The sequence below is a fragment of the Pelobates fuscus genome, chromosome 1 (assembly GCF_036172605.1).
Source record: "Pelobates fuscus isolate aPelFus1 chromosome 1, aPelFus1.pri, whole genome shotgun sequence".
In the NCBI taxonomy this organism is placed as follows: domain Eukaryota; kingdom Metazoa; phylum Chordata; class Amphibia; order Anura; family Pelobatidae; genus Pelobates; species Pelobates fuscus.
In genome coordinates this window covers 242,554,701-242,623,133 of record NC_086317.1, presented here as the reverse complement: position 1 = coordinate 242,623,133, position 68,433 = coordinate 242,554,701, and the positions used below count along the sequence as shown (strand labels likewise).

Here is a 68,433-nt window from a genome sequence, read left to right as displayed (position 1 = left end):
CAGTCTCCTACCTAAACAAACAAGGAGGTACAAAAGTAAAAAATATATATTTCCTTTGCTCAAGGATTATGTCCTAGGCTCAAAGTCATCTAGATGACATTTCCGCCATTCACATGCGAGGAGTAGACAACGTGGTAGCGGACGATTTAAGCTGATCAAAATGGTCCCAGAACGAGTGGTCTCTCAATCCAGAAATTTTCGCTCGTCTGGTGAAGAGATTTGGTCTGCCAGTCATAGACCTTATGGCAAGAAGATCAAATGCAAAAGTAAGCTTGTTTGCCTCCCTCTTCAAGGTAGACAAGCCGCTGGTAATGTATGGTCTTTCGATCCGGTGGGAATTTGACCTTGCTTAAATTTTTCCCCCAGTGAGCCTTGTCCCAAGGATTCTGCAAAAGGTAACATCAGATCAAGCTCGTATGCTGGCCATAATACCGTACTGGCCAAACCGCAGCTGGTTCTCAGTTTTAAAGAAGATGGCTTTAAAGTACTGGATTCTCCCGGTAACACCGGATCTTCTGGAAAACAAGGGAATTCCAGTAGAAGTATTAAACATGTTCAGGTTGATGGCTTGGCTGCTGCAAGGCTAATTCTGCACAATGGGGCATTAAAGAAGAGAGGTTTCAGTTACTGTTAAATTCTACCAGAAGCTCTACCTCTTCTATCTATATCTACTTAAAAATTTGGATGAGATTTCACTGGTGCATATCTAATCGTTGCATTGGATCCTCTCCTTCTACTGATACTATCCTTCATTTTTTGCAAGATGGTCTTGCTCAAGGTTTTAGTCTGTCTACCCTCAAAGTCCAAGTTTCTGCTCTTTTTTGGTAAAAAATTGGGCTTCTGATCCTCTCATTAGGAGATTTTTTAAAGCTGTTAGACTCGTAAAGCCTCCTAAGAAAATCTGTTTTCCCTCTTGGGATTTGTCTTTAGTTTTGAAATCTCTGTGTTCTGAGCCTTTCGAACCTTTGGAAGAAGCTTCATTGAAGAATCTATCCCTGAAAACCGTGTTTTTGGTGGCCATTTCTTCGGCTAAGAGGATAGGGGAACTCCAGGCCCTTTCTTCCTCTCCTGACTTTACAAAATTTCTCCCGGATAAAGTGATTATGTACCCTAAGCCTTCCTTTCTTCCGAAAGTCATCTCCTCCAAGGTTATCAACCAACCTATTTTTCTTCCTTCCTTTAATGGTCCATCTATGCCAGATTGGAAATTTGATTGGAGCCAACTAGATGTGGGTAGGTCTCTGAAAATCTACTTAGACCGCTCCTCTTCGTATAGGATGACTGATCATCTATTGGTGAATTTCTTTGGTAAATTTAAAGGGCCAAGTTGCCTCCAAGACCACTTTAGCTAGATGGCTGGTGGATACTATTAAATTGGCTTATTCTTCCTCGAATCTAACTCTGCCTGCCTCCTTGAAAGCGCATTCTACTAGAGCTATGGCTGCCTCTTGGGCGAAAAAGCGTGTGCCTCTCCGGAAGATATATGCAAGGTGGCTACCTGGTCTTCTTTCAACACTTTTGTCAAGCATTTCAGACGTATTCTCTGCCTCTGACGCTGATTTTCGGCACAAGGTGTTGAAAGCTGTTATTGCCTAAATTTCCGCCCTTAGCGTGGGATCTCGATATATCCCTATTGTACTGCCACCATATGTCAGGAAAAACTGTAATTTTACTCACTGTAAATTCCTTTTTCCTTAATATGGTGGCAGTACATCACTCCCTCCCTTCATGTATATATATTGATTTTGGATGTTCTATGGATTCACTGAGGTGTTCTTGGTACGTACTGAGGTCCCTGGGCTGGTTGGGTCTTTTATACCTGGTAAGGGGAGGTACTTTTTATGTTAATTGTTTATTTCATATGCTTGTCCCGAGGGAAGAGTACATCCCTATTGTACTGCCACCATATTAAGGAAAAGGGAATTTACAGTGAGTAAAATTACAGTTTTTACTCCAATATTTAGCAGAGGTTGATAGTGAAATGGCTACATAGAAAGTGGCAAAACAACCTTAGGTAAATAGCCTGTGGTGTCTACTTTATATAAATATATACTTTTGTGTGGCAATTTTGTTTTCTTTTATGGCTATTAAGCTTACAAGACAAACATACCAAATTCTAAAATCGCTCCACAGTAAAAGTTTATTTTACTCCTTGTGCTTTGTGACCTTTAACTACCAAAAAAAAAACTTAAAATCCCAGACACATTATATATTCTGTAAATCGGAACAACTAAATGAATTTATTTTTAATTACTTTCTTTAACCTGCACTAATTATGCACACGTTATTATTGCAAAAACTGTAAAAAACTAATTTTTCATTTTTTGCATTTTTCTGTAATTTTTAATAATAAATAAGCATTTATATATATATATATATATATATATATCTTTCTTCCATTGACATTCAACACTGCTACCCCTTTCCTGAAGAAATGCATTCACAAGCATTGGAACATGTTTCAGGTAGACCACAATCTTCCTGACAGATTTAAAACTAGACCCATCTTTAGCTACAGAAGGAATCAAAACCTGAGGGATCTATTGGTGCAAAATGACCCTCGTCAATGTTATGCTCCAGTGCCTAAAATCCATAAAAAAGGGCTGCTATAAATGCAGTGGCTGTGTTGCGGTCACCGGCCCGCCGAGCCTCACGGTCGTGCCCGACCGGCACGACCGCACCGACTACACGAGCTTACCTGCTCGTCGGCGAGCCGGGAACCGCGCACGTAGTTCTTACGGGCATCACGCCCGAATCCAATATGGCGCCGACCACGTGGTCGCGTCTATGGATAGCCCCGCCCCCGAGAATTATACTAACGTGTGCGTGACGTCACGACGTCAACGCACACGCACGTTCTGGGGTCAGAGGTCGCCCTCTGACCAATCATAGCTTAGAGAGGGGTATTTAAACCCCTAATTCACCCCAGTACTTTGCCATGTTGTGGTTTCAGTTTCCTGGTTTCCTGAAAGTGCTAATTCCGTGTTTCTGATTTCCTGGTATCCTGATCCTTGGCGTTTCCCTGGTTATTCTGATCTCTGGTTTCCCTGACTTGGCTTGTTTAATCGGTATTGAGTATTTTCTGGCTTCCTTGACCTCGGCTTTCCCTTTGACCATTCTCTGTCTGTAGCGTATTAGTCCGGCCATTCTAAGGTCCGGTTTACGCTCTATCCTGTTATTTTCCTTTTCTTACTTATGTATATGTTTACATAGTTTCTGCGTGCTGGACCACATTACTAGTCGTGACAGGCTGTGTCACTTGCAGCCACATGCTGACTGGAACCACATTTGCTCATCCCCACAGTGGAAAACGGATTCCTATTAACCATTATATCTCATGTAGGACCACACATGTGGTATACATGATTACATGCCCATGCGGACTATCTTACGTTGGGAAAACCGACATGACCTTAAGAGACCGGATCAGGGGACATCGTTCGGGGATAACTACAGCCTTTAGGGATCAAAGAACGGATAAACCAGTGGCCAAACATTTTTTATCAGCACAACACTACCTACCGACTCTTCGTTTTATAGCAATTGACCATGTCCCGAACCCACCAAGAGGAGGGGACAGGCCTAAGCTATTACTCCAGCGGGAAGCCTACTGGATCCACAAATTAAATACAGTGACCCCAAAAGGACTAAACGAACATCTTGTCCTCTCGATGTTTCTGTAGAGTATTTTTTATGTCCACAGGTGTTTGGACTTTGATACATTTTTCTTGATACAGTTTTGTGATACTTCTTGATATTGTTTGATACTTTGTTTCATCTTTTCTTGGTCTGTTTTTACAGACTTGGAAAATAAGCGATTCTAGTTTGATATACACTATACATTCCATGTAGCTGAAATAATAGTCATTGCGTGTACCTGTTTTGCTTTGTTCTCTTTATGTTAGATAGAGTACTATGATTCTATGGGCGTGGGGCGTTGATACTGCCAGTTGATATGCCAGGGAGTATAATTGATAATTATAGACCATACAGAGGCTTGTGCCCAATAAGAGGAAGTGGATTTCACTCTGGATGGTAAATTAGCTCCCACCCCCATACAGTAATAGTGATGATAGTATCTGATGCTTCTCTTTTAATTAACATCACATGAACATATATGTTTATAGTATAAAGTAATTGTGTTACTCTGTGCCAATTTCAGTGAACATAGAAAGATTTGATATAGTATTCTATTTGATATGTTTTGTATGTTTGCAGTTTAGTTTACTGCACCCCAGAGATCTATGTGATCTGTCTTTTATTTATTGTTTAGACTCTATTTTTTCACACATTACTCACTGCTGATGAATTTTTTGCACTTTTTGCACTTTGATGTCACTGACAGATCTTCTAGATCTCGGGATTTAAGGTAACTCTGTCCTCCATCACTGATGTTTATGTCCGATTCTCTGTTTCTGTCGTAGACAGGAACATTTGCACTGTTTGTTTGGTTGCGTAGCAACCCGGTCACATGCACTTCTGTGCAGGTCAGGTGGTAGCTCCCACGTGGTCTTTCTACTTCCGGGTACCCCGGCTTGCCGGCCACCGGATCCTCTCACTGGAGTATAGACATTGTTTGTTCGGTTGCCTTGCAACCAGGTCACCTGCACGTGCACGTGTGCACTCCTCATGGGGCTCCCTCACTTCCGGGTTCTTCAGCTGTTCGGCTGTCTGATTTTTTAATTGGTAAGCGTTATTACACTGAGATGTATATATTGCACACATTAAGTATGTTTCACTGTGATCTTGATAAAGACCCCAGGAGGGTCGAAACGTCGATTCTTTTACACAGGATTTGTATTATGATTTGATACAGTAAAGACCTGTTTTCCACGATTTAAAAGTCCTAGTGTGCTCCCTTTATTTATTATTGTATATTTGGGACGCGGGATTGCACCTAGGCAGTTTTTGATTTTTGTTTATAAATTCAGGAGGAGTGCCTTGCTTATCTATGTTATATATATATATATATATATATATATATATGTTACATCAAATTAAAGCTCTTTCTGTCCTTTAAAAAACAGTATATAATATGTGTCAGTGCAATAAACGAGAGAGATGCAAATTGCAGTTGAACGCAAACAGCAAGAAAATGCAAAAATTGCTTGTGTCATTAAGCGTAAGACAAGCTTCTGAAGCTGTGTCCTTAAGGGGTTAAGGGAGGGGAGAACTAGAAGAAAAAACAGAAATTGATGCAAACAAGTTAAAGGTAAAGTTGCTTAGAAACATGGGGTAAGTTGTTTCTCCTGATAAAAAGCTTTAACAGGGTTATAGGTGGGGGCGGGGGGGGAGGATACTAAATGGGTTATATATACAGGCAGCAAGGCCGCCATCAGGGGGTGACAACCATGACTGTTGTCATGGGCCCGGCGGTCCTGGGGAGCCTGGACTGCTTTGGCAGTCTTGGGCCCCACATTCCCTCTCTGCACACATATATATATATATAGCGATGATCCCTGTATTTGCAGAGGGGGCCCAGCAGACTGCACAGTACTTTACAGCTCTTCCCTCTCTCTAACTCCAGCGAGACCCACGGGTTACCATGGCAATGCTCCGCGCAGCACGCACATCACGCTTGCGGGAATTAGAGAGAGGGAAGAGCTGTAAAATACTGTGCAGTCTGCTGGGCCCCCTCGGCAGATATAGGGAGCCGGTGGGACCCTCAATGCCACCGGACCACCAGGGATGGAATCTCCCCCTCTCTGAAGCAGGTAAGAAACAGGGAGGGGGGAATGACATTTATTAGATTTAATGTGGGGGAGGGGAAAAAGCATACACTAGTATACACACACACTCTGCATTCACTACACTGACACACACTCTACATTAACTATACACACAGCATCCACTACACAAACATGTATTCACAGTACACACACTACATCCACCACACATTCAAACACTATGCATTCACTATACAGAGACACTGCGTCTAATACACACACTACAGACACTGCATCCACTAAACACATTACATCTAGTACACACAAACACTACATCACTGTACACACACTACATCCACTACTCAAACACATTCTGCGTTTACTATACACACTGCATCCGCTACACAAACACACACTCTGCATTCACTGCACAAACAGTATCTAATACACACAAACACTACATCCATCACACACATTCTAATTCACTTCCACTATACACACCACATTCAGTCCGGCATCATTGTCAGCGGACTAGGTAGGAGTCCTGTGGGCAGACTCATGGGAGGGCTGGGGAGGAGGGGGCCAGACCTTGTGTGTTTTGTGGGCCACAAAACAAGCTGCACGCTGGGAGCCGAAACAGCAGCGGTTCCTCCAGCTCGAGTGCGGTCGTAGACTGCCGAGGCTTGCAGTGCAGGCCACTTGGAGCTAATCTTCCCAGACCTGGTCAGAGTCAAGAGGTTGCTTTTGGAGGCTCAGATGGTAGGTTTGCCACCGAAAAATTGGGTGTAATAACCTTATAATTATACAATATTAGGTGCCCGACAAGGAGCTCCAGTTGCAGGTGTCTGCCTCGGTCAGTAGTCAGGCCCTGCCCCTATGTTTGTTTTTAAAGAAAGTAAATTGTGTTGCTAGGAATTTGATGTGAATTAAAACAGATACTGTAATGCGCAAAACATCCTTATCTCCTGAGCTTTCTAAATTGAAATATCACACTGCACTATTAGTTTAGACCAAAGATTGTTCTTAACAGAGATGGATATTAGAGCCCAGCCAACCTGATTTTATCTCCTGCATTAAAGCTCATACTGTTCCCTGGCACCAGCCAAGAGTATTTATTTGTTTGCAGTTACAGCTGACTGACAGGAAATAAAAAAAATCACCTAATCCGTGCTGACTAAGCAGCAATGAGCAGGAGAGCCCCACAATAAAACCACTTGATATATACATGTATATATTTTAATTAATTACTGCAGCCCTACTAGTCTAACCAAATGTCAGGTAATGGTTATAATGAAGAAAAAAACCCATAAAAAATAAATGTTTATTTTTAATGTTGGCATGTAAGTTCTTAGATTCCTGACAGCCACCTCTGTTTTTTTTGTTTAAAAAAAAAGTTAAGCATGCTTGTAAAACTCACATTTTTCTGAGCAGCCACTCATCCTCTTGTAAAATCATCACTAATGATGACTTGTGTTGTGTCCAATCCAATGCTTCTCACAGAGAAGCAACAAAGATAGATGGCGCATGCACAGCAGTTGCTGAGATCAGCGAAGCAGTTGCTTCTCAATCATTCATTAAGATGATACTGTTTTGGTGCTTAGAATGTGTCTTTAATTGAACAAACTATCACAGTAATATCTCCATTGTCTTGGTGTAAATCCATGTAGACCTAGATTTAATGTATACATGCTGTGGTTTTATCTGGCATTACCTAGGTTATTATAGGCTGTATTTCACATAATTATTATGGTCCCTACATGCTAAGCAATCCGGATTAGAAGGTAGCCACATAAGAAATGTAAGGAGCCATAAGAGCTATTTTTAGGGATGAATGAAGAACAATATGTACATGAAGCCCACTGAGATTACTTTTTTCAAAGTAAATGTCATAGTGTAAAAGCTGTTAGTGCTGTTATTTGAGTTTCCAATTATTTGCACCCAGCAGGATACATGATTCACGTTTGATCCTGAGATTACACACAAGCCATATTGAGATGGAAAGAAATAAAAATGACACTTTGTGCTAAAAGATTTATTATAAAATCTAAAACATACTAACACGCGCAGAAACCAGATACACATTCATTCACTGGTGTCTACATTGCACAATGGAAAAGTGCAGCAGTATTACTTCTCACCTGCGAGAGACTGAGAATGTCACAGTGTTCACCGGATCTATCAGGACTCCGCTGTTTTATTAAATAATTTCTTAATGCTAATACTATCTCATCTGGGAGGATGTGTCATGCATTTACTACTTTTCTTCTCTCACATCTCCCTTGTTACTATCAGTGTAGCACATTTCAGTCTTTACCGCACACTCTGTCCTTCATCTCCAAACTTTTCGCCACATTATACGAGTCATTTGTTATTCGTGTGTGCCAAGCTCTGCTACGTGGATTCCCCCCACTTACAGCTTGTACAGTGCTGTTGTCGTCAGAATATGGTATAGTCCACTGGCATTCACTGGAGATTCTCTGTCACTTCTTCGCTAGGTGAAGGTGAGTTCTCTTGGTTTTCTGCCAAGTTTAATTTTTGTCTGAATTTTGTGTTAAGTAAACAATGTCAATATCACAATTACATTAAAAAAAAAAAAAAAAATAGAACTGCACTCAATCCATTAATAAAAGCCTGGGTACAACCAAACTTGGGGCTTTGGCCAAACCAAGGCCCCAAAAGTATTTAGTGGTCACCAGAGAAAGGAAAAAGTCCAGGAACTCCAAGGCTTAGGCATTTTTATTTGAACTACAGTGTCCTGCAGCAACGTTTCGACCTAAAGGTCTTTTTCAATTTTAATGTCAATTACACTAGCAGAAAATAGTTGTCAGTATTTTTTTTTCTTTACTACTATTGCCATATTTTTTATATTCCATCAGCTTTCTACCAACACAAACTATAAATTCACCCTTTATCGTTTCTCTACGAACACACAAATTGATAAGCATTGGTTGAAAACATAATTATGTCATCCAGAGTTTAGTGGACTCTAGCTTCTGATAAACATAGCCAGGTATCTAATCTTCAACCTCCCCAACTATAGTCTTGATTTAATTATTTTGGATAAGCATTTCAAGAATGTAAATTATTTTAATATTAAAAAAAAATATTAACTGCTAAGGGAATGCCTGAGACTTCAACAGATCAAGGATGCAGAAAAAGAGGAGGTTCCTTGGCAAAACAAACCTCTCCATGGGGTGTACCACCGACAGATAGTGGATGTGGCTCACATGACAAAATCCTACCACTGGTTGGAAAAGGCAGGCCTGAATGACAGCACCGAGGCACTAATCCTAGCAGCACAGGAGCAGGCACTCAGCACCAAATGAATAGAAGAAAATAAGTCTACCACACCAGGCAAGACCCAAAGTGCAGACTGTGCAAAGAGGCCTGAGTCAATCCAGCACCTAGTAGCCAGATGCAAGATGTTAGCAGGAACAGCATACAAGGAGTGACATAACTAAGTTGCTGGGATTGTGTACCGAAAAACATCTGCACAGATCCTGTGGAACTTCAAGATCCAGACAGACAAGCAAGTGCTGGCCAACCAACCTGACATTGTGATGGTAGACAAGGAACGAAAGACTGTAGTCGTGGTGGATGTGGCAATACCCAGTGACTATAACATCAGGAAGAAGGAACATAAGAAGGTGGACAAATACCAAGGACTGAAAGAAGAACTAGAAAGGATGTGGGAAGTGAAGGCAGTAGTAGTCCCAGTTGTTATAGGAGCACTCCCAAGTTGGGGGAGTGTCTTCAACAGATTCCAGGTGGCAGAGGCGGCTCTAGACTTTATGAGTGTCAGGATCGGGACAGGGATCCAACACGCAGAGTACAAACAGTAGCCAGATACGTATACCGGACCTTAGAATGGCCGGACTAACGTAAGTAGTACAGTATAGAATGGTCAAAGACAAGCCGAGGTCGAGGGTAACAGAAGACAGGTAAGCGAGAGACAAGCCAAATCAAGGGTAACAGAGATAAGCAGAGTAAGGTAAACAAGCCGGGTCAAAACCAAAAGGGATAATAGAATACACAAGCACTGAGTGACTAGAACAAGCTAGAACCACGACAGGGCAATGAGCTAATGAAAGAAGCTCTGTTAAATACCCTGTTCAGAGCAGTAACCACGCCTCCAAGGCGTCCTGATTGGTCCTGCAGCCATTGACTGACAGGTTGTTCCGGGGGAGTGTCCTGATGACTACTTTCTGCCTAGATGCTGTAAAAGGCAGTCACTCCCTCGCGGCCGGCCTAGCATGACCGGATAGACCGCGGGGAAGGGAGCCATCAGACCGTCTGGATGGAGGAACAGCTAAGTCTCTACCTCTTTCGGAGGTGGAGACCACAGGTACCCTGACAGTACCCCCCCTCTCAGATACGCCCACCGGGCGGAATGAACCGGGACGAGATGGGAAGCGAGAGTGATACGCCCTGCGGAGACGGGGAGCATGAACATCCTCCTGAGGTACCCAACTCCTCTCCTCAGGACCATATCCCTTCCAATCAACCAGATATTGTACTCTCCCCCGGGAGATTCGAGAATCAATAATAGAGTTAACCTCATACTCCTCCTGACCCTCCACCTGAACGGGGCGAGGAGGGGCTATTGTGGAGGAAAATCTGTTACATATGAGTGGTTTCAGTAATGAAACGTGAAACGAGTTCGGGATGCGTAAGGTATTAGGAAGAGCTAAACGATACGCAACTGGATTGATACGGGTCAGCACCCTGTAGGGTCCAATATAACGAGGAGCGAACTTCATGGAGGGCACTTTTAAACGGATGTTCCTCGTGCTCAGCCATACCCTATCACCTGGAACAAAGACCGGAGCCGCCCTTCTACGTTTATCAGCGTGTTTCTTGACCAACATAGAGTTGTGCACAAGGATTTGTCGAGTTTGATCCCACAACTTCCTCAAATTGGCAACATGAACATCAACCGACGGCACCCCCTGGGAAGGGGAATCCGAAGGAAGAATAGACGGATGAAAACCATAATTCATGAAGAAGGGGCTTGAATGAGTAGAATCGCAAACGAGATTGTTGTGTGCAAACTCCGCCCAAGGAATCAAACCGACCCAATCATCCTGGTGTTCAGAAACAAAGCATCGTAAATATTGTTCAATTTTCTGGTTGGTACGTTCAGCAGCTCCGTTAGACTGAGGATGATAGGCAGAAGAAAAGTTTAATTTAATACCAAGTTGAGAGCAGAAGGACCTCCAAAAGCGGGAAACAAATTGGGAGCCTCTGTCCGATACAATTTGGGAGGGTATCCCATGTAGGCGAAAAATCTCCTTAGCGAATATCTCTGCCAATTCGGGAGAAGACGGGAGTTTAGGCAGGGGAATGAAGTGTGCCATCTTAGTAAACCTGTCAACCACGGTGAGGATAACAGTCTGTCTTTTAGAGATAGGTAGATCGACAATAAAGTCCATGGCCAAACAGGACCATGGTTTTTCTGGAACCTCCAAGGGTTGCAGGAATCCACATGGAAGCGTATGGGGTTGTTTGGTTTTAGTACAAACTTCACATGCAGCGATGAACTCCTCAATATCCCTCCGTAAAGCAGGCCACCAGAAGTCCTTAGAGATCAACGCGTAAGTTTTGCGAATACCAGGATGTCCCGCCATCTTGCTATTATGTAAACACTGTAAAAGTTCCAGTTGAAGAGCAGGAGGAACGAAATGACGGCCCGCAGGAGTCTGTTTAGGTGCTAAATGTTGCAACTTAATGATCTCGGCCAGTAATGGAGAATGAATCCTGAGATTCGTATTAGCAATGATATTGCATTTCGGAACTATAGAAGAAAGAACTGGTTCAGGTACAGTAGAAGGTTCATATTGGCGAGATAATGCATCGGCTTTAGAGTTTTTAGAACCAGGTCTGTAAGTCAGTACATAATTGAAGTGAGTCAGGAATAAGGACCAACGAGCTTGTCTAGAGGATAAGCGCTTAGCCTCCCCAATATAGGACAAGTTTTTGTGGTCCGTCAAAATCGTAATAGGGTGTAGGGTCCCCTCCAACAAATGTCTCCACTCCTTTAAGGCTTTAATGACTGCTAACAGTTCCCTCTCCCCGATGTCATATCTGCTCTCAGGCCCAGAAAATTTCTTAGAGAAGAAACCACAAGGGTGTAACGGTTTATCCACCCCTAACCTTTGAGACAGAACAGCCCCAACTGCTGTCTCAGAAGCATCGACCTCGAGCAAGAAAGGCAGAGTCGTATCAGGATGGACTAGAATGGGAGCCGAGGCAAAAAGTTCCTTGAGAGTCTTGAAAGCACCCAGAGCTTCCTTAGACCAGAACTTAGTATCAGCCCCTTGTTTGGTCATATTGGTAATAGGCGCAATGATAGAGGAGTATCCTTTAATGAAGCGCCTATAGTAGTTGGAAAAACCAATAAACCTTTGGATAGCCTTGAGTCCTTTGGGCAAGGGCCAGTCTAAAATAGATTGGAGTTTTACAGGATCCATTTTAAAACCCTCCCCAGAAATCACGTATCCAAGAAAGTCTACCTGAGACTGATCAAAACTGCACTTCTCCAATTTGCAATATAGACCATGTTGCAGCAGCTTGTGTAATACCTTTCTGACCTGTCTATGGTGAGTCTCAATCTCCTTAGAGTGTATTAGTATGTCGTCCAGGTAAACAATAACACAATCATGCTGAAACTCCCTAAGTACCTCATTAATCAAATCTTGAAATACTGCAGGAGCATTGCATAGTCCAAATGGCATAACAGTGTATTCGTAATGGCCATACCGGGTATTGAATGCAGTCATCCACTCGTGACCTTGCTGGATTCTCACCAAATTGTAAGCCCCTCTGAGATCTAACTTGGTGAAGATTTTGGAGCCCTTAAGACGATCAAATAATTCGGCAATCAGTGGGATAGGATAGGCATTTCTGACAGTTATTTTATTCAAGCCTCGGTAATCGATACATGGTCTCAGCGTGCCATCCTTCTTCTTAATGAAAAAGAACCCAGCCCCGGCCGGAGAAGAAGACCTCCTGATGAATCCCTTTTCTAAATTCTCCCGAATATACTCCTCTAGAACAGAGTTTTCCTGAACAGACAAAGGATATACATGGCCCCTCGGAGGCATAGTGCCGGGTAGAAGCTTAATCTTACAGTCAAATGACCTGTGTGGAGGCAAAGAATCGGCATTCTTCTTGTCAAACACTGCCCTTAAGTCTAGGTAAAGGTCTGGTATTTGTCTTTCTGTGGACTGAGTAGGATTCTCCGGTATGTTAATATTAGCTAATGGAGAAACCTTGCACAAACACCGATCCTGGCAGCCCTGGCCCCACGAGAGTATCTCTCCTAACTCCCAATCGATAATAGGGTTATGTTTTTTCAACCATGGGTACCCCAGAACTATGGGAACGGAAGGAGACGAAACGAGCAGAAGAGATAAATTCTCCACGTGTAGGATACCCACATTTAAATTAATGGGTATGGTCTCACGAAAGATAACAGGGTCTAGTAGTGGTCTACCATCTATGGCCTCAACGGCCAAAGGTGTCTCCCTTAGCTGGGACGGGAAATTGTTCTTACTAGCAAAGGCTTGGTCGATAAAATTCTCAGCAGCACCGGAATCTATCAATGCCATAGCCCTTACTACTTCCTTCCCCCAAGTTAAGGAAACTGGTAGCAGAAGCCTGTGATCTTTATAATCAGGAGTAGAGGACAAAATAGAAACACCCAAGGCCTGTCCTCTAGAGAGACTTAGGTGCGAGCGTTTCCCGGGCGGTTAGAACAGTTCGAGAGTAAATGACCCTTGGCTCCACAATACATACACAAACCCTCTCTTCTCCTGTGCTGTCTTTCCTCCTCAGAGAGGCGGGTATACCCTATCTGCATAGGTTCAGTAAGCAAAGATATCGTGGAGTCAGGACTTGGAACAGCGGGAGCTAACCTAAAAGAAGGTCTCTGGTTCCTCTCTCGAGTGTTCTGTCTCTCTCTTAGACATTCATCTATACGAGAGATGAACGAAATTAAATCCTCTAAATTCTCAGGGAGTTCTCTGGTAGCAACCTCATCAAGGATTACATCAGATAGGCCATTCAAAAATACATCCATATACGCCTGCTCATTCCACTTGACTTCTGCCGCCAGAGACCTGAACTCTAGTGCATAATCCACCAGTGTTTGGTTCTCCTGTCTCAGGCGCAACAGTAATCTGGCTGCATTAACCTTTCTACCTGGAGGGTCAAATGTTCTTCTAAAAGCAGCTACAAATGCGTTATAGTTATAAACTAATGGATTATCGTTCTCCCATAGTGGGTTGGCCCATCTCAGAGCCTTCTCAATGAGTAGGGTGATAATAAATCCTACTTTTGCCCTATCTGTAGGATAAGAGCGAGGTTGCAATTCAAAGTGGATACTAATTTGGTTTAAAAAACCACGACACTTCTCAGGAGCCCCACCATAGCGTACTGGGGGGGTAATGTGAGAAGAAGCACCCACTGTGGCTACCTCTAGACCTGAACCGACAGGAGAAACAGGGGTATTACGTATCTCCTCTGGTGGGTTATTGGCACAAGCTAATAGAGCCTGTAGCGCAAGCGCCATCTGATCCATTCTGTGATCCATGGCTTCAAACCTAGGATCAGGAGCAGCCAGCTGACTGTTTGTACTTGCAGGATCCATTGGCCCTGTCGTAATGTCAGGATCGGGACAGGGATCCAACACGCAGAGTACAAACAGTAGCCAGATACGTATACCGGACCTTAGAATGGCCGGACTAACGTAAGTAGTACAGTATAGAATGGTCAAAGACAAGCCGAGGTCGAGGGTAACAGAAGACAGGTAAGCGAGAGACAAGCCAAATCAAGGGTAACAGAGATAAGCAGAGTAAGGTAAACAAGCCGGGTCAAAACCAAAAGGGATAATAGAATACACAAGCACTGAGTGACTAGAACAAGCTAGAACCACGACAGGGCAATGAGCTAATGAAAGAAGCTCTGTTAAATACCCTGTTCAGAGCAGTAACCACGCCTCCAAGGCGTCCTGATTGGTCCTGCAGCCATTGACTGACAGGTTGTTCCGGGGGAGTGTCCTGATGACTACTTCCTGCCTAGATGCTGTAAAAGGCAGTCACTCCCTCGCGGCCGGCCTAGCATGACCGGATAGACCGCGGGGAAGGGAGCCATCAGACCGTCTGGATGGAGGAACAGCTAAGTCTCTACCTCTTTCGGAGGTAGAGACCACAGGTACCCTGACAATGAGGCCTTAGGCGAAACGCAAACATGAGGCCCCACTAACAAAAAAGTGTCACATATACACATTGACGCACTGTCTACCTGTGTATGTGCCTGAGAGTGTGTCTGACAGAGAGTATCCTTGTGTGTGCGAATGTATGTCTCTGTGAGCATGTTTGTGTTTTTGTCTGAGACCCTATGTGTATGGGGTAGCTGATGGTGAGAGGGAGCGGGGGGTGTGATGGTGAGAGGGAGTGGACGGTGATGGTGAAAGGGAGCGGGGGGTTGATGGTAATGTGAGAGGGAGCAGGGGGTGATAGTAATGTGAGAGTGAGAGGGGGTAATGTGAGAGTGAGGGGGTTAATGTGAGAGTGAGGGGGTTAATGTGAGAGTGAGGGGGTTAATGTGAGAGTGAGGGGGGTTAATGTGAGAGTGAGGGGGGTTAATGTGAGAGTGAGAGGGGGTAATGTGAGAGTGAGAGGGGGTAATGTGAGAGTGAGAGGGGGTAATGTGAGAGTGAGAGGGGGGTAATGTGAGAGTGAGAGGGGGGTAATGTGAGAGTGAGAGGGGGGTAATGTGAGAGTGAGGCAATGTGAGAGTGAGAGGGGGTAATGTGAGAGTGAGAGGGGGTAATGTGAGAGTGAGAGGGGGTAATGTGAGAGTGAGAGGGGGTAATGTGAGAGTGGGGGGTAATGTGAGAGTGGGGGGGTAATGTGAGAGTGGGGGGGTAATGTGAGAGTGGGGGGGTAATGTGAGAGTGAGAGGGGGTAATGTGAGAGTGAGAAGGGGGTGATGTGAGAGTGAGAAGGGGGTGATGTGAGAGTGAGAAGGGGGTGATGTGAGAAGGAGGGGGTGATGGTGAGTGGGGGGAAGCTGAGGGTGGTGACGGAGGGTTATGCTGAGGGTGGTGATGCTGAGGGTGGTGGGGGGTAATGCTGAGGGTGGTGGGGGGTGATGCTGAGGGGGGTGACGGGGGTGATGCTGAAGGTGGTGGGGGGAGTGATGCTGAGGGGTGGTGAAGCTGAGGGTGGGGTGAGGCTGAGGGTGGTGGGGGGTTATGGGGGATGGTGAGGCTGAGGGTGGTGGGGGGTGAGGCTGAGGGTGGTGGGGGGTGAGGCTGAGGGTGGGCGGGGGTGAGGCTGAGGGTGGGCGGGGGTGAGGCTGAGCAGGGGTGAAGCTGAGGGTGGGCAGGGGTGAAGCTGAGGGTGGGCAGGGGTGATGGTGACGGTGGTGGTGGGTGTAGCTGAGGGTGGTGGGGGTGAGGCTGAGGATGGTGGGGGTGATGGTGGGGAGGGGTGATGGTGGTGGGGGGTGATGGTGGTGGGGGTTAAGCTGAGGGTGGTGGGGGTGAGGCTGAGGGTGGTGATGGTGGGTGATGGTGGTGGGGAATGAGGCTGAGGTTGGTGGGGGGTGATGGTGACGGTGGTGGGGGGTGAAGCTGATGGTGGTGGTGGGTGTAGCTGAGGGTGGTGGGGGTGAGGCTGAGGGTGGTGGGGGTGATGGTGGGGAGGGGTGATGGTGAGGGTGGTGGGGGTGATGGTGGGGGGTGGTGAGGCTGAGGGTGGTGGGGGGTGAGGCTGAGGGTGGGGAGATGGTGGTGGGGTGAGGCTGAGGGTGGTGGGGGTGATGGTGGTGGGGGTTAAGCTGAGGGTGGTGGGGGGTGAGGCTGAGGGTGGTGATGGTGGGTGATGGTGGTGGGGAATGAGGCTGAGGTTGGTGGGGGGTGATGGTGACGGTGGTGGGGGGGTGAAGCTGTGGTGGTGGTGGGTGTAGCTGAGGGTGGTGGGGGTGAGGCTGAGGGTGGGGAGGGGTGATGGTGGTGAGGGTGGTGGGGGTGGGTGGTGAGGCTGAGGGTGGTGGGGGTGAGGGGGAGGGAGAGCCTACCTTTCCCTGGTGGTCCAGTGGGCTCCCTGGTGGTCCGGTGGCCCCTGCTCCCGGTCTGCAGCTCCACAGAGCTGCAGACCGTGTAATCTCGCGAGATTCAGAGCGTTGCCGTGGTAACCCGCGGCAACGCTCTGATTGGCCAATTCTCGCGAGTCACATGGTCTGCAGCTCTGCACACTGCGGAGCTGCAGACCAGTGTCTGCGATGGTGGCCGGGCAGCCAGGAGGGGCCTCGCACCCGGCGGCATACCGGGCAAGCCGCCGGGCCCCCTCCTGGTGTCAGGTCCTCGGTCACTGACCGAGGACCTGACACACTCTGCCAACAGGCGGTTTAGGCGGCCGCGAGGCCCCAGCCAGCGCGAGGCCTTAGGCGGCCGCCTAAACCGCCTAATTAGAGAGCCGCCTCTGCCAGGTGGGACATCTGAGATCGCTGTCCAGAAGAGTGCAGTTCTAGGAACAGCTAAGATACTGCGCAGAACCCTCAAACTCCCAGGCCTCTGGTAGAGAACCCGAGAATGAGGAATAAACATACCACCCGGGAGGGGTGAGAAAATCTGTTTAAAAAAAAATATATATATATATATATGATATTTTTTGAAAATTAATTTGAAAAGCTTTCCAAAAATATTAAATTGAGGCCTAAGACACCTGCAGCTCTTGGCAATTTGAGTAACCCCCACCCCCCTACCGATTGTTCATCCACACCCTAGAATTTCAATTTAAGCCAGGCAGTCAATAGAGATTCAATATAACTTGTAAACATTATAAACGTAATGCCAATAAAGTACTAACCTGACAGGTTATGTAGGTGTACAAACAGACTTAGAACTTCTCCTTTAGTTGTATCCAATTTACATATCCAGTGCATCTCTTTAACCCCTTAAGGACACATGACATGTCATGATTCCCTTTTATTCCAGAAGTTTGCTCCTTAAGGGGTTAAACCAAAGCTGAATAATTCACTATAAGAAGAGGAAGTACATCAATCCGTGCTATGAGTAATGTTAGTAATATACAATGTTCCTGTAACTTTGCAATAAAACTTGTAGGAGGACAAAAGAACAAATAAGAAGCTGTATACAGCAAAATAGACCGAAACTATTTACAATACATATTACCATATGATCTAAAGGTGTCAAACTGAAGATGTATGTTGTATTGGCAACACACAGAGGGATGAGCTCACTGCACAAAACAAAGCAATAGATTTATTAAAGCTACATAAAAACACCACTGGGTGATACGATAATATATGTGATAAATTCTTACTTCAGGTTTGTTTCCCTCTGAAGATAATTTGAATTTGTCCACATGCTGCTCTCTAGAATCTATTTTTTTTGCTCTGTTCTGCACATACAAATGTAATAAATTCCTGATTTTCGTTTTCTGCAAGACTGCAAGTACATTACCAGCATCACCCATAGATCATTGATATTGCTTTACTGATTGTTTTTATATTTATTCATTACAATTTATATTGCAAAAGAGTGCAGCCTTGTATTCCTAAATTGCACATTTTCATAGAACTGATCAGATTTATCTAAAGGCTTACAGAAATACTGCACAGACTCATCGCAGGACTGTGAACAGCTGATGTGCATGCCTTACATACTCCTACATGTGGTAGTACAGGACAGTGATGACAGGCAGTTTTATGTGTCCTAAACCCTAAACACTTGGAGTTTACACTGATCAGCCACAACATTAAAACCACCTGCCTAATACCATGTAGGTTTCCCTTGTGCTGCCAAAACAACTCTGATGCTTTGAGGCATGGACTCCACAAGACCTCTAAATGTGTCCCGTGGTACGTGGCATCAAGACATTAACAGCAGATCTTTTATGTCCTGTAAGTTGCAAGGTTGGGCTCTCCATGGCTCAGATGTGTTTTTTCAGCACATCCATAGATGCTCAATCATATGAAATTTGGGAAACTGGAGGCCAAAGCAACACCTTGAACCCTTTGTCATGTTCCTCAAACCATTCATTAACACTTTTTGCAATGTGGCAGAGTGCATTATCCTGCTGAAAGTGTCCACTGCCATCAGAGAACAGGAAGTGGTGTACGTGGTAACTAGGTACCTACGTTTCAAAGTAACATCCACATGAATGCCAGGACCCAAGATTCCCAGCAGAACTGAAGGCTTTTAAATCAGTGGATAAAGGTCATTATGGGACTCTGACCGGTCTGTGGCTAACTGCGATGTACTGTGTGTTCTGACACCTTTCTATCATAGCCAGCAATTGAAGCTACAGTAGCTTTGCAGTGTGACTGGACCAGAAGGGTTGGCATTTGCTCCCCACATGCTTCAATAAACCTATTGCGCCCATGACCCCGATTCACTGTTTGTCCTTCTTTGCACAACTTTTGGTAGGTACTAACCACTGCATACCGGGAACACCCCACAAGATTGACTGTTTTCGAGATGTTCTGATCCAGTCATTTAGCAACTACTGACCCTTGTCAAAGTCACTCTGATCTTTTCACTTGCCCATTTTTCCCGCCTATAACATATTAATTTCAAGAACTGACTACTTAACTTGCTACCTAATAAATCCCATCCCTTGACATGTGCCATTGTAATGATATAATCAATGTTATTCACTTCACCTGTTTTAATGTGGCTGATCAATGCACATGCTTCTGTAATCAAGTGAACTTGGCTTGTCTCTTGGATTTAGTTTCCGTTTAAGTGTTCCTGTGCTCTCTGACTAGGCTCTTTGAGCATATTTCTAATATCATTGTGTCTAAATTGCTTGCCCTTATTTTAGAATGGCAGACCATAATTAAAAATTCTATTACCTGGTACCTGTACCAGACTCTGTGTAGATACCTACTACCTGATTAACAAACTCAGGGTTATTCAAGAAACCCAGAGATTAAGCAAATGAAACATGAATAGTAACATTTAAGCTAAAATAACCTACCTGTGAGTTTGGCTACACTTGAGAATTTTCCAAATAAGCAATTTTTGCCACTTGGATAGTCATTGGCTGAAAATTTCATGTCCTGCCCTACTGGTCAGGCCTTAAACTTTACTCACCAATGGCTAGTTGAAAATGTAAACCCGGATATGCATATATTATTCGGCACAGCATGATTATATATATGTGTGTGACACATTTGAAGGATACATTGAATTGCTCAGTTCTTCAAGCTGAAAAATAAAAAGAACACAATGTCAAAAACATGGCCACCACCTGCACATATGTTAGTGATCAGGTATTATTATTATTACAAAAAGAGATGCACACTAGAATAACTCCAAAAGAGATATACATAAACATGCTTTATTAAACCAAACAGGTATAACAAACAAGAATAGAAAAAATAAAGTGACAATAATAAGGCAAACCAATATAAACAGTAATAATTACCACATCTTCCACAAGCCTACTCTGGCAGAAACACCTGGCTGGTGCCGAAACGTTGGGGGGTTCTAGGGACTTGTGTTTCTGCCAGAGTAGGTTTGTGGAAGTTGTGGTAATTATTACTGTTTATATTGGTTTGCCTTATTTATTGTCACTTTATTTTTTCTATTCTTGTTTGTTTTACCTATTTGGTTTAATAAAGCATTTATATGAATATCTCTTAGGAGTTATTCTAGTGTGCAATCTCTTTTTGTAATAATTGTATTTTTTTGAGCAATGAGGGAGTGCTTGAGAGTATTAGCATCTAGTGATATATTTTTTCAACCATATGGTCTCTCCATACGGTATTGTTGTTATAGTTATCAGGTATTACACATGTCCAGGGGGTGATCACCAACTACATGGATTAAACATACAAGAAGCAGATTTCTGTTTGAAGATAAAGGAGGAAAATGATGCCTAAATTGGCACAAAATTGAAAAAAAAAATTAAAAAAAAAATGTTTTTACCAGAATTTTATTTAAAGGCAATCTCCAGTGCCAGGAAAACAATCAGTTTTCCTGGCACTGCAGGATTCCTCTCCCTCCCACCCCCCAATCCCCAGTTGCTGAAGGGGTGAAAACCCCTTCAGTGACTTACCTGAGGCAGCGACATGTCCCACGTCGCTGCCTGCTCCTCCCCCGCCGCTCCACCTTCTGCCTACGTCGTGCGGTGGGCGAGACTGATTAGCGCACTGATTAGCGCACCCCATAGACTGATTAGCGCACCCCATAGGAAAGCATTAAAAACGATTTTCAATGTTTTCCTATGGGGAATTGAGCGACGCTGGAGGTCCTCACACAGCTTGAGGACGTCCAGCGACGCTCTAGAAAACCTGTGCTATAGAGCAGGAAGTTCCCTCTAGTGGCTCTCTAATAGACAGCCACAAGGGGAGGACTTAACCCTGCAAGGTAATTATTGCAGTTTATAAAAAACTGCAATAATTACACTTGCAGGGTTAAGGGTAGTGGGAGTTGGCACCCAGACCACTCCAATGGGCAGAAGTGGTCTGTGTGCCTACAGTGTCCCTTTAATGAGATTAGTGTAGTTCATACAGACGCAGGGCTTTTACCTCCAGTTCAGGGTAGCACATAGCGCTATTCAGTTATCGGAGTGGGTTTTTTTTGTTCGTTAAAGCTTATTGCATGGAATAAGACTGGCAGATTTGTGGACATTGTACGGAGCTCAGTACATTTTTTTTTCTTCATTAAGTTGAGTGAATGTAAAAATACATGAGGATGACAGAATATATTTCACTTTGCTACACTCATAATCTATACATTGTGGCAGTCAAAGTGCATATGCATAGCTTTACTTACTTAAGATTCACTTATCTTAATATGGCCTATTCCTCTTCCAATATGGCTGCCTTAATCTGCCCTCTAACCTGTTCCACTTACAGAAGGCCATATAAATAAATAAAAAAAAACACTAGAGTTAGTGTTTCTGGGACCAGCCTGAGAACAAGAGAACAAATTCTCCTCTCTTTTGTTACAAATGTACAGTCTGAGAGGATGGAATGAAACTGGTTTTGGTACTCTATGCAGTTCCTCAATGTTTTGGGAGAAGGTAAAGTAGATTTTTATAAAGGGGACATTGATTGAAACTGGCTTAGAGACCCTCTGGGCACACCATTTTACATGTTACACCTTGCCTGTATGCATTCTGACACTAAGGGAACGTATTGGTAAGTTTATATGGTTTTGAAGGGTTGTATGCTTACGGCAGAGCAAGCTCATTCTTATTGACAGGTTGGTTTTGCATGAAAGAAGCTGCCACAGAGACAATAAGTCTGTCCGAGAAGCCTGAAAAATTGTGCAGAACAGTAAATGTTTTGAGAGTTTTAAACGCTACAGAACCTATAGAGCAAGAAAACTCAATAAAATAATCAAGAACATGGAGAGTCACACAGAAGCTCAGATTCTATTCTTGGCTTACAAGCAAATAGTTAAAAAAAAAAAAAAAGTAATGAGTTGGAGAATTTACTCAACTTGGATTGTGCCTTCAATGATTCAACTTGCTTGTCTAAACCACTATTTATTGTAATTGATTTTGAGGAGATTGCCATCTGAAAATAAGTATTTTATGTTTTAGGGGATTAAGAATTCTAGAGATATGTAGATTTTTTTTTTAGAGCAGTTTTGTGTATTTTATTATTATTATTTTTTTTTTTTTTAAATACAAGTTTCTTTGCTAAAGTCGACGGTCAAGAATAAACCAGGGAACTGCAAATTTTAGGCCGAAGCAGCTGAATTGGAAACAATTTATAATTCAACTACTTTTTCATGTTGCAGTTTAGTAAGTTTAAGGGGCTCAAGTCCTCTTTCTGTAAGTTGCATTTGCAGTCCTGTTTTATTTATCACATTTTAATAAATAAATGTTATATGTACACAGAAGCAAACAAAATGTTTCCTCACGTTATTTAAGAGCTGCTCCAGGTTGCGTTCTGCATGTGTCTCTTCTCTCAGCTCCTCTGCACACACATCAAGACTAAAATGGAGGCGTGCTAGCTGCTCCTGCATTTCCCGCACTCGCTCCAACTGCTCGAAAGAGCACACCTGGCCTGCAAGAGATGAGTCACTCAGTGAGGTGGAGCGAACACTCAGAGACAGAATTAAACATTGAAGCAATGAACAGTTGGTGTGATACAAGCAAATCATAATGGACCTTTGAAGGAAACCCAACAATGAAATGTTAATATTTTTTCCAATAATAGTTTATCTTTAGATGAGTCGTTTGTTTGTTTTTTAAAGCATGTATGACCTTATGTTCCCTTCCCTCCACTGCCATAATCAATGATCTTTGGCTAGATGAGGTGCTTACCTTAAGATCACATTCAAATTGTGATCAGTGCTTTACATCAAACGAGCCAGTTGACATCATCACAAAGTGAATACACAAGAAAGAAAACAGTGACATTCAATGAGTATCACGTAAAATGGCAGCATTCAGGGAAGGAACATGAGGTAACACATTATGTATATATAAGGAATAACAACAACATGACTAAAGTGACAGTTTTCCATTAAGATTTAACACATAACTTAATATACTGGAGTCAGGGAAGGAGCCTGCTGGTGAAACCACTATCTAAGCCAGCGATGGTGAACAAATGGCACGTGTGGGCATGCTGCCATAGTTTCATCGGAGGGGGCGCTGCAATTGCCCACCCCTCTCCAAGAGCCGATGCTCTCTCCTGCAGGGCCGGTGCTATCCAAGCGCCAGTGCTGCTGTGTGCCTTCACGGACCCGAGGGGAGATCAGAGATCTCCCTCACTGGTCCACAGGCACATTGTCGGCAGGGATGGGAGAGGAGGCCCGGGAGCTCTAGCTTGCAGCTCCACTGGGTCTCCACGTGCAAGCATGGAGCGTTGCAGCGGTTACCATGGCAATGCTCCGTACTCACGAAAGTGAACTCTAGCCCAGGAGCTGCAGGCTAAAGTTCACTCTCCACTAGAACCGCAAGGGATTCTCCACCGGACCACCAGGGCTTCACAATCAATATCCCCTTTCCCTGGGCAAAGGTAAGAAGGGAAGGGCGGTAAAAAGCACATTTTTTTAATTGAAAAAAACCCACAAAAACATTATTTGTTTTAATCAGCCCCACACACATTGCCCCCACTGCACCCCCATACACACACTGCCCATACTACACCCTCATACACACACTGGCCCCATGTATACACTGCATTCCCATGCACACACTACACCCCTAGTTCGGACAACTGTATGAGTTGTGTTTTCTAAACTTAAACCTCAGTATTCAGGTTTAATTGCTGTGTTGGCACTTTGAGGAAAAAAAGTTGGTTTGTACTGTGGTTTAGGCACTTGGGCTCAAAAATGTTCGCCATCACTGATCTAAGCAGATGTTACTCAGACAGCAAAAAATGAGAAAGAAATCGAGATCAAGAGAAGAGTCACCGAATTACAAATATCTCATTTTCTTACATACTGCTTCCTCACACCACACAGGATCTTTTCACCCCCTCTTTTACCAAATGCTTGCAGTTTTCCAGAGTGAAAGTCATTGAGCAGACTGAGGAGACCCCCCTCCATCTCACACACGTGAGATACATCTGTAAGGAAGGAATGCTGCAAGCTAGGTCCAGGGCTCACTCCCTCAGAGGGCGCTGGCGGTCGCACACGCTCCTTTACACTCCTGTAGAAGAGCACAGGAAAGAAAGCTTTAGTGTTTAGCGCAGATATCCTACAGAGTATTAACAGACCACTATGAGAATATATACATATCCGCAATACAACAAATGTCAAATTACTCACGTTTAACATACTGTGTTAAAATATTTAATGTAAAATATGGTAACTTTTTTTTTTTTTTTAAATAAAATAATAATAAAAAAAAAATTCCTGCAGACTATTTAACAATTGCACAGTTTATGGCCAATGCCATTTTACAGCATGTCACATTGTAAAATTTAACTGGTTTGTTTATTCACATAAGAGTAATAAAATATTTAAAGAAACACTACAATGTAATGGTTTTGTGCCAGGAATTCTCTGGCGACATACCAATGCTTAACTATTTTGATAAAGTACCAGGGTCTCCTGGGAACCTAAACCACAACTCATCTTCTCCTGCCGGGGAAGCTGGATGTCTCTACACAGCTAAGCACAGGCAATCCAGGACCACATTCAATGGCCAAGAGCACTCAGCTGACGCCAACAGCCAATGACCAAAGTCCTGCTTAGCTTGGTAGAGAAAACCATATTTTCATTCAGGAGAAGTCCGGAAGCAGGAGCTGCAGGTGTGGGCATCCAGTGGAACCTAGGTAAGTGCGGCTGGCTCTAGTGGTTATGGTGCTTGGTTATTAACCAGGAAAGCTACATTTAGTCTGATTTGAGAATGATCCTCAAGCAATTGTTTGTTTGTTTTTTGCATTTTAGTTTTTTTTTTTTCAGAAATAATAACCAAAAAAGGAACAAAGGTACTGTAGCAGACACATGATGATCTGAATCATGAAAGGTTTGTTAGAGTTAACATGCCTTGAAAGGTGGTGTGAAATATAGTTTGGAGATAACTTGTCCAGGAAGGGTATGAGGTGCCTGCGGGCAACTCCTTTACCTATGCTTTCCTCCTCAAGACTATAGTCAAAATCTACAGCAACAAACTGATGCCTTCACACCCCATGTGTACCTACAAACAATCTCATTCCCCAAATTAGCTTCCCTCTTTCTCTGACAGATGGTCTCTATTTCACTAGCTAGAAACCTCTATTTCACTAGCTAAAACCTCTACTTTGTGCTTTGTATTTCGTTCTGTGTCCATGGTGCTACTGTGACTTTGAACTTGATCTGTGTGATACTGTGCACACCTCAGCACATTGCTCCTTTACTTCTCTCTCCTACAGCCTCCCAAAGACTGAACACTGAGATGCCAAATTTAAAAATATTGCATTTTCCTCCCCAGATTTGAAATTTTTGGTAACTCTCAAAGAAAATACAATAATACTGCTATATCTACACTGCATTTAATACAGTTATACCAATATAACAATGTAATTTTAAAGTTAAATTCCGGGGTGACATACGCTCTAGGTAATAATTTTGAAAAATATATCCAGAAATGTTTCAAGTGCAAATTTGTTAAAGGGACACTATAGTCACCCAGACCACTTCAGCTCAATGAAGTGGTCTGGGTGCCAGGTCCCCCAGGTTTTAACCCTTCAGATGTAAACATAGCAGTTTCAGAGAAACTGCTATGTTTACATTAGGGGTTAATCCAGCCTCCTCCTGACAGCCGCTAGAGGTGCTTCTGTGACGCTGGATGCAAAAATCTCTTCCAGCGTGCAGAACGTCCATAGGAAAGCATTGAGACTCTTGCTGCGCATGCGCATTCCGCTCCACTCAGGAGCTGACGTCGGCGGGGGAGGAGAGTTCACCTGCGCTGGATAAAGGTAAGTGGCTGAAGGGGTTTTAACCCCTTCAGTCTAGCGGGAGAGGAACCCTGAGGGTGGGGGGGACCTAAGGGTTATATAGTGTCAGGAAAACGAGTTTGTTTTCCTGACCCTATAGTGATCCTTTAATTTCAAAGTTTGAGTAAATGACAATAACAGGGTTATTCACTAAAGTGAGAATTGAGTTCATTTCAAATAACCCCGGTTATATTTTGTGCATTTACTGACTATTCAGCATCACAGAAAATAATTGTGCGGCTTACTATGCAATAGAAATGATTTTTTTTTTTTTTTTATTCTTTATTTTATTCGTGCATGGTAAAACACATATAGCGCGCCCTGCCACAACAGCTAGAGCATGCAGAGTCAAACATAGATTTGCATTAATTAGGCAGTGGAAAAAAAAAATATGTTTTGGGTTATTGACGCTTGACACAGTTATATCCAAACTGATTATGAATAAAATAAGAAACAGGCTTCACATAAAAAAGGTTAGAATAATAGTAGAGAGTATTGTAGGCTAGTTTTTCCACAGGTTTGAGATGCCTTGTTGGCAGCAATCGTCGTTCTAGGAACATATATCTAAATAGTATCATAGCCTATGAGGAGAGTGCACAATTCTATGGGTTTGATTAAACATGTTGAACTATGGATCCACACCTGAGAGGGCATGTGATAGTATGGCACTGGCTCCTGTCACCCTATTATACAGCCTTGGCTAACTGTGTTAGAGGGAGAATTCTATTGGTGCTACGCCGTGTGATTAACAGAAAAACAAGGTAAAAACAATATAAAACAATGGAGCGTACTATTGGCACTGGGTTACTGCTCAGCCATGTGTGTTTGATGTCGAGCTAAGCTAGCTAATTTAGGTGCTGCTGTGTGTGGTCTAGCGTGGCGAGAGGTCTGTGGCAGAGCAAGGCCCTGTATTTACCGCTAACCGATGCCCCTCAGTGAGTCTACACAGTCCCGATTAGTGAAATGTCCAGTCAGGCAGGGGAGGTGTAAGGCTTCGTCTGTCCCTGGTGAGCTCAGGTGAGTGCAAGCTTGTGGTGTGGCGTTAATCATAGCCTGGGACAGCGACCCTCCTTTTTGGTGTTTTGCCTTGTGTTGTACAGGAACTCTCAAGGGGTGCGTGTTGTGCTGATAGTGGTGGGATGCAGCCAGTACAAGTCAGCGGCATCCAGCCGACCTCTTTGCTTTCAGCGTTGTTATGATGAATCGCCTATTGGGCTGCAGCTGGATGTGGCACTTTATGTGAGTCGGCTGTGCTGTAGTGGTTCTCCTCCCACAGCTGCCTCGATGTGGGACCGTTACAGCTGTACAGGGAGTGCAGAATTATTAGGCAAGTTGTATTTTTGAGGATTAATTTTATTATTGAACAACAACCATGTTCTCAATGAACCCCAAAAACTCATTAATATCAAAGCTGAATATTTTTGGAAGTAGTTTTTAGTTTGTTTTTAGTTATAGCTATTTTAGGGGGATATCTGTGTGTGCAGGTGACTATTACTGTGCATAATTATTAGGCAACTTAACAAAAAACAAATATATACCCATTTCAATTATTTATTTTTACCAGTGAAACCAATATAACATCTCAACATTCACAAATATACATTTCTGACATTCAAAAACATAACAAAAACAAATCAGTGACCAATATAGCCACCTTTCTTTGCAAGGACACTCAAAAGCCTGCCATCCATGGATTCTGTCAGTGTTTTGATCTGTTCACCATCAACATTGCGTGCAGCAGCAACCACAGCCTCCCAGACACTGTTCAGAGAGGTGTACTGTTTTCCCTCCTTGTAATTCTCACATTTGATGATGGACCACGGGTTCTCAATGGGGTTCAGATCAGGTGAACAAGGAGGCCATGTCATTAGATTTTCTTCTTTTATACCCTTTCTTGCCAGCCACGCTGTGGAGTACTTGGACGCGTGTGATGGAGCATTGTCCTGCATGAAAATCATGTTCTTGAAGGATGCAGACTTCTTCCTGTACCACTGCTTGAAGAAGGTGTCTTCCAGAAACTGGCAGTAGGACTGGGAGTTGAGCTTGACTCCATCCTCAACCTGAAAAGGCCCCACAAGCTCATCTTTGATGATAGCAGCCCAAACCAGTACTCCACCTCCACCTTGCTGGTGTCTGAGTCGGACTGGAGCTCTCTGCCCTTTACCAATCCATCCATCTGGCCCATCAAGACTCATTTCATCAGTCCATAAAACCTTAGAAAAATCAGTCTTGAGATATTTCTTGGCCCAGTCTTGACGTTTCAGCTTGTGTGTCTTGTTCAGTGGTGGTGGTCGTCTTTCAGCCTTTCTTAGCTTGGCCATGTCTCTGAGTATTGCACACCTTGTGCTTTTGGGCACTCCAGTGATGTTGCAGCTCTGAAATATGGCCAAACTGGTGGCAAGTGGCATCTTGGCAGCTGCACGCTTGACTTTTCTCAGTTCATGGGCAGTTATTTTGCGCCTTGGTTTCTCCACACGCTTCTTGCGACCCGGTTGACTATTTTGAATGAAACGCTTGATTGTTCGATGATCACGCTTCAGAAGCTTTGCAATTTTAAGAGTGCTGCATCCCTCTGCAAGATATCTCACTATTTTTGACTTTTCTGAGCCTGTCAAGTCCTTCTTTTGACCCATTTTGCCAAAGGAAAGGAAGTTGCCTAATAATTATGCACACCTGATATAGGGTGTTGATGTCATTAGACCACACCCCTTCTCGTTACAGAGATGCACATCACCTAATATGCTTAATTGGTAGTAGGCTTTCGAGCCTATACAGCTTGGAGTAAGACAACATGCATAAAGAGGATGATGTGGTCAAAATACTCATTTGCCTAATAATTCTGCACTCCCTGTATTACGGGCTGTTCTCCATTTCTCAGTGTGAGTCAGTGCTTGTGCGGCAGTCGAGGGACGGGAGACCCCGGTGGCGTGTGGTCGCTGTATGGAGATTACCCGTCTATGGGCTCCCGGTGCAAGCTTGTTTTGCCGCTTTGAATCAGCCGTCGGAGGGGAGTAGTCTTGCCTGCTGGCCCTCCGTTGCCTATCTTCAAGCTTGCGCCAGAATTCCATTAATATTGCATCCAGCTTTGTGAGGGTCTCTTCCCTCGGGCCTTGTGGCGTGTTGTTAGGACTTGCGCCCGCCATCTTGGCTCCCGCCGATTCGTCCCTCATGAACGTGTGCTGGGTCTTTGGGACAGTGGGTGGTTGGGAGTATGGTGTGGGTGCTGGACCCGGGATAACCCCCGCCGGCAAGGGGGGGGGGAACAGGAAACCCTGCTGTGTTCACGTTTAACAGCAGGGTGGCCAGCAGGAAGATCGGCCGCTTCCTCCACGCTAGCCCCCCTATGTAGGCCGCAGTTGTGCATCGAGGCCATGTTGCTTGGTTTGCGTACAAAAAGTTGCCTGGTGTTGCGGAGATGAAGCCAGCTTTTTCCAGTCTTCAGGCATCCAATTTTGATGAGATAAAATTCGAAACTTAGGCACTTTTGAAGCTTTTCATACGGAGCACACTCTGCATGCGTCCGTTTAGGTTGGTAGCCAAGCCCCGCCCCCCATAAATGATTATTTATGTAGATGGATGTGTGTACTTAGTAGGTATACATGTAGGATGTCCACTGGAAGAACTTCTACTTGAATATAAAATGTACATCAATACGAGTATTAGAATGAGGATACAATAAAACCAATGGTGAGAGCACTCAATTATAATATTACCCAAAATGAACGTAGTCAATCTGTAATATATAGAACAGAAAAAAGGACATAGGGTAATATAGTAATAACGAGTGGAACTATACAAATGCTGGTCTCACTCACATGGTTTAGAGCCACTTAAAAAGCTGGCTCAAACTGAATGTCTCCAAAATAAAACAATCAATGCTTGGTATTCACTTGGAACTCTCCAATTTCCTTGCTTCAAGCCTCCCAAACAAAATTGGTTAAAAATAAGTCCCAAGGGGTAAAGCCAAGTCTCTTGGGAGACTTGGCTTTACCCCTTGGGAATCATGTTTAGCCAATTTTGTTTGTGTTTTAGTTGTTTAATTTTATGTATAGCAATACATTTGTTTCCCCCTAAATCCTGCATCCTGGATTAAACTTGGGAGGCTTGAAGCAAGGAAATTGGAGAGATCCAAGTGAAGACCAAGCATTGATCGTTTTATTTTGAAGGCATTCCGTTTGAGCCAGCTTTTTAAGTGGCTCTAAACCATGTGAGTGAGACCAGCAGTTGTATAGTTCCACTCGTTATTACTATATTACCCTATGTCCTTTTTTCTGTTCTATATATTACAGATTGACTACGTTCATTGTGTGTAATTTTATCGTTGAGTGCTCTCACCATTGTGTTTAATATGTTTTCCCTATTGTATGTTGTGGTTGAGTGACCCACAGAGGTGATATTAGCACCATATTGTGTTTTTGGATAAATTATTTTTCTGTATTCATTATCTATTAGTATGAGGATGCTTACCTCTTGATTTTGTTTCTTTGTTTTGGGGAAGGAGGATGGGGGATACCCAGACTAAAAGTAGCACTCTTAATAGGAGGAGCTGTAACTTTGCGTAAAGGTCCTGGGGGTAGCGTTTGGGTTACACACACTTTGGGGCTTCTCTTCTTCCTTTTGTCCTCCATTATCTTCACACAAAAGTATCTGTAAATTATAAAATATAGGTTAGGAGTCAGGGTTGAGAATCCAGGCAAATAAATATATAATATAAAGATCTCTGTATTAAATTGACTGGCTGGGTTTCTGCATTCTCAAGTTGTTGTGGCGCGTTTCCAATGAAACAAGAATCTTTGAATCATTTAGAGATACTGGATACCCTTGTCATGTGGGGACAAATGTAAAGCCAGCAGCCTCACTCACCACCTTTCTAACTGTCTCGCTTGGTCCAACTTGTCACCTGATATATGTGTGACATCAGCACTCTATTTAGATGTATCTAATTAACAGCAAATAGATAAAGTTGAGATGTCCTAGATGTGAGAGCTTATGGAACCGACATTTTATTACAGGCGTGAAGTTCCGTATTGCTGATTTGTCAGATAAGTACTGAGACACTCTGGCTCTTCTCTGTGTCTCTTACTGACTATTTATTTATTGCCTGTAATTGTTTGTTCTGTGTCTTGTCTTATTTCGGAAGCTTTCCTGTCCTTGTTATTTTTTCACTTGCTTTTCTTAGCCTTACTGTTTTCCCCTTTTGGGTCCCCTTGGCTGAGGCGAGCCTGAGAAACAAAAAAGAGACACAGAACAAACAATCACGGGCAATAAATAAAGAGTCAGTAGGGCACACCAAGGAGAGCCAGAGTGTTTAACGGAGGAAGCAACAACAAGAACCTATTTAGTCTTTAAAAAAAATGATGCCTTTATCTCATGACAATAGTAAAGTCAATCAATTAAGATCTACTCTGAATTTCACACTTATTTGTTGCTGTCTACAATAAAATTATAAGCATAAGATAGGTTAGCCAATGCAGGACGTCTCCATTACTCAACCATGTTGCTGGCATCACTTACTGTATCAAGTCAATTAAAGTGACTTGTTTTAAATAGGAAATCATCAATGGGTCCCTAACTAGGATCCTACTCTAACTTTATATAAAAATGAAGCTGCCACACAGAGGCGTAGCTAGAGGGGTGCAAAGGCGACCATGTGCCACTGGGCACAGTTGTCTCCGGTGTGCTAACATGTAGTGCGGTCTTGATACAGGCACAGACATACTGACCTACTTTAGCTTAGGGTCATCGTGTGATATGCAGAATACATAGAATTAAGGGAAATACATTCGGCAGGATTTTTTTTTTATTTCTTTCTGAATATGATTGTGAAAACCAAGGATGCTCTTTAATTCTTGTAAAATGGCTCTTCCAATTTAAATATAGATTTGAAAAAAACCCATTAATTATGAAGAATAAAAATACACTGAATGTAAATTTTTAAATCAGGTGCTATATGATTACATGTATAGCTGAAAAGTTATTCTCGTTTTATAATTTTTCTGATTTCACATAGAAGGAGGTCTCGTGGCTAGTATAGTAAGCCTCAACAATCTTATCCCTGTTAAAATAAACATCTCTTGAAGTTATTATGAATAGACAGCTCCAATTAGTATAGAGTCCAATAAACACATACAACAATTAGGTATGTACCTTAAACAGGCCACCAGGGGGTGGACATAAGTTAAAGAATCACTATAGGGTCAGGAACACAAACATGTATTCCTGACCCTATAGTGTTAACACCACCATCTAGCTCCCCTGGGCCCCTCATTCCTCCATAAATATAGCAAAATCTTACTGTATTCAAGCCTGAAGCTGTAACTCTGCATGCTGTTAGACTCTGAAAAACAAGCAGTCTGCTGACCTGTGGTAGCCTGATCCAATCACAGTGCTTCCCCATAGGATTGGCTGAGACTGACAAAGAGGCAGATCAGGGGCAGAGCCAGCATGATTCAAATACAGCCCTGGCCAATCAGCACCTCCTCATAGAGATGAATTGAATCAATGAATCTCTATGAGGAAAGTTCAGTGTCTGCATGCAGAGGGAGGAGATACTGAATCACAGGATGCTGTGCACAGTGCTGCCCTGTGCTCTGCTGACAGCAGATCTGAGTGGATGGAGGCATATTATGCCTCCATCAACTCCGAAGTCCCTCTGGTTCACTCTGAGTGACTGCAACTGGAGATGTTCCTAGCGTTCAATGTAAACACTGTATTTTCTCAGAAAATACAGTGTTTACATGAGAAAGGCTGCAGGGAGCTATAGTTCTCACCTGAACAACCTCATTAAGCTGAAGTTGTTCAGGCGACTATAGTGTCCCTTTAACTCAAATATCAATTATTTTTGAGGTACAGCCCTGTTTTTCAGACACAGTTTAAATTAGCTGGGAAAAGACCTCCGGTTAGGTCGAAACGTTGCTGTGCATTTTGTTGCAATAAATCTGCCTGCGGCTTTCACATTTGGAGTGCCTGTGAATTTTTCTTATTGCCTTATCGTGTTGGGATTGCTGGTCCTGTTCCAGAGCACCCGTGGCCGTTGTGAGTGAGTGCGGTTCCTGCGACTAACCTTTGCTATACAGTTTAAATTAGCGCTGTATAACCCCTCTGAAACTGCTATGTTTACAGCTGCAGGGTTAACCCTAGAGGGACCTGGCACCCAGACCACTTCATTGAGCTGAAGTGGTCTGGGTGCCTATAGTGGTCCTTTAACAATGTGACAGGGCTCATCTAATATTGGCAGCCAGCAATGGGAGGAAGTGAGTGCAGGTTACTTCCACCCACATACATTGAGCCATGCAGGAGGTAGAGGAGAGTGGCGAACTGACTCCCAACAGTCACAGTCAGTAGAAGCCACCCTACACTGCACCCAAAAAGGTAGGACGAAGGAGGGTTGCTAAAAGATGACAAGCATCTGTATCTCTATGTTTGACTTTGCGTGTTACTGTATGTGTGTAGGTATGTGCCTCTGTATCTGTGTCAGTGTGTGCATGTGTGTCTATGGGTCTGCATCTGTGTATCTGCATGTGTGTCATTGGGTGAGTCAGTGAATCCATATGTGTGTGCATCTGTATGTCTATGTATCTGCAAGTGTGCCAGAGTGTGCATTTGTGTGTGTCTGTGTATCTGTACGTGTGTCAGTTTTTGTATCTATATATTTCCCTATGTCAGTGTTTGCTTCTATGTGTCTGTAAATCTGTATGTCTGTGTATCTGCATGTATGTCAGTGTTTGTATCTGTGTATCTGCATGTTTGTCAGTGTGTGTATCTGTGTGTTGGAGTATCTGCATGTGTGTCAGGATGTGTATATGTGTATCAGTATGTATGTCAGTGTAAGTGTGGCAGTGTACATGTACATACATTTCAACATTCAAATGCCACCACTACACACAAATACATCTCTGAATTCAAACATCAACACAATATACAAAACACACCTCTGTATTAAAATACCAATATTATATATAAACACCCCTGCATTCAAAACCCATCACTGCGCACACATTCACGCCTGCATTCAAATGCCAACACTACATACGAAAACACCCCAAAATTCAAAAGCAAACACTACACACTCTGCATTTAAATGCCAACAGTTCCACACACACATACTCCATTCAAAAACAAGCTAACACTAAAACACATAAACACTGCTCAGTGCTAAACACAACCGTGCAAGGATGAGCAAATGGTAGATTTCCAACTAGCAAAGCACTGTTTATTCTTATTCATATGTCCCTATGAGGGTCACTGCCTATTTTGGGCCACAATTGCTCTGTTCATCTTCCCTAGGAGCTCCATAGTGTTGGTGAGTCTGAGTGAACAGGAATAATACTCACAGTAATGTGTCTCTAAAGGGTTACTCACTAAAGTAAAAATTGTGGGGAATTCAAAGTGAATTCCAAATTTAAGGGCAAAATAACCAAACTGGAAGCACAGCTGAAATTTTTCTAGTTTGTCTATTTAACTGCGTGAAAAAGCAAGAAGCCCCTTTAATGGTTAACCCTTTAATGTAAACATTGCAGCGTTAAAGTGGCACTGTCACTGTCTGAGGACTTTCCAGAGTTTGCCAAGACCACCGACGGTAACATCGCCGCTGGTGATCTGGCGGGCAAAATAAGTGGGGCAGGTAAAATTTACTTACCTGAACATGTCCCACGGGGGCGCGACGATCTTCTTCTTCCTGGTTCGCTTATGCGTCAGAAGCCGTTGTTACTGCTGTACGCTTGCGCATGAGCATATTTGTTAGGGGGGGGGGAGGGCAGCGCCACTTTAAGTGTACATGTACAATGCACACAGACCACTTTAATGAGCTGAAGTGGTCTGGGTGCTTATAGTGTCCCTTTAAATCCTGTGTATTTCTGCAGGGTTTACAATCAATAGAAAAAGAGAGACACCCTGAGGGTGTTTGTGTAGTAGCACAGACACAGCTCTTGTGCACTGAAGGTGTGGGGCACATGCCAGTTTAGGCACTGGGTAGTGAGAGCCACAGGGAGTGCCAGTGCCACAATAAGAGGAGGTAGGGAGCTGTGTACACAGAACAGGGAGGACAATGGGGCAGCTTGTGCTGTTATAACTAGGAGTGCGTTATAAGGGTAATATTAATGGAGAGGACACACAGAAAGCAAGAGACAGGAGTCCCTACAGTGACTGACCTGCAGCTGATTGAGCTGTTCACCAGCACCCAGGAGCCACACTTGCCGCCTCCTCCCTGTGTTTACTGCCACTGCCTCCCTCAGTACTAAATGTTTATCCCACTATCCCCTCTTGTCACATTGCTCCTCCTCTTCATCATCAGCCTCTTCCCTCCCCCCTGTTTAATAAGCATTGCACCCGATCACACTCCCATCCCCCTATCATGCTCCCTGGCGCTGTCTGAATCATGCAGCACCTTCTTATAGCCCTGTACCATCCTTCTCCATTACATCCTCCTCCCTGACCCTCCTTAGCTGCCAAGTAATGCTTATTATCCAGTGTTATTCCTTCATTACTTTCCTAAACAGGTTAATCCTTGGAGGAGGGTGACTCACAATACAGTACACAGCTTAGCTATCTATTTGTGTCTCCCTGCCTTAAACGTTATCCACTCCCTCTGACACATCATCCATCCATCATCCAACTACAATGGCTTTATAGCAGGGAGTACAGCAATACATAACTGGTTGTAAAACCTCGGCTACAGTGAGGTATCAGAGGATACAGGGCTCTCTACTACAGCAATACATGTCTGCGGGATGCATCTCTTCAGGAGTTGGTATTGAACTGCAATGCTTAAAGCGTCAGTGTCATTTAAAAGGTTAATCCAAGCACCATAACCACTTCACTGATTTTAAGTGCTCATGGTGTCTTTTAACGCCAGCTTGGGCAGAGTCATTTGGGCCAAAGAGAGGGAGAATGTTGAGTCCTGGTGGTTCAGTGAGCAAAAGTGAGCAAACCATCTTTTCTGGGCTTTCAACAGGTGCAGGTAGGGCTGTCATCTAAAATTTTGGGGCCCCTTTCACAGCTCAAGGCCTGGGCCCCAGAGGCTCACCCTATATCTTCCCACAGTGTACACCTCTGACTCCTCCCACAGTAGATGCAGAATACATGTGTGTGTATTATGGATGCAGAGTGTGTGCGTATAGTGTATGCAGTCACTGGCGTAACTACCACGGTCGCAGGGGTCGCAGCTGCCTCACTCCAGGGGGCCCAGCCGCAGCTGCGACCTTGGGCCACCTGGATACCTTATGGGCCAGTGCATAGCCGCACTGGCCTGGGTCCGCGGTTCCCGGAGGTCTGGCAGAAAGGGAGCGCTGCACTGTGCTGCTCCACTCCTGCCTGTGGGTAGCGTGGCCGAGCAGTCTGACAGGAAATGCTCACTGTTAGAGCACTTCCTGTCAGACCGGGAACCGGGGCCAGTAAGGTACAGGAGGGGAGGGGGCAGAGAGAGAGGGTATGGGATACAGGGAGGGGGGAGAGAGAGAGGGTATGGGATACATGGAGGGGAGGGGGAGAGAGGGAGAAATGGGACACATGGAGGGGAGAGATGTGGGTATGGAACACAGGGAGGGGGGGAGAGATGGAGGTATGGAACACAGGGAGAGGAGGGTAGAGAGGGGGTAATGGGACACATGGAGGGGGGGAGAGATGGGGATATGGGACACAGGGAGAGGAGGGGGGAGAGAGGGAGTAATGGGACACCCGGAGGGGAGGTGGGGGGAGAGGGAACAATTGGACATATGGAACTATGAAAAATAAATTACTTTAGAAATAAAAATAAATTTAAATAATTAAAAGAACACTATAGTCACCTAAATTACTTTAGCTAAATAAAGCAGTTTTAGTGTATAGATCATTCCCCTGCAATTTCACTGCTCAATTCACTGTCATTTAGGAGTTAAATCACTTTGTTTCTGTTTATGCAGCCCTAGCCACACCTCCCCTGGCTATGATTGAGAGAGCCTGCATGAAAAAAAAACTGGTTTCACTTTCAAACAGATGCAATTTACCTTAAATAATTGTATCTCAATCTCTAAATTGAACTTTAATCACATACAGGAGGCTCTTGCAGGGTCTAGCAAGCTATTAAAATAGCAGGGGATAAGAAAATCTTAATTAAACAGAACATGCAATAAAGAAAGCCTAAATAGGGCTCTCTTTACAGGAAGTGTTTATGGAAGGCTGTGCAAGTCACATGCAGGGAGGTGTGACCAGGGTTCATAAACAAAGGGATTTAACTCCTAAATGGCAGAGGATTGATCAGTGAGGCTGCAGGGGCATGTTCTATACACCAAAACTGCTTCATTAAGCTAAAGTTGTTCAGGTGACTATAGTGTCCCTTTAACATTTACTGAACAGCTAATACGCTTTCTATAAACAAAAAAACACAGATCCAAAGTGACCACATTCACATCCTCTGCCTTCGAGACTTAATTTCTGCAAAATTAACGATTACTTAATCAAAGCTAATCTTCCTTATATTCATGCTCAATTGAAAGTATGGCCAGATTTGTCAACCTTGTCTCACTCATGGTTGAGCGAAATTAATTTTTTATCAATTTTTATTTGAAAAAACTTTTTTCACATGAAGCAATAGACACAAAGAGAGTCAAAATGAGTGCACCCCACAGAGGTTCAGAGAATGGTTTGCACATGGCATAAACAAAGCCTTGGAATTCAGCTCTTTTATCTTTGCCTGAACACCACCATATATCCCTGCCATAGTTGCAGCATTATCATATCCTTGACCACGGCAAAGGCGTATTAGCTGTTCAGTAAATGTTAATTATTTAAATTGCATTAATTTCTAAGTTAATTTATTTTTCATAGTTCCATTTTTATTCAAGTTGATATACAGTTTACAAATGTGTGCAATAAATATTATTGAAAAACAATTGTGGGTGTTTTCTTACATTTTTATGGAGGGGGGGTGCCAAACTCAGGGTCCGTCCCGGGTGCCAAATGCTCTAGGTATGCCCCTGCATATACTGACACACATATTGTCTTATCGCACATAGCTGCTCACCTTAACTTAAGCCCCCTGACCCTGTAACAGGTGGAACACAGAGGGCCTGCTTGCACTTACGACTTTAGCACCCCCTGTTGTTCCACCACTCACAACACTGCAAGAAACTACCGTAAACAGCACCTGACAAAACCCAGAATCTGTGGAAATCCCACCATATACGGAGAATGAACCCTGCAGGTTTCCTAGAAAGCAGGCTGTCATGAATGGAAGAGATATTGGTATTTGGCACTGATGGAAGAATCATTTAGGGAGATGTGCTGGAATTGATTGAATATTAATGTTTTGTGTAATTCCATTAACAAATCCATCCTTGATATTAATATTTTAATTGATAAATAGTAGTTGATTAATTTAAATCCAATGACATGACACTAGAATAGCTGAATACAGAGTGCAGAAGAGTCTCTGTGATGAAGTGACAAGGCTGTGGCAGAAGTCCTACCTTATCATTGAGTGTTTGATACATTTTAATGCTCATAAAATACCCTCTTCAGATGTCCTAGTGATTCCATACAATGTAAAATGGAGGGAAACAATCTCCAATGACATTGTGTATACATTCAATATTCCAACCACACTCAAACGTTAGCTCTTCTTTTATCTCACCATGCATCGTCCCTTAATATCTATTTTCAGATTGTTGTTAACGATCTATTCTATAAGATTATTTTGGGGATACAAGACCTTTTACAATGAGCATTTCTTTTTCTTTTAAATTTATTTAAAAATAAAAAAGTTAAACTAAAATTTATCCAAAAGGTTCTTTTCCTTCATTTATTGATCCAGAGGAAGATGAAAAAACTTCCGTTTAGCAATATGTTGCAAGTACAATTCAGTGCCTCTGGGGGTACGCAATAAAAATTTGGGTAATGGCAGCAACGGCAGGTGTGTGTGTGTGTGTGTGTGTGTGTACACCTGTATGTCTGAGTCTGTATGTGTCAGTGTATCTGCATGTGTGTATCTGTATGTCAGTGTCTGTGTCACTGTATGTGTCAGTGTGTGCATCTGTATCTCAGTTTGTATATCTCTATGTCAGTGTATGTGTCTGTGTAGTCAGTGCATCTGGATGTCAGTGTATGTGTCTATGTGTCACTGTGTGTGTCAGTGTATCTGTATGTGTCTGTGCATCAGTGTATGTGTCTGTGTATCTCAGGGCTCGACAAATCCCAAGCTCCAGGTAGCCATGGCGACTAGAAATATTGACCTGGGCAGGTGGCCGACCATGGGGAAACGGAGGTGGCTGGACAGCTGGCCGACCGACCGTGGGGGAGTGGAGGAAAAGTAGAAGTGGCCTGCCAGCCATGGGAGAGCAAAAATGGGCCGGCGGACACCGTGTGGAATAGACCCAGTGGGGCGAGGGAGGGAGCAGTCATCTCTCTGCTCTGCTCCCTCGCATGCCCTACAGGGATGCTGGGATCCGGAATATGACGGAATTCCGGTCCCAGCATACTAAACTAAACAGTGCGCGACAGAACAGAGCAGGGAGATGACAGCAGCCCCACTGGACCACAGGGAAAACCTATACACTCCAGCGCTCCAAAAGGTAGGGAGGTTGGCTGGGTTTCAATAAAAATAATTAAAAAAATACTGCGTGTATGTGTCTGCGAGCTTGTGTACGTCTGTCTGTGAATCTGTTTGTCTCGTAGTGTCTATTTAGGTGACCGGTCCCCCTTTGATTAGAAAGGAAAGGTGTTTTTACTTACCTGTTTTCCCATGCCGTGATGGTCTCGCTGTGGCTGAATCCTCCTCCATGGCTGAGATAATCAATCTTGATGATCTCAGCCAAGCAATGCTTTCCCATAGGAAAGCATTGGGAGGCTATTCTGCACGCACTAGTCTGCATCTCCTCAACAAGATGCGTTGAATCACTGCATCACTATGGAGAACATTGAGCGCCTCTATGCCAAGCGTGGTTTAAGTGATGGCCACTAGAGGTGTTACTAAGGAGCAATGTAAACATGGTCTTCTCTCGGAAAAGGCAGTGTTTACATTAAAAAGCCTAAAGTGACAAGCTATAGACACCAGAACTACTACACCCTGTTCCAAATTACTATGCAAATTATATTTTTCTCATTTACCTAAATAATTGATGTAAATAACAATCAGCATAATTCTCATGTTATCAACTATTAAGAGTACCTACTGCTTTCTTTTATCCTCTCTACCAATCTACCTACGACTTTCACCTCTAACCTTTACATATACACAGGCATTTGGATAAGATACATTCACTTCATAGGGCTAAACCCACACCTTGTCCGGGACCGTTCTATGCGATCAGAGAGGGATTGCACAACAGCTACCCCACTCGCATCCACCACAATTCCCACCAATGATTCATGGGCCTACGCAACCCCTAAAGGGCAGGATACCAGGTTAGCTGGGGCAGACAGACCCATATACTATTCTATAACCATTGTCAACACAATCGGGTCCAAGCCTGCATGCAGTGGGCGGCCCTGCCGTGGCCACATAGGACTTCTTGGAAATTGGATGCACTTGGCCTGGTCGAGAACCCCCAGCTGCATAGCACCTCTTCAGCCACATAGGTCGAGGTGTCCTCGATGATAGGGTGCACACAAGGGGTACGCTACACGTAATGTTGCCAGTAAGAGGCGGGAAATACTGTATTATACCACGTGATGTTTATTGATATGCACTTGCTCACAATACCCAGACTATAGTGGCTTGACATCGCTTTAATTACTGGGCATTACACCCACTATGTACTTGACAATGTTCTATATGATATCGGGTCCCTACTAATAATATTGTCGGTATTGTTTTACTCCTGTTCCTCATCTTCAAACACCAATAAAAAAAAAAGATTTAAAAAAAAAAACTATTAAGAGTACAATTCAAATTTTATTGAACAAACCTCCTAATGATAACAGTATTTTTTTTTTAAACATAAACTTACAATGCACTGTTCCAAATTATTACGCACAGTAAGTTTCAAAACACTTTATAGGTTGTAAACAACTGAACATTGTCATTTGTTGTGTTTGCAGCATATTTACTGAAATCAAAAGCTATTTCAATCAAACTTATAACAACATTTTAACAGGTCACGTTACATTTTAACATAAGACCCCTTATTTGATAGCAGCTTCACATGTCTTGCATCCATTGAACTTGTGAGTTTTTGGACAGTTTCTGCTTGAATTTGTTTGCAAGATGTCCGAATAGCCTCACAGAGCTGCTGTTTGGATGTAAACTGCCTCCCACCCTCATAGATCTTTTGCTTTAGGATGCTCCAATGGTTCTCAATAGGATTGAGGTCAGGGGAGGATGGAAGCCACCCCATGACTTTCTCTCTTTTTATCCCCATAGCAGCCATTGATGCAGAGGTATTCTTTGCAGCATGAGATAGTGCATTGCCATGCATGAAGATGATTTTATTATGGAAAGCATAGTTCTTCATTCTTTACTAGGAAAGAAAGTGGTCAGTCAGAAACTCCACATACTTTGCAGAGGTCATCTTTACACCTTCGGGGACCCTAAAGGGGCTGACCAGCTCTCTTTCCATGATTCTGGCCCAAAACATGACCACCACCGCCTTGCTGACGTCGCAGCATTGTTGGAACAGGGTGGCCATCCACCAACCATCCACTACTCCATCCATCTGGACCATCCAGGGTTGCACGGCACTCATTAGTGAACAGGAATGTTTGAAAATTAGTCTTCATGTATTTTTCTGCCCAATGCAGCCATTTCTGCTTGTGAGCATTGGTTAGTGGTGGCCGAATAGAAGGTTTATGCACAGTTGCAAGACTCTGGAGGACTCTACAATTTGATGTCTGTGGGACTCCAGAGGCACAAGCAGCTTCAAATATCTGTTTGCTGCTATGTAATGGTATTTTAGCAGCTGCTCTCTTGATCCGATGCATGGATCTGGCAGAAATCTTCCTCAACGTGCCTTTATCTGCACAAACTCGTCTGTGCTCTGAATCAGCCACAAATCTCTTAATAGTGCGATGATCACGCTTAAGTTTTCATGAAATATCTAATGTTTTCATACCTCGTCCAAGGAATTGAACTATTTCACTTTTTTCGGCAGTAGAGAGATCCTTTTTCTTCCCCATATTGCATGAAAATGGTGCTCTGCTTAATAATGTGGAACACCCTCCTTTAGTAGTTTTTCCTTAAATTGGGCTCACCTGGCAATTTAGTTATCACAGGTGTCCGAGATTGTTTGAAGTGATCAAAAGAGCCCTGAGACACAATGCCATCCAACTGAAAAACAAAATATTTAATCTTTGTGACACTTAAATAGAATTTGCCTAATAATTTGGAACAGGGTGTATATTAAGCTGTTGTGGTTCTGGTGACTATAGTGTCCCTTTAAGAATTCTATTTTTGTCGCTAAAAATTAAAGGGACACTATAGTCACCCAGACCACTTCAGCTCAATGAAGTGGTCTGGGTGCCAGGTCCCTCAGGTTTTAACACTTCAGATGCAAACATAGCCATTTCAGAGAAATGGCTATGTTTACATTTGGGGTTAATCCAGCCTCTATTGGCCATAAGTATTCTGGAGAAGATATTGTAGAAAGGAAGGAAAGATAGGTGGTTCATCTCCTAATAATCGGAAGATACACGCGTCCACATGACTCATACTGATTTTAGTCTGGCTTCTGGACCATGGGACCCCAATGTTTAACCTTCATTGCTGCACAACAATTTCAGTGTGCTTGAGTTATATCTGGCAGGAGTCTGCTCTTTAATCAAAAGTTATGCAGGCAGCAGGATGTGAGACTATCACCCTGATGAATCCAGAGAATATTCCTCTAATCTGATGACCCCTGCTGTCGCACTCGAGATGTTTACAATTACATATAGTTACATAGCTGAAAAGAGACTGGCGTCCATCGAGTTCAGCCTTCCTCACATTTGTCTTTTGCTGTTGATCCAAAAGACAATGCAAACTTGGGTACCAGGATGTTATCACTCGGCACTATTGGCAAATATTGTGAGATATAGGTAATGCATTGAGGTGGCAACTAACAGATAAATCAAGGTAGTTAAACTCATAAGGGGACTGTGAAGTCACAGAGATGACAGGTATATGGGAAATGCATAAACATGGAGAGAGGATGAAACTCATTAAAGGCAGAGGGGATGAGAGTATTGCTGTAGAATCTGAATATCAGACTGCATAGGTTCTATTCAAAACTTATTTTAAGTTCTTCTATAACTTGCATATGGCACCTTCACTTTCCAGATAAGCCGTAGAACCAGCTTTGAACAGTGAACAAGCCATAGACCCAGGTTTGAACAGTGAACAAGCCATAGACCCAGATTTGAAAAGTAGAGGCAAATAAGGACAGAGAATACTGTCAAACACAATACCATCTTGGAAATCTATCTATTGCAGGTAGGAACAAGAAAACCAATATCACTTGACACAATGTGACAAACTAGAAGAAAGTAGATGGGAGCACAGATTTCCAAGGATACATTACTAATCTATTTATAGCTGACAAGACCCAGGGGATTTCTATTAAACTTACCCATCTGTTGCAAAAGAACTGAAGTCTTCCTTCTATTGGCCTGGTGTCTTAACATATTTGTTATTGCTAAATCATTTCCCCTTATCTATGCTGAAAGACAGGCAGAAAGTGTGGACTATTTGGATATCTCCTTGTTTTATGAGGAGGGATGAATGAAGGGAGGATCTTAACTTTTAAAAGGTCTGACGTTTCAAAGTGTTGTATCTGTCCTTTCAAAGAAACAAAGTCAAAGCACCCACCCTCCCTCTCTTCCTTTACAATTAAAGGGACACTCTGGACACCGAGCACTTCAGCTTGCTGAAATGCTCTTCTGTGAAGAATGTGTCCTCTATTTTGCATTTTCCAAAGTGTCAATTTCATAAAAAAAATGGCACTTTAATAAATTAACCTGATTACACCCCCTGGCTTTCAAGCAGACAACCGGTCTCAAGAGGCAGGCAATTACCTGCCTTACACAACTTTACATACAGCTGCATTGAGAAGTATGTGATTGGACAGCCATGAAAATTCTGGACTGAAGAAGAAAATGAACACTTGCCAAGGCTGCTAACAAGAGTTCTGCAGCTTTTGTAAGCTCTTTTTAGATATACTACACTTCAAAAATGCCTAATTAAATGCATGCAAGTTTTCGTTTAGGGGAATAGCTTTTTATGTTTTTGTATTTTGAGCAGTGCTGTGTCCTCTCAAACAGTTCAGCAGAAGAACAGGCCACTACTAGAAGAGGAAACCATTTCTCTTAAACCTTTAGGAAACTTACCATGAATAGACTTTGCTGCCAGACACTGGTCAGATTAATGTTCATATAGTGCAAAACGTACACCCAATTCTGCTTTATTTATTACTAACTGAAGAAATGTTGGCTTATATAACATAAATGTTGAAATAGTGGTAAGGGCTTTGAAATTCACCCAAATGAGTTTAAGATACAATCATTGCAGGGTAAAAATCCTTTGAAACAAGGATAAAACAAAAACAAAAACAAAAAAATACACGCGGCTATATATGCATTTTGTTTCAGAGCAGTGTACACACACCATACAGAGCAAAGTGCTGCATGAGCACTTACAGCAGCATTTTGTAATAGACCCCCAGAAATAACACTGCAATATACATCAGTACTGAAGATGATACTGCCAAAATGCACCAGGTATTAGATGTACTGATTTGTACACTATTTGTATACCAATATACAGAACAAAAGAATGAAGAACTGGAGTTTACATTCAGCTCTAAATAACAAATATAATCGGTCAGCAACTAGAAAGAGTATGACAATGTTTGGCTAATCCCTACATGCTGATCAGTCCTACAGCATAGTGCTCTGCATGGTGTTTATGGGGCAAGATAGACAAGAGCAATGTGCAATGCATTGTGTACTATGCAATTGTTAATTATTTTTATTTTATTTTTTTAAACAGTCTTTACTGATTCCCACTGAAATACAATAGCGGATCCCTTCATATTCAGATAGTGTGATTACTCACCAATGAGGAGAGGTAGGATAAACACACAGTTTAAAGCCTCAAAGAACAAAAGCACCGATTTGGTTACAAATGTGAAATAAGCCAGGCATTGTAGGTGATGGAAAGGAGCACACAAATGGAATGGGTTCTACTCCTACACCCTGTAGTTTTAGTTTGGTCTTGTCCACTCCTGCTACATTAGAGTGTGTGCAAAGGGGAAGAACAGATCTCATAGTGTACCTGAAAGGGTTAGCATACTGGCACACTGGTGTAAAGATGATTACATTTACAGGTAAATCAAAGTAAGAAGGACAGAGAGGAGGGATCAGCAATTATTTAAGACTAATCTCTTTGGTGGCACTTATATTAGGCAATTCCACATTATTAGATATCTCCCTTTTCCCCTCCTCCATAAGTACAGACGCAGCATACCATATAAACTGGACTACAATAATAAATTACCTTTCTGCAAGCTTGATTTGACAATTTATGTGACTTTACTGCAGGCTTAACCAAATTTAAACTGGTACCTGAAGCCAGGGTTTATTTGTGCAGTCTTGTAAATCACTTTTTACACCAAAGTGCCAATTAAAATTACACTTTAAAAATGCATAAATATCCCAAATTCACATAAAATATCAACCGAATGCTTATTTTCTTGGGATCATCAGAAGGAGAGGTAAACACTTTACAAATCTAAGGCTATTTTTAAAAACAGTAACTTCCAAATAACCCAAAAAGGTAGGTAAATGCTATATTGCTAGTAAGATAATTATGGGTTCTAATTATTTTTTTAAAAGGCAATATATGCAAAATAAATTAATTAGTTGGGTTTGCTTTCTTGAAAGCACATGTATGGTCACACAACTATGTAGCCTACTAGCTTTTCAAAACCGTGGAGGTACCTTTTCCCTGTTTTGGAAGTGCTATATCCTTCTATTCTTACGCAGGCATCAGTATTAAAGAACAAATCTCGAAAGCTAAAATTGTATGCTTTCACATAAACCAGACTTTAATTTTAAAAGCAGCACTGCTACTTTGGAAAAATATTATTCTTTTAATAAAGAGCCAAGCCATATCTGTCTTACCTAACACTTTAGGAGAGCAATCTGTAACATGATGCAGGCACATTTTACTTTTATTAGTTACTACACCTCCATGTGTGTACCCCTGCCTGAACTGTCTGCTGTCTCTTGTGTGGGAACAAGACTGTTAACCTTGCAAGCATAGGGTGCATATCTTAGGGTGTAGAGGTGGGTATAAAATGGAAGCGGTTGTATAAAAGGAGATAGGAATGCAATCATCACAGCCTGAATCATTCTGCAGCAGAAGTGGCAAGAGTAGAAGATTGTGTTGGAGCCTGCAGACTATTATGCCCACACACCCCGCTGCTGCTCAGTTCTACATTCTCTTCAGAAGGTGTGGGTGTACATATAACACACTCCCCTGGTGGGGCTTCTGGTAAAGGAGCAGGAGGTCCACTCAAACCCTGGACCTTTTTGTTCAGGTCATTGCGCTCGGTTTGTAAAGCCCGACAGAGTTTTTCCAATTTCTGGATCTTGACATGCAAAGCTTCTTGTTCCTTGTCACGTAGAGTTTTCTGAAAGAAAGAATGTTTGAAAGACTTATTACAGTTTCAAATTTGTATTCCTGCCACATGATATAAAACAACCACAGAGATCTTTTAAACTTCAAAGACTACTGACAAAAACCATAGGCTTATTTGCGCACTTCATTAAGAAACTACATTATAGGCATTACTCAACTAATTTTCATAATGTACCTAGATCAGTGCCTAGAAGGCTATTCTAGGTTAAACATGGATACAATAGCAAAGAACTCTGCTATTGAAGCAACCAGGAAAAGGAGATAGGTGGTATAATAGAATACTGACAGTTTAGAAAGAAAAAATGGGAATATCCACGAATTGTCTGTATGTTCAAAGTGCAACAGTGATTTAACAACTCATAAAAATGACTGAATAGTAAGAAAACGGGATTGGCAGTATTAAAATGTCCAAAGATCTCCACTCTGAGGTAGTTTGTGAGAGAGTCAATTAATTACTGTGCATTCTATATACCACCTATCTCCTATTCCTTTGCTATTTTATCCATGTTTATTTAGCCTCAGGTGGGGACCTCATACATCTTACCAGTTGTAGTGGGAGATTTGGTTTATCTATGGATTTTTATATTTTGCTCATTGCATTTTATTTGTCTTATCCTCTGTATTGCACTTTATCTGCATATCCTATAGTGTCTCCTCTCACTACCCTGTGTCTTCCAGGAAGGTATTATATTACTGTACAATCCAGGTTTTAACTAGCTTTACTTTGTTCTAGGTTAAATGTATTGGCAGTAAACACATTTGCTATTTCACAATTTAAAAGTATTGCATGCTTAGAGAGACAGTCCAGACATCTAATAAGAATGCATCGGACTGAGGACTTTTTACATAATGTCTGATGCATGTTTTTGCAGAAAATGCACACCTCCCATGACTGGGTTCACATAGCCTCCCTAAACACATCCTAACAAAGAGGTCTCATTTTGGAAAAAAAAAATCCCTTTTTAATACAGTGATACATTTAGAAATGCAGGAAACAAGAACTTCCTAAAGGAAACCAACTCTGCTGTAAGATCAGTTTGAAAATAAATCCTTTTCCCACGGTGGATGTGTGAGTCACAGCCAAAGTATGTGTGACTAGCATTACATCAACAAAACGATTAACACTAAACAGCAGAGTAATGAGACTGCAGGGCATGTTCTACACACCAAACCGGTTTCATTAAGCTAAACTTGTTTTAGTGCGAAGAATGTACATTATCTTTTTTATGATTTATTATTACATAATCAGTATGAGTTGTTATAAGGACTCTAACTTTAGGAAAAACGTAATATTCATATTATTGTGACAGAGCCACTTTAAAGTGAACCCATCATAACTTATAACATCTCTTTAACCCCTTAAGGACACATGACATGTGTGACATGTCATGATTCCCTTTTATTCCAGAATGTTGGTCCTTAAGGGGTTAAAGGGACATTCTATGCAACACAAACACTTTATTTTAAAAATAAAACTGCCATTTCCAGGATTTTTAATACTATTATTTATTCCTATATGTAACTAAATAAGTATATGTGAGGTGTTAAAATAAAATGAAAAATTAAATAAAGAAATTCACACCCTTTGTACCCTGCAGTTAGCATACTGAAAGTATACAGAGAAGAGGAGGAATTAAACATTGTTTCTATTTCTCTTCCTTTACAACGTTTGACTAGTTTTGCCTGGTCGTAATTAGATTACAATACAAAATTTGCTAGATTAATATAAATTGAAAAGAACATAAAATAATTCATTTTAAAAGAGCATGTTGTTAAAAAAATAAAAGTTAATATGAGTTATAGATTTTTGCCGGTCTTCAACATCACATTGGCAGACCGCAGAGATGGCAACGCATGTGTCTTATGGTTGGACCAAGACCATCACTAATGATAATCTCAGAAGATATGGAGCAGTTGCACTGAAGAGACATTCAAGAGCTGCTCCATATCTTCTGAGATCTTTAAGATTACATTTACATAGGCTGCAGGTTATTGATACGTAACACTAGACGTAACAAGAGCACCTGGGCAAGTGAGGACAATTTTTGTTCAGATGAGATTCTGACCCACGGCTATTAAAAATGGCAGGTCACACAGGTGAAAATATATATATATTTTTTGAGGGGATGAGGGGTTCCTTTAAAGGATCACTATAGTGTCAGGAAAACAAACTCGTTTTCCTGACACTATAGCATCCTTAGGACCCCCGCACCCTCAGGGCCCCCCTCCCGAGGCGCTGAAGGGGTTAAAACCCCTTCAGTTACTTACATTAATCCATTGCCGGGTTACCTCGGCGCTGGTGAGCTCTCCTCCCCCGCTGACGTCAGCTCCCGAGTGGAGCGGAATGCACAGCAAGAGCCGCGCGCACATTCAAACAGTCCATAGGAAAGCATTTCTCAATGCTTTCCTATGGACGTTCTGCATGCTGGATGCGATTTTCGCATCCAGCGTCGCAGAAGCACCTCTAGTGGCTGTCAGGGAGACAGCCACTAGAGGATGGATTAACCCTGGATTAACCTCTGAAACTGCTATGTTTATATCTGAAGGGTTAAAACCTAAGGGACCTGGCACCCAGACCATTTCATTGGGCTGAAGTGGTCTGGCTGACTATAGTGTCCCTTTAAATAAAAAAAATGTAAAAAGTCTGTGTAGTTTTGTTACTCCAATTTGGTGATATCCGCAAATTTGCTGATTCAGAACAGAATGATAAAGCATACAGCATACCACACATCCACTCATTTCAGTTAAACAAGTTTCTCTCACCTCTTCAGCCATCACTAGCAAAGCCTTGTTACTGCTCTCCCATCTAGATCGGTACATAGTTGTTTCCTTCTCTAATTTCTTGATCTTCTTTGTCATCTGCATTAAAATGAAAAGGGAGGATGGATGAAGGGTCTATTTAGAAGTAATTCGTAGTGAAATTAGAGTATCTGTGATTCCACACAAAGCATGTTAGTTTCCCCCGGTTATTAAAAACATGAAAAGTTTAATGTTTTAACACCAGGCTCTGTATACCATGTTTCCTACCTTCTCCATCTCTTGTTTGAAGGTTGTAAAGACTTCGTTGCTCTTAGATAGCGTGTTCTGAAACTCCTCAAATTTTTCTGTGTATAGTGCCAACTGAAGGGAGACAATGTGATATGATGTTAAAATCCATTTAGAAAGCCATCTTGTACCATCTTTAGACACAGAAGATTCAGGGAAGATTCTTATTAAAAGGCGGCAATGTAGCCTTGTCTATAAACACAATAAAAGATTTAACAAGGAAAAAAAGAAAAGAAAAATGACTTTTACACTGCTGAAAGCACCGCTGCAGGATATTTTACCACTTTAAAGGAACACAAACATGTATTCTTGACACTATAGTGTTAAAAACACTATCTACCCCCCTAGATATAGCAACATCTTACCTTCATTTCAGTCTGCTTCTGCTGGCTCTGCCCCTGATCTGCCTGCTTGGCTGACATCTTCAGGAGTGGGGATCTTAGCCAATCACAATTCTTTCCCACAGGACAGCATTGGAGTGGCTGAGACTGGCCAAGGAGGTAGTTCAGGGGCAGAAGCTGCCCAAACCAAACACAGCCCTGGCCTATCAGCATCCCATCATAGAGATGCATGGAATCAATGCAGAGGGTGGAGACACTGAATGGCAACCATCTGAGGAGTGGCCAGTGGAGGTATCTTAGGCTGTAATGTAAACACTGCATTTTCTCTGAAACAAACAGTGTTACTGCAAAAAGCCGGGAAGGATTATACTCACCAGAACAAATACAAGAAGCAGTAGTTGTATTATTGAGTATAGTGTCCCTTTAAATCTTGGAGGTTTTCACAGATATACAATCATTAAAAACAGTCTTACCTGTTGCTTAAGGTGGGTTTCCTGTTGCTTCATTAGTTCACACATACGCTGAGATTCCACTGCTTCTTTCAATAACTAGGTAGTAAAAGTTATTGAAAAAGAGGTAAAATGGCAAAATGAACTTTAAAGAGCTACGTCTACACAACCAGTTTGCCTACATAACACAAGCGATTAATCCATATAGAAAAAATAAGCTTGAGTTCTTAAACTTACAAAAATGACTTTTTTGGAGTTTGAAAAGGGTAACATTTCATCTGTACATTCTAGTCAAATTGCATGTAAGCTGCTCATTTATCTATTCTAGCAGCATATAGATACAATCTATAACTCTCCCAAAAATCTGTCTCCAACCCAAGAATATACACACATGGATGTGTACATTACTATATGGAGAAGATGCAGAGGTTTGAATTAAATGTACAATGGACACAAACCAAATTAAAAATCCAGTAAGAATAGAAATATACATTCTACTGCTTACCCAAGATTTGTAGATACCTAGTCTACTTTCAATCCTAATTGCAACAAAAGAATCCTAATTGCAATAAAGAAATTTTAATAGGACATGCCCTATCAACCACACAATTTATTTAATTTGGATTTTATAGTTGTATTTTAAGGATGAAACCTGTAGTAACCCTCAGCCTGGAAATAATTTTTACAGTGTGAGCCCCCAAATGCAAGTGTGATATTTGCTCTAAATATCACTTATTGATAGACATCTTGGAAGGCAGCTAATCCAGTATGCTAGGGCACCAAGTTTAATTGTGATCCCCTGTTTTTTCTGTTGAGTGTGTTTACCAGTATTCAAACTCATTATCACTAGCTACTAGCCAGGCCTAAAGTATCTACTCACTAATGCAAACTTCTCCTGTAAGAGCACTTGAAAAAAAGATTGCAATAGAATACACAGTCACCCTGCCTCTGTGTGCCCACTGTTACAATATGCTGCTGCTTTCAGACAACACTGGATATCTTTACAGACAGTGTTGGGTCCATGGCATATCAGGGCTGAATTTCAACTTCACAATGGCTAAGTTTTACCCCTGTCCTTTTCGGCTTTTATAAATGTGGACTGCAGACCACATGATATAGACCAAAATAGACTGCTACATGCCAAAATATATTTAGTTTGTTCTACATTGAGAGGATCATCGTTTCCTAAAGAATTAAAGGGTTACGCCAACCACCATGACCACTTCTGCTTTTTGAAGTGGGATCTGGATGTGCAGTGTTTGTGCAATTTATGGATTCACATAACACCAAAAACATGGGAATATATTTATGGACCAATGATAGTCTATGCCATCATAATCTTTTATTAAAAGGATCGTATTATAACAACTAATCAATTAACAATTGCAAGGCTTTATAAAACGAACAATAATAAACAAACTGTGTACTACATGCGGATATAGCATGCTTATAACCAATCTATGATGACGTCCAGAGTGTAGCATTTGGTCATGGAAGGGTAAATAAACAGTCTTAAGGTGACTTACAAAGTCCTTTTCTCTCTGATGTCGCTCTTCAACTTCCTTCATCATTTCCTGAGCTTGCTGTAGCTTGGCATCAACCAACTGCTGCTGCAGGTCTTTGTGTTTGAACACTTTATCAATCCGCTGGGGGGGCAAAGAAAAATTGAACGTAAGACTAAAGTAATGGAACAATAAAAATAAAGAATTCCGTTGTCTGTAGAACACAAAATAAGTGTTGCTGCACTACAACCACCTGAGTACACTTCACCAACTACAAACTGTTCTTTTACTAAACTACTTTACAGTCAAGGATTTACTGCACAGTCCCAGCTTGGGGTTCCTTTAATGTCTTCCGGGTTTGCTTCCTGGTGAACTAAACAGCTTTTTCACTCGACCAGCAGGTCCGGTGAAAAAGAATCAGAGAGGATAGTACCAGTCTATCCTGGGCATGAACCCTGTAGATTAGACAACTACAAAATGGTGGAACACTAGGTTCCAAAAACTGGTAAATGTTGTATAGAGCATAAAATAAAGTGTCAAATAATGTACAGGGTTAGCTAAGGGAGGGCTAAGACTAAAATCAGTAAATGTGTATCTAATCAGGCTTTATTGAGTTGTGCCTCAGATACACTAACTAAAATGGACAAAATAAGAAATCGCAGATAAGGGGGAAGGAATCTCAGAGAACGGTAGTAATGGTGAGAGCTGGTTCTAATACGGCAGGAAGTAATCATATGGCCATAGGTAATAATGTACTAGTGCAGTATCTATCTCCACTTGCACACCCTTAGTACAAGGTAAATATAATTTCTTATTTTGTATATTTCAGTTAGTGTACCACTATTTGATACTTTATTTTATGCTGTATACAACATTTACCAGTTTTCCACCATTTTGTAGTTGTTCCCTGGGGACACCAGGAAAATGCACCCCATAAGTACAGCAAGAGCACACAATTAGACATGTTCACTCAGTGTACTTGGACAGCACTCTGCACATGAGCAACCTGCCTGTCAGCCGTGTATACACACATGCCAGACTTACATGCCCTTTTTTCAGGCGCCATTACCTCAACGTACCCTCTGGTTATTGTACACCTTATGTATTAGTAAATCCTTCTTTGGACAGGTCATCTTTATACAGTTTCTAGTTATAGGTGTTTGAAAAGTATTACGACTTAAAAATAAAATGCATCACAAATAAATAAATATATATATTTTTTAATATATACACGTTTTAAATATTTTTATGTTCTATAAATGTTATTTTCTTTTTTTATTCTCAATCAATAAAATATTTCCAATCTCAATCAATGCACAAAATTTAAAAATGCCTATACGTTTTTATTCAAATGTTTATAAATGAAAACGTGTTAATGCTAAATATTTTATTAACAGTTATGTTTTGAGAAAAACATAAAACAAGTAACAAAATAAGGAAATGTACTACAACAGACCTGTAAAGTTCAATTTTAAATTAGCTCTAAAATCTCTATTTTTTCCTCTTTCTGTTCATATCCATTTTCTGGAAACAAATATACTGACTGTGCTCTCAGGTCAATTGGTCCACCTCTTTTGCTTTAATGTGACTAGTTTTTTTCAATAGAAAATAAATTATTACTTTTGGTAGCCAATGAAAATTGTTAATTTCACCTCCTCTCTGAGCTCATATTGTTCAATCAGTTTCTTCAGTCTGTCTGCCAGTTCCACATTCTCTTGACGCAGTTTGGCATTGCGTTCATTGTGCTGCTCCATCTGTGTCTGGATGTCATTCAGTGTCACTTGGAAGTGGGATGTTACCTCCTTGCGTTTCTCTTCCTCCTCACGCGCCCGCTGTACACCTTCCTCCTGGGGGAGTTGGGAATAAAGGGAAAGTGTGCTATTTGAGTACAGATAACATGAGCATGTCCATATAACCCATTTATTCTGCAGATAAGGAAAATTACCCCCCCCCCAAAAAAAAAAATTGAATTCATGAAGATTGTCAGTACTGTTAGAAACCACGTAAGCCACATGTGAAAGACAAATGTGTGGCAATTTACCATGAGGGCATGGTAGATTTATATGACTTATATGAGCAGCCCATTACTTGCATCTAGTTTTGCCACTAATAAGGCATTGAATATGTATGCATGCTTATACCTGTAATCACCATTTGGAATTGTGTTTGAGAGCACTGGGCACAATCTTGTGTGTTCTCACATACCAATGTGTGTCTCATCAATAGTTGCCTATTTTAGTACCTCGCTTGTGCATACATCGTACTATATAATGCACGTTTATGTGGGATGCTCCCCGCAGCTAGCAACAGTAAGTGAAGATGTGTGCTAATCTACACATGTACTAAATTAGCAACACCTCTACTGCTTTCAGTTATTCTTGTCACTGTCATTACCTCCAAAGTGTTCTCATTTTGGCTGCCCTGCTTCAGTATATTTATTAAACTGCTCATCTATTATACTAAGCTTTAGGACAACATGTTACATGCTTGGAGGAATAGGTGTACAGTTAAATTGCACCATGTTGGACAGTATAAACGCTTTGTTTATAGCTTTACTTACCTTAAGGGTGCGATTATGCCTCTGCAGCTCTCTACACAGGCTTTCCAGCTTACTGCGAGCCAAAATAGCCTTGCTGTGCTCATTACGAAGCTGATCCTTTTCCTGGATAAGTTGAGTTTGCTTTTTCTGCAGAATCCTCATCTGTTTTTGGGATGTCCTATGCTCTTCCAACTTTGGGAAACACATAGAAGCATGATAAGCCACAGTGCAAATCCAAGGGTACGGTCTACGGTAAACTTGTATCTTTGCTTTGCGAAAGGACAAAAACTCCTTATTCTACTTACCAACTCTGCATATTTCTTACACAAGGCAGTCAGCTTTTCTTCTGGGGTACTGAGTGTGTTCAGAGTCTGCATTAATAATGTGATCTCTTTTCCTATGGTACAGTGATAAGGGACAATTGAAATATACAACAAACAACAATGACAAACAGGACTCACTTTATTCACATGGTTTATCAGATCATCACTGGATTACAACCAGCAATAAACGTAACGTGACCTTTGGCAATATCACTCACTGCAGTGTAAAATGGAAAAGGCTTGGTAACCATCTACTTTAAATGGCGCCTTTTATAAAGCAGTTTGTAGTGAAAGGAGAATGAAGGTCTGCAGCCATACCAGCGTTATTAGTGGAGCAGTAGGCAGTTTATGCATAGTGCAGTAACAGAGATGGCTTTCCCCTGCCCCTTTGCACTCCTGTGCGGCATCCTGACGGACATCACATTCTTCTAGGCAAAAAGTATTGATTATTATGGTTTGCTTACAAAACCTAAGTGAATGATAATTTGTAAATGTGCATGCTGCTGGATGCAGTGACTCTCCTGACTCTTGTGGTGGACCCCAGGAATGAAGTCAAACTGTTAGAAAATTGTTGGACTATTTACACTGCAAGACGGGCCATGGCACTCCTGGAACAATAACTACAGTGCTCTGTAGTGCTAATGGAGGTTGGAGTGTTACTTTAAAATATATGTAGCCCAACAAAGGCTATAGACCAAAGCATTCAATGCTGCTAGTAGGTAAAAAGTACTGTCGGGGGCGGAGACTGACCGCAGAACTGAGTGGCTGACTACCTCAGGAGCTCCTGCACTGAACTGCAAAAAAACCAAGGCCCAAACGGCAACAAATCGTGCCCCAAAGGCATGCAATCGAATGAGGGAATTGCACAGAGCAAAATGAGACTCCTCACACTTCAAAACTGGCAGTTTTCACCAGACAAGCACCTGAGGCCTACTCAAAAGGCGGACGTGGGAGAGACGGCCGCTCTCCCCCCGCCTCTGGACCGGTGGGGGTTATCCCGGTCCGCCAGCCCAAGGAGACCACTCACCTCTGGGACATCTTTCAGCACACCTCCGACCAACCGATCACACGAGGCCCATTAAAGATGGCCGACTGGGAGGCCGACAACGCAAAGCTACAGACCGCTGATGAGTGGGCAGCAGCCTTCGAAACTAAATTCAATGCGATCTGCCAGAAATTCTGGGAGCGACTAGAGGCGTGAAACGTACCTCATGTTCTGCTGCCGGCCACGGGGTTACCGCGCCAACGTGTGCCCCAGCGTTGGCAGACAGAGTGCCTGAGCAAGGCAATGACGCCACAGGTGCGGGTAAGCGGCATCACAACCAAACGGAGGAAGCGACAGGGGGGGCACTGCATGCCCGAAGCGGACACACAGAGTCCGAATAACAGCGCCAAAGCCGCACACGGACCCCCCCTCAGCTCGCAAGATATTGATGTGGGATTATTAAAAATCTTTATTGTACTTGTACTGAATTATTGTACTAACTCCATTTTAACTTTATACTGTGATGATCCTCCATTTTGTCCTCCTAACCTGACTTCCTCAATCCTCCATTTTGTCCTCCTAACCTGACTTCTTCAATCCTCCATTTTGTCCTCATGACTTAACTTGTTCATTTTAAAACTACATTACGTGATTGAACTTCTCAACCCAATTAGTACAGTAGACAAAGACTGTGTTTTCCTGCAAGGACAAGTACCAGGAGGTGCTGGCTACTCCTTAAGACTTGCTGGCTACTCCTTAGAACTTGTAAGATAGTATAGTTTGAAGGCCACAGAACACAGTAGTAATGAAATGTTCTATTCATAAGAGACCTTGCACCTGGACATGAAGCCTGATATCATTGACCGTGTAAAATGACGCTTAGGACCCCCTTGTCCCCACCCGTGTCCAGAATAATCCCACCTCTGGTGGGTGGACACGGGACTAACCTCTTAATTTTTTGAACCAATAGGTAAGACACTAACACCGACACTTAACAATTAATCCAATTGATGATGTTTATTTGCTGATATTCTAATAATCAATGATGACGCAAAATGCCTCTTAAAAGGGCCTGCGCGCCCGCTTTTTCTTCACTTGCCAATAAACTTTCTCGAAGTTATTTTAACCTGAACCTTGTGTGTCAGACTTAATTACTTCAGCGTATATACGCAATTTAATTTTATTGATTTGGACAGGAACAGATAGACATTTAAACATTTTGGTTTACTTTTAAAAAGTACCATAACAACTTGGCGCCCAACGTGGGGCATCGGGCTATGTCCGGCCGGTGAGCCGTCCTAAGGAAGACCAGGGTGGACGGAGGAATCCGGGGGGAAGGAAAGGAGATTGATCACCTCCAGGTACACGGTAGAGACTTCTGCAGAGCCACCGGTATGTTCCGGCCCCTTTGATTGACCCGTCCACGTGTCTGTGACTGCTTCCCGGGAGGACATCAAAGACAGGTAATATCTTGCCCGGTGCCTCGTTACTCACTTGTTTACCTGCATTTTAGTCTATCTGTTGCCTGGGTGTGTTTGAATTGTTTGCCTGTTTCCCCATTTTGAGATAAAGGGGGGTGGACCTGAGGGGACTTGCCTGGGTCTTCAGTGTGTCTGTCTGTTTGTATTTTACCTCTTTTGGGATAAAGGGGGGTGGACCTGAGGGGATTTGCCTGGGTCTTCTGTTGCCTGTTTTACCCCTTTTAGGAACCACGGTGCTGTGGTTGTAGGGAAAAAGGGGGGTTGACCTGTGGATGTGTTCCTGGGGGTCATCTTTTCCTGTTTAACTCTTTTAGGAGCCTCGTGGCTGGGGCTGTAGGGAAAAAGAGGTGTGTTGGATCTGTGGAGATTGTGTAGACTCATAGTTTCCTGGGGATCCTTCTTGTGTCACTTTGATAGCCTAGCTAGCTTCTCTGTGCACGTTACTCTGCTTGCAGAGTGGTGGTACCCTCCAGCTTTGAGCGCTGAGCTGGAGCCCTTCCAATTTTTATTTTGTGGTGTGTGAATTCGGGCAGGCATTGCTGTCTTCATCACCACGGAGTAGTGGGACTTATAAAGTGGGTCTTTATAGGGGCACTACAAGGGTGAGGGTAGCGCAGACACTACGAGTGGGCTGCTGTGACGAGGGAGGCATATGGATTTCGGACCGGTGTTAGCTGTTATCCTTGGCCGTTGGTAGTAAGATACTACGGGATTGAGGGAGGTGACTTTGGAGTAAGCACACGAGTAAAGGAAAGGAATTACTGTTGATTTCATTTGAATTGTGATGCATGCACTGTATTTCAACTGTATTGTTGTCTTGTTTGTCTCATGAACTCCTGTGTCTGTCTCTAAGGATTTTCCTTGCCTTTCATCTTTTCTGTACTTCCTATATTATTATACTATCCACTCCCATTCCTCTTGAAGGAGAAGTGATTGGTCACACACTTCTCACCTCGCTCCAATCCGTGTCTACCACCCCGGGTAGGCGGATTCAGTGACTAGTCTACGTTTTGGGAAGACGCACCTGAGAAGGTCCCACGGTTCTCGGGTGGCAGTCGAGCATTGTAGACGTTCTTGTTCCGTTTTCCTTCTCTCTCTCTATATCTAGGACGCTGGTATAGGGGTAAAGGGATTATGGGGCAGGATTTAAGCAAGCCCAATAAGGGCTGGTTAGCATGTGATTTGGTAGAAAACAGAGAGGGTGAGGAGATGGTTAAAGGTGTTGAAAAGATTGCAAAAGTATGTAAAATTACTGTACCAACGGGTGGAAGATTGCAACCAGAAAGTTGGCGCAAGTTACTGGCAGAAATGAAAGGCAAGCTTACAGATAATGGTTTATTAAAGACTGCTGAAGCATGGTATAGAGTAGCGAAGGCTATTCAGTTAGAAGGTTGGGTTGAGGAAGAGATAAATCACAAAGGTGTGAAATTGTTTGTGTATCATCAGAATTGTGTTGCTGGGGTCTACCCTCAGCCAGCGCCCCAAAGTGGCGCCCAGGGGACGTCTATCCCCAAGGTTCAGTCAGCAGTAGGTGATAGCCAGCTGACTATGTTCCCCACTCCCAATCCTCCTAACACCCATCCCGTCACCTCCCCTGTCTGCCCGGTCCTGAATTCTGACGGATCTTTCTTTTCCCCCTCCCCGTCTCTAACATTCCCATCATCCTCATCCATCCCTACGCTACCTGCTGTACCTCTCCCTAACATTTCATCTGCCATTCCTTCCCTACACTCTCTCTCCGTTAATGATCCCCTCCCCTCTTCATCCGCCCAGCTAACCACCTCTTCCACCCTTGCCCCGGCTCCTCCCTCTACACCCACCCCTACCAATCCCTCTCCGTCCCCTCCCATCTCCACCCCAGTCCAATACCCCACCTCCTTCCCCTCCCCAGCCTGGCCCTACCCCTTCCCATATCCCATGACCCTGCCCTATCCCGGATATCCACTACCCCTTCCCCAAGCCACTCCCCAGATTCCGGTCATGCCCAGTCCGGCACAGTCTGCCCCGGATGTGCCCACACCCAACATGGCCGCCACTTCTTCCCTTAACCCTAATGCAGTACCTTTTCCGGCCACCAATATGGCGGCCCCCAGTACAGCCCTGATGCCGGTAATTCCCGGTGACTACCTATCTGGTTATGATCCGCTAGCCACCCATGCATCTGGGACCCCCTCTCATCCCCCGGTCCTGTCACCTTACTCGGGCCCTGCCCGTAAGAGAGCTCAGATCATAGAATTAGATGAGGGAGAAGAGGATAGGTTATCCCAGGACTCGTTGGAGGCTGCAGGAGCCGCTGCAGGAGCCTCAACTCATCGTTCTATCGATGATCCCTTTGGACACAAGGGTCGGGAGAACGGGCCCCTCCTAAGTATGTTGCTTTTAACCCCACTCAAGCCAGTGCATTAATGAAATCGCTCCCTGACCCAGAAAAACAGCCTATGCCTTTTTACCGAGGGATAGTTCAAATTCAAAAGACTTATTCCGCCGCATGGCGTGATCTACTCAGCATTTGTGCTATTAAAGCAGGGGATGCCTATTGGCCAAGCATGGCCCGTCACCTCAGTACAGATCTGCTTTCCAGTGATGTTGATTACCCCTCCGGGGTAACCTTTTGCACCCAATTAAGAGAATGGGCTAAGGACAAACTTGCAGATCAGGCTGCTGGCCTTACTGATGTTATTCAAGAAAAAGGAGAATCAGTGGAAAGGTTTCATGCAAGACTGTATCAAATGTTCACAGATTTGGGGTTTGATCTTACTGACAAAATTCATTCACAAATGCTGTCAGGTGCGTTTGTCCAAGGCGTTAAAGACTCTATACGCAAGGGAATTATTGCTGCACGCCCTGAATATAAGGTTGTTCCCCTGGATACCCTGCTTTTAGTCGCTAGGGGCCTAGAATCTGCCCAGACCCCCAGAAGGCCAAGCTCTGCTCCTCTTATGGTATCACACAGTATCCCTGTTCCCAGGGGCACCAGACCAGAGGATGGCTTCTGCTTTAATTGCAAAGCTAAAGGTCATTTTAAAAGTGATTGCCCGGAACCCAAAAGAGAGATAAGAAAGCCATCCAGACCTGCCCCGGTCACTAAGGCCGAAAAAGGGGTTCCAATAGTTGAGGAACCCGATGAATAGGAAATTGGCAAGCCTGTGTCTGTGACCCCTGTCATGGCAGTGTCTACAGGGGATAAAGGGGGGCCACTTGCCACAGTGACTTTGCCCATTGAAGGCCACCCTACCACATTTCTAGTTGACACAGGTGCAGCCCGTAGTGTTCTGCGAGAACAAGACCTGCCAGACCCATCCTTCCTGTCCAATATTGATGTTTCTTGTGTTGGAGTGGATGGCCAGCCGAGACATAGCCCTCTAACAACTCCACTACGAGTTGGTTCTAGCCTGCTTGCTCGCTTTGTAGTATCCTCCACATGCCCAATTAACCTGTTAGGTGCTGATGTCCTCTCACGCCTGCAAGCATCCATCACCTTCACCCCAGACGGGCAAGTAGAAATGTTCACACCTCTATCTGTATCAGACACCTCAGCCCTGTGCTCCTTGCCTCTGATGCTGCATTTAGAAAAGCCCCGTGAGGAAGCAGCAGAATTAAGGTCCAATTTCCCAGAGGAATTAAAAACACAGGTGCCCGCCAAGTTATGGTCCTCAGGCCCAGAGGACATAGGTCACTTGAATGTTCCCCCTGTGGTGGTAAAGCTTATTCCAGGAGCTAAGTTACCAAGAAAACCACAATATCCATTAAAACCGGCACAGTCTGCTGCCATTTCTGTCCACATCAAGGCACTCTTGGAGAAGGGTGCCCTGGTAAAATGTAAATCTGAATGCAACACCCCGTTATTTCCTGTGAAAAAGAAAACTCCAAAGGGTGAGCCAGAGAAGTACAGGATGGTTCAGGATCTCCGTGCTGTCAATGAAGCTACCGTCCTGGACACCCCTCTTGTACCAAATCCCCATACTCTGCTCTCTGGAGTCCCACCATCTGCAAAATTCTTCACAGTTATTGACCTGGCCAATGCCTTTTTCAGTGTCCCACTGGACCCATCCTGTCAATACCTGTTTGCTTTCACTCATGAGATGCAACAGTATACCTGGACTGTCATGCCCCAAGGGGCACAAAATTCTCCAAGTCAATTTGCAAAGGCCATGGGTACCATCCTTGACCCATGGCAAGCTGAGCACCCAGAAGTTGTCTTGCTTCAGTATGTGGATGATCTACTGCTGTGTGGAGATGATATACCCACTACTGAAAGGTGTTCAATTAGTCTTCTTTCCTATTTGGCAGAACAGGGATGCAAAGCTTCACTCATCAAGCTACAATTCTGTCAATCTTCAGTGATCTTCCTTGGACATTGCCTATCTCAAGGTACCAGACATCTTACTCGGGACCGGGTAAGAGCTGTTCTGGACATTCCACCTCCAAGGACTTCAAAGTCTCTTCATGCCTTCCTAGGCCTCATTTCCTACTGCAGAGCATGGATCCCAGAAGCCTCTCTGCTTATGCAACCTCTCTATGATGCTCTTAAGTCTGACCCGTTTTGTCTAACCAATGAAGCTCTGGACAATTTTGATGCTTTAAAACGTGCCATTGCTTCTGCTCCTGCCTTGGGCCTACCTGACTACTCCAAACCTTTCAAATTATTTGTCTCTGAAAGACAAGGCCATGCAACAGGAGTTCTCACCCAAACGAATGACTTAAGAGGCCGCCAGAGGCCTATTGGATATTTCTCATGTCAACTGGACATTGTGGCCAGAGGGACCCCTTCCTGTCTCAGGGCTGTTTTTGCTGCTAGAGAGCTCATAGAAAGAACCTCGGACCTGGTCCTTGGCCACCCTCTGGTTGTTCTAGCCCCTCATGACATTTCTGCTATCATCAACCAAGTCCAGCTCAAGCACGTGTCTCCAGCCAGACACCTGCGCCTACAGTGTCATCTTCTTTTGCCTGACAACATTTCCATCCAAAGATGTCAAGTGCTTAATCCATCCACTCTTCTTCCACTCCCTGAGGGGGGTATCTATTATGGATTTATCACAGATGAAACCTACATTTACCTGCTCTGTGGATGTATCAAGAAAGTCATGCATCCACATTTGTCATTTTATGAAGATGAGACACCTCTTTGTGAAGGCCCGGATTACGCCTTCTGTACCATGTGGTACAAGCCAAACATTACTCCCGAACCTTGCTATGAAGATGAGCTTTACCACTGGACCGATGTAAAGCTCACTGCACAAGACTTCTATTGTGACTCTGAAGGTAATAGCATGGTCTTGGTCCAGCTACCTCAACAACTCAACTACCTCTACCGCCATTGGGATACTGCTATCCCACATATTCCTGTTACCAAGTTGAAGACAAGGTCATGGAATGATCTTGGGCCTATGGCAAAACTATGGGCCACCATGAATGAAGAACAGCTACAGGAAAATGGTATTGCCAAATACCCAACAACTGACCTTCTAGAAGCATGGCCACGCCATTTCCTGGAAAAGGAATTTCAAGATCTGGTCATAAAGAATGATTATGACCCAGAAACACCTCATGACTGTTTCGAACAGATGAAAATGGAAACAGTGCACTTACCAACTGTGCATGAGAACCCATTACCAGATCCGGATTTTACCCTGTTTGTGGACGGATCAAGATATGCCGATGAAGGAGGAACATATCACACAGGATATGCCGTAACCACAACAGACGAAGTCATCAAATCATCATCTTTACCGCCAGCAATGTCTGCGCAAGAAGCTGAATTACAGGCTCTGACTTCAGCATGCAAAATTTCTGAAGGAAAACGTGCCAACATCTATACAGATTCAAGATATGCTCTGGGTGTGGCACATGACTTCGGCCTAATTTGGAAGACAAGAGGATTTCTTACCACCGCTGGTACACCAGTCAAACACAGCACTGCAATCAAGGAGCTAATGGATGCCCTCCTACTTCCCAATGAAGTGGCCGTTTTTGAAAGTCAAGGCCCATGGGAAATTGGATACAGATGAAGCAAGAGGCAACCATTTGGCTGATCAGGCTGCTAAGCTAGCGGCCAGGGATCTGCAGGAAGTGGATGAAGAAGTGTCCGGACAAGAAGAAGAAGAAGTCCCTATTTTTGCTCTGCAAACTCTTCCTACTGATTTGCGAATTTTACAAGAACAGCAAGCTGCAGTCACTCCTGAAGAAATCCAGAAATGGAAAAAGAAAGGAGCTGTCCAAAAGGACGGAATATATTACAACAACTTCAAATTTTGTCTTCCCAGAAATTTGTATCCAGCAGTTGTCCAATGGGCACATGGGCCTGCACACCTGTCAAAAGAATTGATGGCCGCCCTCATACAGAAGTATTATGAAGCACCTGGAATCACAACATTGATCAATAGCTTCTGCAAGGCCTGTGTCATTTGTGCAAAATGCAATCCAGGAAGACCAATTAAGGTGCCTGCGAAACACCTGGCAAAGCCCATGTACCCCTTCCAGCGAATTCAAATTGACCACATCCAAATGCCCAAGAGTGGGCCCCATGAATATGCACTAGTAATAGTGGACATGTTCTCAGGCTGGCCAGAAGCCTACCCAGTGGCCAATATCACTGCAAAAACAACCGCAAGACGCCTACTTACAGATATTGTATGTAGATTCGGACTCCCAGAAGTCATTGAGAGTGATCAAGGCCCAGCCTTTACAGCAACTGTGACTAAAGAAATTTGGACTGCTCTAGGGGTGACTCTAGCCTTCCATACCCCTTACCACCCACAAAGTAGTGGTAAAGTGGAGCGCATGAATGGCACTCTAAAAACCAGAATGTTAAAAATGTCACAAGAAACAAAGATGCCCTGGCCAGAAAGTCTACCAATAGCTTTATTTAGTGTTAGGCACACACCTAGAGGGAAGCATTCACTGTCCCCATATGAGGTTCTATTTGGGACAGCACCCAGGCTAGGTTGTTATTATCCGCAGCAGTTGCAACTCCAATCAGATGTTTTAGTAGACTATGTAACTGAACTTGCAAGTGTCCTAAACAAAATACATGCCCAAGTTTTCTCTACAATTCCAGATCCCGAATTGGATACAGGTTCCCATAACCTACTTCCCGGAGATTGGGTCCTGGTCAAGAAGTTTGTGCGGAAAAATACCCTAGAACCGAGATTTGACGGTCCATTCCAAGTTCTCCTGATTACCGCAACCTCCGTCAAATTGGCCGGTAGGCCAAATTGGATCCACGCTTCCCACTGCAAGAAATCTCCTGCCCCAGAGGAAGCGAATATCGCACAAACATGTATCTCTGGTACATTTTCTCCCTAATTAGCCTTATAAAGGCCCAGCAAGTAGCCATTACCAAAGATATTAGTGGGTACACCTTCTGGTATAATTCATCGTGCACCCAGGTGGCTACTTATACCTTTGACTACTGTGATATTGTAGAATGCCCATTTCCCACACCACAAATCCAGAGCATCTATAGAGATATCCCTCATTCGAAAGACCCATATGTTTGTGTAGTTGACAAGCAATGGGGGCACAATTGTGACCATTGGGGGGCGGCGGGATGGAATGCCGGGCCTGCCTGGGGTTACAAACCAAAAAGTGCCGTATCTAAAGTAGATGACCATGGTAGATCCCTCCTCCAGAGAATGACTTTGAGAAAGCCTGGGGGGAGTACACCAATGAAACTAATCCTTAACATTGAGCATCCAAGCCCAACAGATGCGGACCAGTATGTGATGGGAATGTATTGGAAAAAGGGTTCCTATAAAAAGTTAGGGCATTTCTACCTTAAAGATATGTGCAACTCTTCTGAGTGGCAAGGGGCCACCCATATGGTCCCTAACCCATTAAAACCTCATATCCAGACCTTTCAAGACATGATGGCCATTGCTAACCCCACTTTTGAAGATACCATGGCCGCTGAAACAGGTTTTAATGATGTAAATCTATGGTTAGAATGGATGAAATATAATGCTAATAAGCATAATAGAACTGCATGTTATGTGTGTGGCGGTGCCCGGCCTCACCTGGGTACCGTGCCTTTAATCCTACCAGTAGATATGGAAGAATGTGTTTTAAGCCTTTTTGCCTATCACTATAATTTTAACAGGTCCATATGTATTGCATGGACAAAGGAGTATCCTCTCCTAACCCAGGATGTCAAACCCCCAGATGGTATTACCGTGTATAAAGGTAATTACACTTGTTATGCTAATTACGATGGAATGGGTAAATTCTTGGGTAACTTCTCTAAGGGGTATTGTGCTACCTACAGAAATGTCTCTATGGACTTGTTGCAGTTTCACACCAGGTCATTAGGGGATATTTACTGGTTGTGTGGGGATTTACAGCTAAGATCCAGAATGGACAAACAGTGGTGGGGGGAGTGTACTCTGGCTAAAGCTATTATGCCTATACATATCATTTCTGACACACACCTCGTCACCCATGGGTCCAAACACACTAAGGTTAAGCGTGACGCCCCAGTGAAAGGAAGCTTTGATCCTCATGTGTATATTGATGCCATTGGAGTGCCTAGGGGGGTGCCCAATGAGTTTAAAGCAAGGGATGAAGTTGCCGCAGGATTTGAATCAATTTTTACCATAGTTACCGCAAACAAGAATTTAAATTGGATAAATTACATTTATTATAATCAACAGCGTTTTGTTAATTATACCAGAGACGCCCTCCAGGGGTTGGCCGAGCAGCTGCAGGCCACATCCCAAATGGCTTTCCAGAATAGAATGGCCCTAGATATGATCTTAGCCGAAAAAGGAGGGGTTTGTAAAATTTTGCCCGACACCATGACATGTTGTACCTATATCCCAGAAAACACAGGCCCTAATGGTAAAGTTACATTAGCCATAGAAAAATTAAATGCCCTGTCTGAAGAATTAAAAAGGAATTCTGGGGTAAAAGATCCCTGGGAAAGATGGTTTGGTTGGATGACAGGATGGCAAAAGGCTTTAATGCAGATTGGTATGGCTATACTAATTTTTCTTTTTATTTTTGCTCTTCTCTTTTGTTGTATCCTCCCATGTCTGAGAAAATCCCTCATGAAGACTGTTGACCAAGCGGCACCCACTTTCACCCATCTCGAAGTTGATGACCAAGATTTCCAAGACGTCAACTCACCCTGTCTGCCGCTGCAAACAATCCCTTTTGTTGATAAAGTGCAGGAATTCTAGGAAGGGACTAGCTTAGGGACAGCATCTGTCAGTGAATGGTAAAGGCCCCGTGTGGAGAAGTGGTGGGTTAGCTGCCATGGGACACCCATGGGTGTGAAGTGTTCGAGAGCCATACTGATGGATGAGTTAGCCTATTAGGGTCAGATCTAGGGACAGCCTTGCACTTTGCATTAACACCTAGCTAGCGGCCACGGGGTTTCTGTGCCTTTGGGTTAACACGTCTTCTGATACTAACATAATAAAGTTTTTATCTCTTAGAATCTAACACTTTTAATAGGGGGGACTGATGTGGGATTATTAAAAATCTTTATTGTACTTGTACTGAATTATTGTACTAACTCCATTTTAACTTTATACTGTGATGATCCTCCATTTTGTCCTCCTAACCTGACTTCCTCAATCCTCCATTTTGTCCTCCTAACCTGACTTCTTCAATCCTCCATTTTGTCCTCATGACTTAACTTGTTCATTTTAAAACTACATTACGTGACTGAACTTCTCAACCCAATTAGTACAGTAGACAAAGACTGTGTTTTCCTGCAAGGACAAGTACCAGGAGGTGCTGGCTACTCCTTAAGACTTGCTGGCTACTCCTTAGAACTTGTAAGATAGTATAGTTTGAAGGCCACAGAACACAGTAGTAATGAAATGTTCTATTCATAAGAGACCTTGCACCTGGACATGAAGCCTGATATCATTGACCGTGTAAAATGACGCTTAGGACCCCCTTGTCCCCACCCGTGTCCAGAATAATCCCACCTCTGGTGGGTGGACACGGGACTAACCTCTTAATTTTTTGAACCAATAGGTAAGACACTAACACCGACACTTAACAATTAATCCAATTGATGATGTTTATTTGCTGATATTCTAATAATCAATGATGACGCAAAATGCCTCTTAAAAGGGCCTGCGCGCCCGCTTTTTCTTCACTTGCCAATAAACTTTCTCGAAGTTATTTTAACCTGAACCTTGTGTGTCAGACTTAATTACTTCAGCGTATATACGCAATTTAATTTTATTGATTTGGACAGGAACAGATAGACATTTAAACATTTTGGTTTACTTTTAAAAAGTACCATAACAATATCACCTGCCCAATACACCACAAGTTACGCCATGAAAGGCCAGAAGAGCAGTAGCCTACAAACATACACAGCACATCAAGCTAAAAACAGCTTCCCACAGCAGCCTAGGCTGGAGACAAAGCTGAGGACTGACACTCACCTACACGAGACCCAGCATCGAACACTGACCTTCCAGAAGGTGCAAAGAGACACAGCTACATCTCCCAACCACGAGAGGTACATGCAGAAGGTCGGAGTCGGATGAATCCCCACAACCCTGAGGCACCAGAGTCGGAAGCCTCCTACTATTGAGGACACGGTCATGTTTTCAGATATATGTTTTGACTCTAAAGTACCTCTATTTTCCTTGTTGCCTACTCTTATAACACTAGTCTAACTTAAGCTACACTGTGAAAATAAGCATGCTCTTAACTACTATCCACTAAGCAAACAATGTCTATGCCTAGAATAGCCAACTAATAATCCGGTTTTAAATACACCTACCGGCATCAGACACAAGTGTCTAATTAACCTGTTTCAACCTGCTTAACCTGTTTAATATGTGGAACCCATATCTCTTGCTAGCAATTATTAACTCTTAGAAACAAACTAGTAATGTTAAGCGAGCCATAAAACAAAAATTGTGCATTTTTATTATGCCACTGTATACCAAGATTATATGAGACTATATATAAATACGCTGTTGTTGCGTCTGAAAACGTTATGTTACCACCAGCACACCAAAAAAAAAAAAGCAGTGTCAAACTAAATTTGTGCGCTTTAAAACACGGCAAGCGAATGGTACATTACTGTTTTCTCATAAATATCCAAGCCTGTCGATCTCACCATGA

The 68,433-nt window shown here is 43.0% G+C and overlaps 2 protein-coding genes across 4 annotated transcripts in view; both read right to left on the bottom strand.

The window, feature by feature from the left end:
* Positions 1 to 7,695: 7,695 nt before the first annotated feature.
* On the bottom strand, positions 7,696 to 35,359 carry CCDC28B (coiled-coil domain containing 28B). Its single transcript, XM_063444543.1, has 6 exons — positions 35,240 to 35,359; positions 30,558 to 30,737; positions 24,156 to 24,319; positions 22,579 to 22,724; positions 19,886 to 19,908; positions 7,696 to 8,205 (listed from the first exon to the last, which is right to left on the bottom strand). Exons 2-6 carry the CDS (start codon positions 30,716 to 30,718, stop codon positions 8,130 to 8,132), a joined length of 570 nt encoding a protein of 189 aa, XP_063300613.1. The 5' UTR covers positions 30,719 to 30,737; positions 35,240 to 35,359; the 3' UTR covers positions 7,696 to 8,129.
* A 9,059-nt stretch (positions 35,360 to 44,418) lies between these two features.
* TXLNA (taxilin alpha) overlaps positions 44,419 to 68,433 on the bottom strand; it is a 41,708-nt gene continuing 17,693 nt past the window's right edge. For all 3 annotated transcript variants that reach the window (XM_063456140.1, XM_063456148.1, XM_063456157.1), the window contains exons 4-11: positions 54,856 to 54,947; positions 54,572 to 54,742; positions 53,664 to 53,858; positions 52,036 to 52,155; positions 50,534 to 50,608; positions 49,702 to 49,794; positions 49,438 to 49,533; positions 44,419 to 46,666 (exon numbers count right to left, since the gene is read on the bottom strand). In XM_063456140.1, coding sequence (XP_063312210.1) covers positions 46,382 to 46,666; positions 49,438 to 49,533; positions 49,702 to 49,794; positions 50,534 to 50,608; positions 52,036 to 52,155; positions 53,664 to 53,858; positions 54,572 to 54,742; positions 54,856 to 54,947 — 1,127 coding nt within the window. In that variant the 3' untranslated portion in view covers positions 44,419 to 46,381. The remainder of the gene's footprint in view (positions 46,667 to 49,437; positions 49,534 to 49,701; positions 49,795 to 50,533; positions 50,609 to 52,035; positions 52,156 to 53,663; positions 53,859 to 54,571; positions 54,743 to 54,855; positions 54,948 to 68,433) is intronic.

Coding starts and splice junctions, on each gene's coding strand:
- CCDC28B (XM_063444543.1), bottom strand. CDS start 30,718: ATGGAGGACAAAAGGAAGAAGAGAAGCCCCAAAGTGTGTGTAACCCAA. Junction 24,320..30,557: donor CAAAGAAACAAAATCAAGAG/GTAAGCATCCTC, acceptor GCTCTTCTACAG/GAGTGTAAAGGAGCGTGTGC. Junction 8,206..19,885: donor GAAGAACTGAGCAATTCAAT/GTATCCTTCAAA, acceptor CACAAAATTCAG/ACAAAAATTAAACTTGGCAG.